Source organism: Rhamphochromis sp. 'chilingali', assembly GCF_963969265.1.
Source record: "Rhamphochromis sp. 'chilingali' genome assembly, chromosome: 11".
Lineage (NCBI taxonomy): Eukaryota > Metazoa > Chordata > Actinopteri > Cichliformes > Cichlidae > Rhamphochromis > Rhamphochromis sp. 'chilingali'.
The window spans coordinates 22,774,900-22,843,810 of record NC_137938.1 but is presented as its reverse complement, the minus strand read 5'-3'; the positions used below and the strand labels follow the sequence as shown (position 1 = coordinate 22,843,810).

At 40.3% G+C, this 68,911-nt stretch overlaps 8 protein-coding genes across 13 annotated transcripts in view; 2 read left to right on the top strand and 6 right to left on the bottom strand.

Annotated features, from left to right (window-relative positions):
* adar (adenosine deaminase RNA specific) overlaps positions 1–2,576 on the bottom strand; it is a 15,543-nt gene extending 12,967 nt beyond the window's left edge. For 3 of the 4 annotated variants that reach the window (XM_080895337.1, XM_080895339.1, XM_080895340.1), the window contains exon 1: positions 2,462–2,576. The gene's annotated coding sequence lies outside the window, so the exon portion shown is untranslated. Of the gene's footprint in view, positions 1–1,081; positions 1,523–2,461 lie in introns of those variants that run through there. The other variant, XM_080895338.1, reaches the window with a different exon arrangement.
* An 8,086-nt stretch (positions 2,577–10,662) lies between these two features.
* On the top strand, positions 10,663–18,472 carry LOC308405466 (neuronal acetylcholine receptor subunit alpha-7-like). Its single transcript, XM_080896139.1, has 10 exons — positions 10,663–10,746; positions 11,825–11,964; positions 12,503–12,547; positions 13,546–13,655; positions 13,736–13,815; positions 14,017–14,184; positions 16,119–16,313; positions 16,804–16,890; positions 17,007–17,116; positions 17,237–18,472. The coding sequence occupies exons 1-10, from the start codon at positions 10,695–10,697 to the stop codon at positions 18,101–18,103; spliced, it is 1,854 nt and encodes a 617-aa protein (XP_080752265.1). The 5' UTR covers positions 10,663–10,694; the 3' UTR covers positions 18,104–18,472.
* A 4,437-nt stretch (positions 18,473–22,909) lies between these two features.
* snx27b (sorting nexin 27b) lies at positions 22,910–35,019 on the bottom strand. 2 transcript variants are annotated; one of them, XM_080895503.1, is made up of 13 exons: positions 34,474–35,019; positions 30,624–30,855; positions 30,221–30,413; positions 29,766–29,830; positions 29,565–29,669; positions 29,394–29,472; positions 27,803–27,966; positions 27,624–27,713; positions 26,997–27,146; positions 26,723–26,851; positions 25,460–25,519; positions 25,301–25,363; positions 22,910–25,162 (listed from the first exon to the last, which is right to left on the bottom strand). In XM_080895503.1, exons 1-13 carry the CDS (start codon positions 34,803–34,805, stop codon positions 25,118–25,120), a joined length of 1,707 nt encoding a protein of 568 aa, XP_080751629.1. In that variant the 5' UTR covers positions 34,806–35,019; the 3' UTR covers positions 22,910–25,117. The 2 variants fall into 2 exon arrangements, with proteins under 2 accessions (XP_080751629.1, XP_080751628.1); XM_080895502.1 differs by having other exon boundaries at positions 25,315–25,363; positions 34,474–35,012.
* Positions 35,020–41,843: 6,824 nt separating this feature from the next.
* s100w (S100 calcium binding protein W) lies at positions 41,844–42,976 on the bottom strand. The gene is made up of 3 exons (XM_080896770.1): positions 42,819–42,976; positions 42,372–42,523; positions 41,844–42,266 (listed from the first exon to the last, which is right to left on the bottom strand). The coding sequence occupies exons 2-3, from the start codon at positions 42,513–42,515 to the stop codon at positions 42,072–42,074; spliced, it is 339 nt and encodes a 112-aa protein (XP_080752896.1). The 5' UTR covers positions 42,516–42,523; positions 42,819–42,976; the 3' UTR covers positions 41,844–42,071.
* Positions 42,977–50,082: 7,106 nt separating this feature from the next.
* s100a10b (S100 calcium binding protein A10b) lies at positions 50,083–51,277 on the bottom strand. Its single transcript, XM_080896750.1, has 3 exons — positions 51,137–51,277; positions 50,495–50,649; positions 50,083–50,365 (listed from the first exon to the last, which is right to left on the bottom strand). Exons 2-3 carry the CDS (start codon positions 50,630–50,632, stop codon positions 50,213–50,215), a joined length of 291 nt encoding a protein of 96 aa, XP_080752876.1. The 5' UTR covers positions 50,633–50,649; positions 51,137–51,277; the 3' UTR covers positions 50,083–50,212.
* A 1,151-nt stretch (positions 51,278–52,428) lies between these two features.
* krtcap2 (keratinocyte associated protein 2) lies at positions 52,429–55,462 on the bottom strand. The gene is made up of 5 exons (XM_080896749.1): positions 55,304–55,462; positions 54,684–54,838; positions 54,444–54,507; positions 53,081–53,147; positions 52,429–52,978 (listed from the first exon to the last, which is right to left on the bottom strand). The coding sequence occupies exons 1-5, from the start codon at positions 55,305–55,307 to the stop codon at positions 52,858–52,860; spliced, it is 411 nt and encodes a 136-aa protein (XP_080752875.1). The 5' UTR covers positions 55,308–55,462; the 3' UTR covers positions 52,429–52,857.
* A 366-nt stretch (positions 55,463–55,828) lies between these two features.
* On the bottom strand, positions 55,829–58,673 carry tmem107l (transmembrane protein 107 like). Of its 2 annotated transcripts, none has more exons than XM_080896574.1 (5): positions 58,299–58,673; positions 57,119–57,186; positions 56,941–57,041; positions 56,521–56,617; positions 55,829–56,224 (listed from the first exon to the last, which is right to left on the bottom strand). In XM_080896574.1, exons 1-5 carry the CDS (start codon positions 58,383–58,385, stop codon positions 56,155–56,157), a joined length of 423 nt encoding a protein of 140 aa, XP_080752700.1. In that variant the 5' UTR covers positions 58,386–58,673; the 3' UTR covers positions 55,829–56,154. The 2 variants fall into 2 exon arrangements, with proteins under 2 accessions (XP_080752700.1, XP_080752701.1); XM_080896575.1 differs by lacking the exon at positions 56,521–56,617 and adding an exon at positions 56,352–56,448.
* Positions 58,674–59,181: 508 nt separating this feature from the next.
* Positions 59,182–67,976, top strand: trim46a (tripartite motif containing 46a). The gene is made up of 12 exons (XM_080895528.1): positions 59,182–59,412; positions 60,416–60,674; positions 61,149–61,296; positions 62,079–62,277; positions 62,356–62,502; positions 62,595–62,690; positions 63,086–63,339; positions 63,427–63,548; positions 63,646–63,975; positions 64,622–64,851; positions 64,968–65,035; positions 66,286–67,976. The coding sequence occupies exons 1-12, from the start codon at positions 59,353–59,355 to the stop codon at positions 66,731–66,733; spliced, it is 2,361 nt and encodes a 786-aa protein (XP_080751654.1). The 5' UTR covers positions 59,182–59,352; the 3' UTR covers positions 66,734–67,976.
* The last annotated feature ends 935 nt before the right edge of the window (positions 67,977–68,911 follow it).

The following is a 68,911-nucleotide window of genomic DNA, read 5'->3' as shown; positions in this document are numbered from 1 at the left end:
AGCTGATAAATAATGCAGACCTTGTTGCAACTATTCTGTATTATTTCTGGCCTTAGAAATTATCGCTGGATCTGAAGCCGAAGCAGAGAGGGAAAGTGAGACTGATGCAAACAAGGAGAACAGACAAGGGCACAGAGGGACATGGGCTAAAAAGTCATCAGTAACAAACTGCAGACAGGGAAAAAAACCTGCAGCAGTTAGCTAGCAATTCTGGTTTTAATGTTATTTTTCACAGAGCTAGCTAGAGTAATTCTTCTAGCATGCATGAAAATAAAACATTAAAAAAAAAATTGCAATCTGAAACAGAAATTTTGACCTACACTGTCCCAGAACTTTAAAATCCTTCTATGGGAGAAACAAACATTGATTCCTCCTCAAGTGTCATATCTGACAACACTCAATAATGTCTATATCAGGCAGAATGACAACAAGGAGACACCCAATACTGAGTCAGGTTTCATCCCCTCTGGCACAGTCAGCATCAACGGCATGTCGCTGAGAGCTGAGCGGACCGAACATAGCGCATTAACAGAGAACACCATAGTGTTGGTTCATCGCTGTAATAAGGGCCGACAGGGCCGGCAGCAGAGGGGCCAAACAGTACTGAAGCTGACTCATCTTGACCCTGATGCAAGGCAACATTTGACAACCAAAATAACAACTGTGTTTTTCAGAATCTGCGTTCACTACACTCTCCTTTGTTGTTAGCCTAGACAGAGATGTAGACAAGACTGTGCATCTGACAACTGATTGAGAACACTATTTAATACAAAAAACAAACCAAAAAACCCATTAAAGACAAAACACCTCCTGACATTGAGAGTCACCCTCTTCTATCATCACTAAGCTTTGTGCCCTCTGTTTCCTGATTATGTCAGAAATGAAGTCTCTAGATTTAGCGCACACACCTCCACATGTGCACGCAATATGCTATATTTACAAGCAGGAAAGGGCCCGTGGAGTCTTACAGCATCATCAGAGGCATTATAACACACTGACTTTAACAGTTCTCACCTACAGTAGTTCAAATGAAAGTGGCAGCGCTGAAAAAGTAAATAGAAGTAGTAAAAAGCGCCCTTACTTTTGCAGATTCCTAAAGGCGACTAATCCAAGACTCGATCCCATGTAAATAAGGTAATAATAATAATTATAACAATAAAATAAACGTTACAGATTAATGTAAGAATAAAGACGGAACCCGTGGTAGAATGGGTGAAAAAAAATAATCACAAATCTATGTAGTGCTGAAGGTGTTGTCCAAAATGCAGGGTCTTCCGGTTTTGGGTGATCAGGTCCTAATCGCAGCACAAAGATGAACACCGGAGAGGTTTGCGCGCTTATAAGGCCTGCTGCAAGATGCGTTAGTACACTGTTACACGGCGATGATGAAGGGAAAATCCGCGGGGTTGTTACTGTAATAAAAAGGAAACTGTCCTCCACTAAAAGGGTTAAGTTTCGATTTCATTTCTGAAGAAAACTTAGGTTTCTGTCGCCAGTCACGTGACCACGAGGCACACCGGAACTGTTTAAAGGTTAAGCTTCCTCATCTCTGTTCGAAGAGGTCAGATTTAAAAAAAAAAAAAAAAAAAAAATTTAAAAAAGCTATAGCGACGTCCTTGCTGCTCCACAACAAACCAGGGCATAGTCTCCTCGGTGCTTGCTGTAGGAGACAACACTCGCTCGGATCAATTTCTCGCTTTAAAAATAAAACAAGGAAAACGAAAGAAGCGGGTGAAAGGAATGTAATACATTTTGGGAGACTCAAATATTGTCCCAAAGCGTCAAAATTTTGCTATGAATTTAGATGGCATACTAAATCAAGACTCCGGGCTCCACCTGATTTCAAATTGCCTGAAATATTTTTTAAATAATAAATCATATTGCCAATGTGCTGTTGTAGCTTTATCTACAAAAGAAAATGCTTGAATCCAAACAGTTAATGTGGAAAACAGCTGCACAGCGTAAAAGGGGGGTTTATAAAAATAAAACGGAAACTTACAAACTTTTTTGTTAATCAAAGCAAACGAATATTATCTGTCTCTCTTATCACTTTCATGAAGGTTAGCATTAAATTCAGTTACTTTAAAACTGGAGGTCTGACAAACAAGACAAGGTTAATAATTAGAGAAACACGAGGCTTAAACGTTAGGAGCTACAGGTTAGACCAACTTGATATTCATATTTTTGTTCCAGACACAACAGCTCTCACTATTATTAATTAATAAATCGGTGAAAAGACAGTATCAGGGGATGAAATGACCAGTTGATAGAAGCTAACTGAGCATCGTTCCTCCTCCGGCTAACTGAGGTTAGCCTGCTAGCTCCGCACTGGCACTGCACCATTTCTAACTGTCGCCTGCATCGCAGCAGGCTCGTTATCTGCTACAGTCAAACAGCGATAAACGCCTCACACAAAGTCTACAAAATGACTTCAGGACAAGCCATAGCCTTTAGCAGTTACCTCACTTCGCCGTGTTTCCTGGTAGTGCGTGGTTGCTGGTGTGTGATGTTTTAATGCGGTGAAAGAAACAATCAAAGAACTGATGCGGGGAATAGTGACGCAAAGGCTGCGACTGACGATTATACGTCGCAAGCAAATGACGTAGAACCTTGCTAAAGTTTCAATCCGGTTGTTCAGTGATGACGCGACGAATCCTACTTCCGGGTCTAAAGTAGTCTGCGTTTAATATAGCTTTTGTGTTGTTAACATGTTTAATGTTATGTATTTTCTTCTATTTGATCTCAAAAAGCTCCTAAAACAGTCAGTGATCACTGTTGACCTCCCTCGGCTTTTATTACCGCTAATCATTTATTTAAGCTCAGTTTTTAAAACCTTAGGATGTAACTACAGCCCAGCCCATGCAGCAGTATATGAATGACTAACCTCGTATTGTGGATGGATTATCTCAGTTGTTCTCCTGGCTGAAGTTTGGTCCTTTTACAGCATCCTGCCATGCGATTACATTTGTTCCTGACCACCGAGAACACTCACGGTAACTTTTATCGAGTGGAAAAAAAAGTTAGCTTGTTTATATTATGCTAACGTAGCTGTGTCGCTAGCGGTCACGCAGCACATCATTATATACCAGCTAGCCCAACTTCAGTAACCCTACAAACGTTACTGCTGTTTAGTTTTCTGTCTTCATTTATGCTGGAAGTAATAACAGAGCTGTACGTTTTAATTTGTTTCCAAAACCCCGCAGTCAGGACATGCTATATTGTATTTAGATAGAAGCTAGCGAGCTAACTCCCTGCTAACTTCTAACTCCGTTAAATGTCATAAATTCCGTTTTCATGGATGCCTGGATGTTAAACTCAATTGTTACACCTGGGAGAGCAGAACGCTGATCATTTTATTAAAGATGAAAGACTTTAGACAGTTTTTCAACTCTCAGTAATGCCACAGTGATCGTTTGATATATGGACCTGCAGCGGAGTTTAGACCCAGACACGGCTAGTGACGTCAGACTGAACAACCGGATATTGTTCAAACCATTGACTAACCAATGACTGTAGAAAACAGTCAAAACGTACCAAAAACAATATAACTGAAAACTGAAAGTAGGTATAACCTAGAACTTAGTTGTACTTTTAATTCATCATTCTATAAAAGCTGTATGTGAACATAGGTCTTCATCACAAAAACGTATCACAGACATTAGAATAAGCATTGTAGGCCTACAATACACTGGAAAGGCATTTCATTCTTTCTGTGATGACAACACATAATATTCATAATAGATTATCTCAAAGCTGAGTCTACGAGTGTGAGTCGTGTGTGAGCATTGTTAAACATATGTTAGAATACAATAATAGTACATAAAACCTAGGTGCAACATAATTCAATTTGTGAGGAAGACACTACATTTGCTTATAGAGAGTATAGAGAAGGTGAGACAGCGCTTAACTGTGTCTTTGTGGATTTAAACAAAGAATATGATAGGGGGACAAGAGGAACTGTAGCACTGTAAAGAAGTGAGGAGTGGCAGAAAAGTATGTGACAGTGGTGAAGGGCATGTATGAGGACATGGGACAGTGGTGAGGTGTGTGGCCAGATGGGGGTGGGATTACATCAGGTATCTGCTCCAAGCCCATTTTTGTTTGCAGTGGTGATGGACAGACTGGCAGATGAGGTCATGCAGGAGTCTCTGTGGACTGTGATGTTTGCAGATGACATTGTGATCCATGATGAGATTAGGGAGTGGCTGTAAGAGAACCTGCAGAGCTGATGGTATGCTCTGAGGAGTAGAAGAATGAAAATCTGAGGAACTAAGAAAGAATACATACATGTGAATGAGAGGGAGGTGCAAGGAGGTGGATGAGTTAAATATGTAGCACTGCCAAAGCTATAGGCTGTGCACAAAAGAAGCGAAGGAGAGGCAGGAGTGGATGGAGACAACTGTGTGGGATAATTTGTGAATGAAGGATAGCAGCATGACTGAAAGGGAAGGTTTACAAGATAGTAGTGAGACCTGCTATGATGTATGGTTTGGACACAGTAGTACTAACAAAAAGACAGGAGGAAGACTTGAAGATGCTCAGTTTTCAGTGGGAGTGACCAGGATTGTATAGGCCTGTCCTACGAAGCAGGTTTTCATCTTATCCAGGTAACTGTAGGGTTAAGCCTGTTTTTTCTTTATTAGAAAGGATTGATATATCACCATGGTAACTTACTGCAAAATTCCAGACTACAGATCAGCAAGTATGAAATCACCATCTACTGACCAATCAATTTTCTGGAAAACATTGTCAGCACTCCTGGAAGATCCAGACAGAAAGAAGATCTAAAGTTTTTAATAGCATCTCATACTTTGTGTTTCCCTGTTGATGATATATTTGTAGACACAACTTTCCTTTTTTTTAATGTCTGCAGTTTTTTAATTTTATTGCTTTGTAAGTTTGAGTATGTGATTTGAAAACAGAGCAACTACGTGCTATATCGAATTTGCATGTAGACAACGCTGATGCTCTGGAATAACCTTCCCCTCCAAATTAGACAAGCGTCATCAGTGCAGGTCTTTAAGTCCAGATTGAAAACCTATTTTTATTCCCTGGCTTTTAACTCTGTAGGAAACTGACACCTTCTTATTTATTTTATTGTATGTAATGATTTTATGGTATTTTTAATTTGGTTGTTGTTTTGATCTGTGTTGTTCAGCACTTTGGTCTGCCTGGTGTGTTCGTAAAGTGCTATACAAATAAACGATGATGATGATGATGTTTGGATTCTGTTTTTACATTTATCCTTTACTTTCAAAGCATTATTTAACTGAGGCTGCAGCTGAAAGAATAAAAACGAAGACTGTATTTTATATATTAATGAATCAAAAATGTGGCTGTAACCCATGAGATTCTCCCTTCTTTTAATAACAGAGATGTGATATTGATAAATCTGTTCTTTCCTGGCTTGAAATAGGCTCAATATTTTAATTTATTTGCTCATTTCCAGTCTTACTTTTTCTGCAGCAGCTGCTTACAGTTTTTCTCAGTCGCTTTGGTGCATTTCTCACAACAGAATTGAACTCTCCACCACTACTAAGGCACTTCTCAAAACAATTAGTGCAAACTGCAAAACATGGTGGATAACTTGCAAAAGTGAGTCACTCCATCAAAAAGAAAAGTCAGGTGTCCAAAATAAGTTGTCAATGCATCAACAACAAATCCCTTGAGCAAAACAGACAATACATTCATCAAAAGCAAGTACTGATACCAAACAAAGTGTCAGGGCTGTCACAATTACAAGTCATTAGACCAGCACCTTTGGTCACAAAATCACATGGTCTGAACATGTTCCCATTGTGACGGATGTCTTTGTAGGTGCTTCCCAATGACATGTCAAGTCCGGACCGCATGCATGGCATGTTGAAAACCATAAATTGTAAAGGACAATCAAGACACTCCATATGCACTCTTGATAATATTTAATTGAAACTGTTCACAGCATTGTGCAAACTGGGGAAATACAGTAAATCAAACATTTTACAGCAAACAAACTCACCTAGACAGTAAACCTCACTGCAGTAGTTACGACTCAAAAAAAACAAACTGAAAAACAGACACTGCTGCATATCAATCATTGATATCTAGACGCTCCCGTCTGTCTGCCCACATATTTGCATCAACATCACAGCGTATGTCAGCTCTATCGATGCATCGGGGAAAGTATCTTCTGGAGTGTCGAATCCACCCTCTGCAGGACTCTGCTGTGATGTCATCACAAGCTGCATCCATAGCTGCTAGCAGGGTCATTTGGGTATGTGGATGCCTGTCATATACCTTCCACCTCCAGGAAGAGAAAAACTCCTCAATTGGATTCAGGAATGGACTGTAAGGAGGAAGAAACTCCATAAGCATCCTGTCGTGTGCTGCAAACCACTGCCTGACTACAGCAGAGTGATGGAAGCTTACATTATCCCAAACCACTACATACATTGTCCGATTGTCACCAGGATCATCCCTTCCATTTTGTGGGATCAGGTCCCTATGAAGAGCATCCAGAAAAGCCAACAGGTGTTGTGAATTGTATGCACCAATACGAGGAATATGGGTGTGAACACCATTCTCTGAGATTGCGGCACACATTGTAATATTCCCTCCTCGTTGGCCTGGGACATCAATGGTGGCTCTTTCACCAATGTGATTCCGTCCACGCCGTCTGCCTTTTGCGAGATTGAATCCCGCTTCGTCAAGATATACAAACATGTGCAGGGGTTCCCTGGCCTCCAACTCCAGGATATGCTTTACAAAGGATGAGAATCAGACAGGTCTGTAATGGTGCATTTGGCAGAACAGATTGTACAGTTGGAATTGTACATAGGATTACAGTAACATGCATAAATGTAGGTTGAGTACATGGCCTAAACTGTTACAGTGAACAGAGGTACATATGCGAACATGTGTTACCTGTACATACTGGTGACGGAGCTCCTTCACTCGATCACTGTTCCGTTCAAATGGCACTCTGTACAATTGCTTCATGGACATTTCATTCCGTCTGAGGACTCTGTCTATGGTGGAAATTGATATTGACTGAATATTTCCGAAGATGGTGTCATCGTTTACGACAGTTCTTTGTATTTCTCTCAGTCTCAAAGCGTTGTTTGCAGCCACCATTGCACAAATTCTTTCCTCTTGCTGCGGAGTCATAAGTCGACCTCTTCCACCTCCTCTAGGTTGTCTGGCAGTCCTTTTTGAGATGCAGATGGGAAAACACACACATGTAAGCGCAAACATGCTTACAGTGATTGTCACAGGACTATCATTCAAAACTCCTTTCTTTACAGCATTACTGTATTGTACCACAGCACACTATGCCACACCTGGGCCAAGTCTGCGCTTCAGTTACAGTACGTCTATGTGTAAGGATCTGTAAGGTCATGTCCTAATGCAAGTCTCCTGTATGACTATGAAAGTGCAGAGCAAATTAGTTTGTGCTGCATACTGTAACTAGATTACGGTGTGCTCACCTGTTTTCCCGACGAAATGTCTGGATGATAGAACTTACAGTAGTTCTCCCAACATTTGGCTGCACCCTTCGACCAGCCTCGGCCATTGTGAGGCCATGGTTTATCACATGATCCACAAGTGTTGCCCTGATTTCGTCAGGAACGTGTCTATGTGGTTGGCCTCTTCTCACCCGGTTTTGTCCTCGTCCTCCACCGATCCTCACTCCTCTTCCACGAGGCTGACGTTCCATGTTCTGCTGTTTTGTAGATTCAGTATGCACCTCATGCCAATCCTGTCTGTTGGTTTACATTGCAGTATATATGTACTTGTGGAGTGGGGGATGCTGTGCCGCGGTTCACCTGTGACTGGGTAGGAGAGGCTTTTCATTGGTTGCAAGTAGGAGTGACACACACCAATTTTCATTAGTGTGAGATAAGGTTCACCTGAGACATGTAGTTTATGGAGATTTTCATGGGAACTCCTCCAAAATAGGGTTTTCAAAATGGGTGTATGAATCGTTTGACAAGCTGTTCAGCAATTTTGAGTGCACTGACACAAGCAATGCAATGAAGACTATTAGTTGTAAGGACAATGACTATTCAGCCGGTACAAGTATGAATAATTGTGACATTCATGATGAAAGAAAGGAGATAGTGATGAATAGGAAGTCAAACGTGACCATTCTTTAGATATTTGTACTCACTCAACTGCTTCATGTCCAAAGGCATTTGCCTTTGGACGCAGTGAACGTGAAACCGCCACAGGGTTGTGCCAAAACGACTACATGTTGTGGTGGTTGAACTAACTGTTGTGCAATGTTTAATTCTGTTGTGAGAAATGCACCAAAGCGACTGAGAAAAACTGTAATCTCACCATATTTTTCCCATAGCATAGTTTCAGTTTCCTTTTCAAAATCAGCCACCCTGCTGCCACTGGATGTATATATAATCGGTCAGATGGTGCCAACACCATTCCTTTCCTGAGAACTTAAAAAAGGAAAACCTGGGTTAATTCAACAACTTGATAGCCAGCTTTGTGTTAAACCAGCGGTCCCCAACCCCCGGGCCTCGGACCGGTACCGGACCGTGAGTCGTTTGGTACCGGGCCGCGAGAGTTGAGGTTCAGGTGTGAAATATATAGTTTTCAGGGTTTTTATCGGTTTTCAGGGTTATTTTGTTATCGTTTTTATCGTTTACTAGGTTTTCCTTGGTCTTTTCACGCGTTTTCTTTTTTTCGGTACCGGTACTAGTTTTATTTTGTTGTATTTATCCGCGACAACTTAAAGGCCGGTCCATGAAAATATTGTCGGGCATAAACCGGTCCGTGGCGCAAAACAAAAAAGGTTGGGGACCGCTGTGTTAGACTAAGTGAATCCAGAAAACAGAAAGATATTTGGGGTATTTATTTTAGTTGGCTCTTTGGACAGGGCTCAGATCTCTTCAGGCAGGCTATTACAAAGCTGAGGGCCCCTGATGGAAAAGCTGTGAACAGACATAGAGCTACAGTCAGGACCCAGACTCAGACAAGTTTTAACAAGGGATGAGTAAAATCTTAAAATCTATTGTAAAATGTTCAGAAAGCCAGTGGAGGCAAGCCAAGAGAGGGGTGATGTGATTCTGTCTGCTAAAACCAGTAAGAAGCTGAGCTGCTGAATTCACAACCAGTTGGAAGTGAGACAGTAGTTTTCCATTAGCGAGCAGACAGAGAGGATGGAGTTACAATAGTCCAGTCATTTTAATGTGAGGGGTAAAGCTAAGGGCTGGATAGAAAATAATACCTGAATACCAGTGGGGTTTTTGGAAACAGGCTCAGTGATGTTTAGTGAATAATAGGAATTCTGATTTTGTGGTATTGAGTCACCGAACATTTTTCAATGTTTAACATTACTGAGACTATCCCGAGGTAGTTATCATGAGGCATATATCTGTGTGCCACAGGTATCTTGGTGAGTTTTCAAAATATTATCAGGTAGAAGCAAAATCAGACTGAATTTCAAACCTTGCCAAACACCACAGATAATGCGATCTGTAAATAAAGAGAAATCACCTGGTGATAGGTGACGGTTCTCCACCTGTCACACTGCAAAACACTTTTGGAAGAAGATGATGATGAACGCACGTCTGAAGTCCACTGCTGTTCTGACAAAGCAACAAAATGTTTTGACCACCTTTGTTTAACAAGGTGGATTTTTTTTTTTCCCATTTTGGTGGAAGTGATTTATTAATTGACACACAAGGTTTAGACTTTTTTGCAGGCTAACAACAGTACGTGGCTGCATTTATAAACAGTATTTCTATGTATTTCCCCCTTTGTTCTCACTGTTACTGTAGCAGTGTCTTTTACAGCTAATATTGATCTCTGCCTTATAATTGTTTATTTGCTTTCAAAAATGATTTTAAATTGTTTACAATGTCCTTAACAAGCCGTAAAGAAATCTGGGAGATGCTTTTTAACAGCATTTGAACTTGATAAGAATAAACAATCTATCGAAATTTGCTCAGTGTGTTAATGTGCATATTGCATTTTACTGACATAGCCATTGGGTGTCACCACTACTCTGTGAATACGCTAGTGTCAGATCAGACTAGCTCAAAAGCAAGACAGATTTTAAATATTGCTTCCTGGTATAAATTAGAAAGTGAAAAAACCCTAAAACACATACACACATATATATATAATATTTCCTGTGATTTTAACTGATTTAATAACTGTTAAAGACAGCTGGACAATAGCTACTAAAAATACCATCACCCAGACAGCTCTGCGTATTATATCTCCTCCAAAAATAAAGCTGCTCTTTATGTCCACCAATCCAGAAAAACTGAATGAATCCATCATAAAATGATGGAGGATGACTGACATGTAGTCACAGATAACCGCATATCATAAAGTCTGCAGGGTATATTGAGAAGGGATGCATGGATGATGAGTTTTAGCACAGGTCAGGGCATCCCCATGTCTCTAAACCTGACCGACTCCAACAAACAGCTTCTCCGTCTTTAGAGGAGCAGTCATTTCGCTGCATTTCTCACCCACTCTCTCAGTCTCTCTCTTCCTCACCCTTTCTCCTCCTTTCCCTGCTCTGCTGCTGCTGGTGTTGAGCTCTCTCCACTTGTTTTCTACAGCCTCTCTTTCTCTTCACATCCCCATTTTTCCTCACTTTACATGTTTAATCTTCCTTCATCTTCACCTTCTCCCTCTATTTCTCCTTTTACCACTCTTTCTCTGCCGATACAGAGGAATGCAGAATGAAGCAAACTGTGGCTCTGTGGCTGTTGATACTTGCGACTCTGCTCCGGGGTGAGTGACTTTCACTGCGCTTTGAGCGAGACTGTGCTCGAACAAGTGTGTGTTTCCTGTTCTGCATGTGCTGTTGCATGTAAAGGTAGCGGATCATAGTAACTGGGGACAAAGCAGCTGATTTAGACAAAGAGAGTGGCCACTTGTGCACAGCCGTACAGAAAAATGGATTTATTTTTATGATGAGCCTGCAACACCACGATGTAATCATCTCCACTGCAGATCCCATAGGTTTGGCTGAGGCTTAGATTTTTTAGATGCTGAGATAGATAGATAGATAGATAGATAGATAGATAGATAGATAGATAGATAGATAGATAGATAGATAGATAGATAGATAGATAGATAGATAGATAGATAGATAGATAGATAGATAGATAGATAGATAGATCGTATGTTTTAGTTAGTGTAAATTTGAGTGCATTAATCTCACACCAATTACTATAGCACTTTTCATGTGCTTTTCCATTTTAAGCATATAGTAACTGTTTATAAGTTACTCAGTGTGCCTCCTGTATCCACCAGTGATCCAAATCAGGAGTGATTTGAAGCCCTCTCGGAGTTATAGGGTGAACAGACAAAGTTGCTGTGTGTGTCTGTCCAGGGTGTCTCAGTGTTTAATGGCCTCAGTATTTTCCGCATGGAATAAAGCTGACATTTTTACAGCAGTAGAAAACTCTGACAGTATGCTGGCGATCAATCAGCGATGTAAGTGATTAGAAAGAGTAGGCTTCTTTCTCTGTGCTCTCAAACCCGTTTCTCTTTGTTGCCTATGTTATCGTCTCTCGTATAGCTTTGCGCTCCATTTCACCTCAATTTGAGCTTGTCATCTGCTCCTCTGTTAGTGTGCCTCTTCTTCGCTTCTAGCCACCTATATAATTTCTACAGCACTCTACTCTAAACTCTATCATTGTAATCGCACCGTTTTTCTAAAATGTTTGCTCCCTGCCTTCTTTGACACAGCTTTCTTTTTGTGTCTGACTTTTACCTTGTGCTCTTATGTCTTTATTTATCTCTCTTTAAATTTTCTCTCCGTCCTTCTCCCCTCCCTTACACTCCCTTCCCCTCCCATGTTCAGTATCAATGCAGGGTCCTTACCAACGCTTTCTGCTCAAAGAGCTGCTGCGGGACTACAACCCCATGGAGAGACCGGTGGCCAACGACTCCCACAGTCTCACTGTTCAGTTCTCTTTTACACTAATGCAGGTCATGGATGTGGTACGTTTGGCATGAAACATGCATGCATTACAATCAGACAAGAAATAAAGTCACATTTTCCTCATTTTCCATAATGCATTTTTTTCCCTTTTATAATCAAAAGCTTCATTGCTTTTGAGATCGGGGCACGAATCCTCAGTCTTTCATTTATGTAAATTTAATTTCAGACACTTATTCTGTTTCCCCTGACAGCATGTTCTTGATTAACTTCAGTGCAGGGACAGTCACAAAAAGAGGAAAGTTATTAATGACTTGCATAATATAAAAATCTCTACTTTGGTAGATATCCACATGATTTTCTATCCCGTATGAAAGATTTTAAAAGGACATTTTTACCCATAAAGAGGATTGTGGACATTTTACATCACATACATTAGAAAAGCATAAGAAAGCACGGACGTGGGACACAATTACAAAAGCCAGAAATCATTTAAATATAAAGTCAGTGTACATTGTTTTAAGACCATTGTGCAACATGTGAGCTCATTCTTTCAAACACGAAATCATTTATTCTCTCATTTTCTTTCTGCCATGTAAGGATGAAAAGAACCAGCTGCTCACCACAAACGCCTGGCTGCAGATGGTGAGTATAATGGATAACATTAATGTAATATTGATCTGTGTCTACCCAAAGCCATTGCAGATGCACAGTATCAACCTAGATGCAAGTTGGGTTTTAGTTTATATGCTGCTCAGCAGGGAACAGCTTCTTCCTTCAACCCCAAACATGACCTTATTATGAGTATCTTGAGAATTGGCTGAATCTGGGCCAAACGACTAAGCTGTTTGTCTCATGTCAGCGTTATTTTTTATAACCCATATCAAAGTTTTGCCTCAGACAACTTTACCATCTTCTGCTGAGATAAGGAATTCCCTCTTCACCAGGGAGAAACTTGTCAGAACTGTAACTGTAAAAGAGGAGAGACATACCGTAAAGTAGGGGTGCTAAACATAAGGCCAGTGGGCCAGAATTGGCCCGGCATGATTCCAGTCCGACCCACAGGGTGGATTTAGAAAATGTTAAAGAAGGTGTGAGTTCAGGATTTTTAAGAAAGGCAATTTATACTACACCAAAATAATAAAGTACCGCATAAAGTTCCTCTTCTTTTTAAAATATCTACTATAAAACAAAATTTCATTTTTTAAACTGGGGCCACTGTGAAATAAATAAATAAATGAGCTATAGGAACATTTTCATTACACATTTTCTCACAAGCCCCCAAAATCTTGTTGGCAGCTTCCTTTCATTTACTACAGCAGCATTTTTATCATGCAGAAAAACTGAGATGTACTGTGGAAATCACACTTCTTTTTCCTATATCAAGATATCTCATGGACTCGTTGCACTGACAAAAAAGGGAGTTTCACTCACCCAGCCCACTTAAGATCAATTTGGGCTGTATGTGGCCTATGACCTAAAACGAGTTTGACATTACTGCTGTGAAGGATAAGCTGCTTGTATATCTACTACGATATAGAAATCATAATGGGTGTGTCTTCCTTCAGTTTTTTTTATGTATTTGTGGAGAGTATTTTTTAAATATCATTTTCCATTCATGGAGTTATAATTGTGTCTCCCAGCAGTGGTACGACCACTACCTGCAGTGGAACCAGTCAGAATATCCTGGAGTAAAGAACCTTCGTTTTACCCCCGACCAGGTCTGGACGCCTGACATATTGCTGTATAACAGGTATGTGACGTACAAATACGGGTGTGTGCAACCAGTGCTGCTGGTAATTGCTGACTGGTCACTGTGCTATTGTCCTTCAGCGCTCATGATAAGTTTGATGCGACTTTTAAGACCTATGTGCTGGTCAACTCCAGTGGTTTCTGTGAGTATTTGCCTCCAGGTACGTTTTAGCAGAGGTTTATATTTTCCTTCAAACCATTTAGACCTTTAATCATTCTGCATAATTGCACTATTATTAATGCTGCAGCGTTTCATTAAATAACTTCGTCTTCCTTTAATTCCACATGGCTGCACCACTGAGCAACATTCATTTTATTATCCAGTATTTACTTGCTTTTTCTTGTTATTTATGCATTTCAAGGAATTTTTATCAGCACATGTAATGTCGATGTGAGATGGTTTCCATTTGACATCCAGCGCTGTGAGCTGAAGTTTGGCTCATGGACATTTGATGGTTGGCTGCTGGACATCCAGATGAAGGAGGCAGATGTATCAGGATACATGGCCAATGGCGAGTGGGACCTACTGGGTAGGATCCGCTGTCAAAAGCATGGATGACAGACTGTGTTGCTTACTAACTGTGCTTACATTAACACCATACAGTATTGCAATTGTAAAGACTCACTTAATGAATACATATTATATATGAGTGCATGTCTGATTTGTTGCCATAGAACCTGAAGAACATGAATGCTTTTTGCTATGATGTTTTATATTTCCATACACGTTTACATCCTTATAAAATATCCCATGCAACACGGAATCATAATTTTTATAGCATCAGTCCTTGGTTTCTACAGTCTCTTAAGGGCTCTGTTTTTATAATGCTGGTCCTGTGCCAGATTCTTCTTATAGTTCTGATTTACAGTATTGTGCAAAAGTCTTGTACTCATTATTTTTTAATACTTTGATAGGATAATATTAATTATATGTGCAGTAATTTACTAAACCTGTGTAAAAAACCCACCCAGAATATAGTATGTATGGCAAAAACCACAGCTTGTGCAATTCTAATGAGCTTCAAAGTCAACCCTTATTCATCAGCATGGCCTGAACTCTTTCTTTAAGCGTCTCCAGGAGTAATTCTCAAAGCTTCTTGAAGGAGATTCAAAGCTCTTCTTTGGATGATTACTGCCTTTTATGATCACACGCTGCTTCAATAATGTTGAGGTCCAATCTCTGGGGAGGTCAATCCATGACTGATAGTGTTCCTATGTGTGTTTTTCTATCCAGGTATCCTTTTACTGTATTGACAGTGTGTTTTGGATCATTTTGATGCTGAAAACTGCGGTTGCTGCCTATCAGATGCTTTCTAGATGAGTTGCATTATGGATCAAATTCTGATAGTACTTTTCTGCATTCATATTTCCATCAGTTTTAACACCACCACTAGCTGAAATGCAGCCACAAACCATGACAGAGCCTCGGCTGTGTTTAAAGGATGGCTGTCGAAACTTACTGTTGTACCTCTCTCCTGACCTTGACAATGATTTGAACTTCAAATTTGAAGTCATCCTTCCATCCTGTTGAACTGATTTTCAGTCCAGTTCTTGAGTAGTTTGGCATACCTCGGCCTTTTTCTCCTTGTCTCCCTTCCTTAAGAATGGATTCTTGACAGCCTCGCTTCCACTGAGGCTTTCTGATGACAGTAGATGCATCAATGGAATGGCCAGATACATCTCAGGCACTGTGTCAGGTGGTCTTTGCTGCATTTTTTTTTTTTTTTACTGTTTTTTAAGGACATGACTTTCAGATACCGTTCATCTCTGGTGGATTGTTTTTTAGACCTCCCACTTCTTTTTTTGTCCTCCACTTGTCCAGTTTCCTCAAATTTATTAAGGACACATTGCCCACCTTGCCCAGATATGCCAAGTTTTCAGCTAATAGTACTTTGGGAATCACCTTGTGGGTGTAAAAACACTATTTTATGCCTGTCAAACTGTGTTATCTTTGGCATGTTTCCTAGATTGAAATAAAGAAATTTGAACAAATTCAATGTTTTTTGCAATAGGCCGCTAGTGTCTAATAAAGTAATACAATTTAAAATAGTTCTTAGCTAACTTGTCTGCTGTTAAGTGTACACACAACACTGGTTCATCCCTTGAGATAGGCACATTTTTTACACTTGAATGATTCCCAGGTCTGTGTTAAGTGGCTTAACAAACAAAAAAATGTGAAAGACCTTCAGAGAGAGGAGAGAACTATTGCTCATGTCGATTTTTAAAAAAGAATTCAAGCAAGTCTGTCTTCTCGGAAGCAAAATATAAAGAAATGACTCGAGACTGTTGCACAGTATTGGATATACATGCAGCTTTCCCCACATACAATCACAAATATTCAGTGGATGCACCAAAATACATTTCATTAGTTATATTGATTTTCTGATATTCTTTATTTTTTGCTTCCCTGCTTTCTCATCGCTTACGCAGTTCCTATATCTCTATGCTTCCTAATTTTTCTCAGAGGTCCCAGGAGGTCGTAATGAGGTTTTCTATGAATGCTGTGTAGAGCCTTACCCCGACGTTACTTTTGTGGTGACGTTACGCAGAAGGACCCTGTTCTACGCTCTCAACCTCCTCATCCCCTGTGTGCTCCTCTCCTCCATGACCCTGCTGGTCTTCCTGCTGCCTGCCAACTCTGGGGAGAAAATCAGTCTGGGTGAGGAATAATAAGTGACCAGGGGAGCAGGGACAAGGCACAGTCTGACAATAAGCAAGGGAGATAATGAAAAACAAGAGGTGAATCTGCTTCTAAGATAAAATATGTTCTCTAGCTGCATATTATTCCTCACTCCTCTTGAGAAGGCAATGGCTTATTTCACTCCAGTGTTTTTCCAGCAGTCTTTCTCTGTTAACAATATTGGAAAACCTTCAGTCAGAGCCTTTGTACAGTGTCAGGAGGGATGTCGTGGTAGGGAGGAAAGACAAAGGCAGAAAAGATGAGAGGGAAGATGAAAAACAGTAAAATCGAATAAGTTTTCCTGGGAGTGTCAGTAATCCAGATGATTATGGCGAGAAGTCAAGTACAGCATACCAAATATACAGTTCTACTAAGTTTACTCATGTATTTTCTTCTCTTAAGGGCTTTTTCTTTTTTCTTTTCTTTTTTTGCAACCCACGACTCCCCGGTGTCTTGTGTTGGCCTCCAGGCATCACAGTTCTGCTTTCTCTGACTGTCTTCATGCTGATGGTTGCAGAGATTATGCCCGCCACTTCAGATTCTGTACCACTGATAGGTCAGGGGTTTTTTTTCGACTGCATGTGAATTTGCATGTCAGTGTTGGAGATTTTGCAGGATGATAATCCCGTTTATAGCCAACAGATTAGTAGCAAAGTCTCACATGTGTTTCAGGTCAGTATTTCGCCAGCACCATGGTGATAGTTGGGATGTCAGTGGTAGCCACAGTCATCGTCCTCCAGTTCCATCACCATAACCCCGACAGTGGACACATGCCACGCTGGGTAAGTTGTGACAGTGAGTGAGATATTATACACAATGCAATACATATTTATCTGAAGTGTGTTTATGTGTGTGACTCCCTGTTCTTTCATTCGATTTGTATCTGTGTCCGTATCTTTCAGGTGAATTTAGTTCTGCTGCAGTGGGTTCCTTGGTTTCTGCGAATGAAGCGTCCAGGTGAGGGAGTGGTGCCTACTCTTTCCAACAGTCAGGCAGACTCCCAAAGCAAGACCCTGTCCTCTCCAACCACCACCACCACCACCATCCCCACACCAGCGCCCTCCGTCCTCCCACAGGGCCTGAACTCCTTGCAGGCCAGCCTGGCACAGCTCAACCTCCCTTTGCCACACTCACTGCCTCACCGTCCAAACTCTCAGGCTATCATCCTCCCTAATCCCATTCACAGAGATCCCAGTCCCAACCCACAACCCCAGCCTAATGGGCATCTGCCTTACATGGGATTCCAGACCTTCCACACCACAGCAGAGCTGGAACCGATCCAGAGAAACAGAACCACCAGTCATGGTAGGGGTAACAGTGAACTAGGAGAAGGAGAGGGAGCAGGAGCACGAGGGGGACCAGTCCGCGATATACCACTTCATCACCAACACCAATCTTCTAAGTTTGTGAGCCCCACACAGGAACTTCCAGTGTGCCTGGACCCTGACCAATTAACCACAGCTTCTGGAGTCTGCGGCTTAGAGGCTGGGACTGGGAGATCAGCTGTGTTGCATGCCCACAGTGGGATGATTCGATCTGTGGCAGTGGACAACCAGCTGCAGGCTCTTCTGGCAGAGGTGCAGTTCTTAGTTGAACGTGTTCGTGAGCAGGACCGTCAGTTGAGCTTGGCAGAGCAGTGGCAGTTTGCCGCGGCGGTCATCGACCGGTTGTGCCTGGTTGGATTCAGTGTTTTCAACATTATCTGTACCATCGCTATCCTTATGGCTGCACCCAACTTTGGAATAGCACTCTCGAAAGACTTCCTCTAAGAGGCAAAAAAAGACATTTGATAGACCAAGGAGGTGTTAAGAGATGACACAGATAAGGACGTGCTGGAAGCACAATTGCTCTCTAAGGCAGTCGGAAGTAAACAGCGAGTATTTCATGGACCGTGACACGTCAGTTTCGTCCTTTATCCTGTATACTGTAGACCTCATCATGCCTCCAACACTGTTACAGTGCTTTGTTTCATTATTTAATGATGGTTTGTGGACTAACTAACATATATTTAGTCTAGAAATAAATGCTTTTTGTGAAATAGACACCTTAAAGATAGTTATCCCACAGCCTGACTTTATTAAATTTGTAAAATAGGATTACAGCTGCCCAGTCAAGAGAAACTAGACATAGAGGTTTTAAAGCAGAACTTATGTAAGAGTTTAAAAGTTCAGGGTTACATCAAGCCTAGCTTTGTGTACTGAGTATTAGTGAAAACTGTTATTTCTTAAATCTGCAGTGCCCATATTTTGTTAACAGTATCAAGGTGGTGTATGGGTTTCAATTGAATTCATTTTCTTTCAAGGTTTTCTTTTAGAAGGATGTCTATGCCTGCAAAAAATGTGATGAATCAGAGGCACTACGGATGAACTTCTGCATCTTCTTTAGCAACTGTGTTTGCTTGAGTTGGTAGTGAAGTGCTAAAAAACACCTCTCGCATACCGTCAAGGGAATATTTTCTGTCTATTGCATTTTAGTTTCTGTAAACTTACACACTGCATCGACGTGATGTTTCAAACATGCCCTCTGTTTATCGTTAAGGAGGATGCTTTTTGATTATCTATGAGAGCTTACTGCACTGAAAAGAAATGTTTCAAAACTCCTTATTTTGTTCATGATTTGTAATATTATAGTTTATCTGCTCTGGTGTCAGTAAAATTCAGACTGCAAAGGAAGAATCGATGATTAGTCATGTAAATTTCCCAAGGCTTTTATTTAATTACATGCATTACTCTCGCTCATCTATTGCCACGCTCGCGCTGTTGTGTATGCAGAAAAATGCAGTCCCTGTGATTGTGATTTTTAATGTAATGTATGATGTTGGACACTTTATTACCAGGGCTGTGACAGACTGAGCTGTAAGTAATGGCAGTAGAAATAAACAATCTTGTCTTTTGTATTCTCTACACATGCATCAAATTTTCAGTCTTTTCCCTCGTTCGCCTCCTCCCAGTCCAAGTTTTCAAAGCGACGTAGGAACAGAGGACAGGGGGAGTGAAGGAGAAGGGGAACAGCCAAAGAGGAAAAGGGAAGATAGAGGTAATGAAGCACAGCAATAGAGAGGGCAAAAGGAAAAAAGAGAGAGCGTCGCAGGAAGGGATGGCTTTGCAGAGAGACACCGACAGAAAGGATGCAGAATGAAAGAGACGACGAATAGAACAAGGTGGTCTCATGACTTGGTTGAGAGAAACAGAGGAGGGAGCAAAAAAATGTGCTGAGAAAGCGGCAAGAGACCAATAAAGTTTTTTAACTGATTGCTCGTTAATGAGACAGGGGAAGGAAGAACGTGAAGAACAAACGTTCCCTCCTCCTCCTCCCTCTCCTCTATACTGCTGCTGAACTGTACTGTGTCTAGCATTTATGGGTGACTTGATGTTTATTCAGAACTGGAAGAGGATGTCCTCACTGGGATTTATGTGATGATCTTGGCAAAAATTCTCGTTTAAAATGATTGACTGGGAAATAATGCGGGCACATTATGAGGATTGAATTTGGCAAATTGGTGTCTTGGCACAGCCGGACTCGCACCTTTACCCCGAGGCTATTAATTTGACTTGTCCTCTATGTGCTGTAGGCTAGTTCACTATTGGAGAAATCTCTGTGTATTTCAACGGCCTACTGAACTCCTTTTGTCTGTAAAACTGGGCTGCTGAGAGATGCACTACAGCGCAGGTAATAAATCTGAGATACTCTCCTCCTTCACTGGCTCTTTCCTCCACCTGCTTTGTGTCGACAGCTCATGCAGATCTGTTTATTGGGAGGAGATGCACACTGAGTCATCCAAACAGACGAGCACAATGCAGCGGGATGCAGAAGACGCGTCGTGTCTATCAAGGGGCCACTGCAATCTGTGGCTGCAGCTGTCGCACGTACCTGCGCGCACACACACACACACACACACACACATCCACGGATACCAAGAGCAGCGCAAACACAAACCCACGCACACATCGAGTGGTAAAGTAAGGGCTCTGCTGCAGACCTAATGCAGTAACCACTCATGGTCCTGAAGCTGTCTCTTTCTGTTGCTTCAGATCGCTTCCACACAAACTGTTCACTTACGGCTGCTTGTGCAGTGCTCTTGCTTTGCAATTTTTTTGCTTATGTGGGAAAAATAAGGCAGGGAGACAATCTAAAAGGATGGCGTAATCGCTGAAATACCATTTTGTCTTGTATTTTAATAAAGTTTAATTGATCAAAATGTGAAAAAGCTGCTGAACTCAAATAAGCTGAAACTTGTTTTTATAGTTCACTCACTTGCCAATCAGCTTTTGCCACAGTCAGCATGACAAGCAGGAGCTGTCAGGTTGCCAGCCCATAATAGGTTTTCCACAGAAGCTCACTCCTTACTTAGATGTAAACTGAAGAAACCCACCAGTGCAGCGAGAATATGCAATATGCACACACACACACAGACTTAGACAACCGAGACAGTAAGGGTGATCACTTAGCCACTGTAACAACACTTATCTATTAATATTTTAACTCTAAAGTGTTGAATTTTATATATCAAAATTTATCTATAATTCAGAATGTACATTTAGTGGCCACTTCATTACGTACAGCTTGCCTTTACTGGGTTGGACCTCTTTTACCTTCAGAGCTGCATTAATTCTTAGCGGCATAGAATTAACAAGGTGCTGGAAACACTCCTCAGAGACTTTGGTCCATATCGATGTGACAGCATCACACAGTTGCTGCAGATTTGTCAGCTGCACATGCATGATGTGAATCAACACATCAGAAGGTGCTCTATTAGATGGTGTTGGTAACTGTGGAGACAGTGAACTCAATGTCATGTTCAACAAACACGAGATGATCTGAGCTTTGTGACATTGTGTGTGAACCGGCTGGAAGCTGCCATAAGAAGATGGTCATAAAATATCATTACACATCATTACACCACAGGCAGCACCCAGAACTGTGGATACAAAGTAGGATGGATTCACGATTTCATGGTATTTACACCAACTTCTGACCGTAAAATCCAAATGAGTGCTGCTGTAGCTCATCTACTTCATGTGCTGCCCTCAGAGGTGCTCTTCTGAACACCTTGGTTGCAGCAAGACGTTATTTTAGTTACTGTTGCCTTCCTATCAGCTCAAAGCAGTCTGGCTCTTTTCCTCTGACCTCTGGTATCAACGAGGCATTTTCACTGGATATTTTCTTTTTTTCAGACCATTCCCTGTAAACCCTAGAGTTGGTTGTGTGTGAAAATTTCACTAGATCTGCAGATTCTGAAATACTACCAGCCGTATCATCCTCCAATTTTAAGACTTCATTTAGTTCACTGAAATTTGGACTTAAAAAACTGAACTTAAATTATCACTGAAACTAAGCAATTTAGCTAAATACCTAAGTGACTCTTTCCATTATATGTCACCAGTCATCAGAGCCATCATATTATGTGGGTGGGATGTATCAGGGTTGTGAGATACAAATGCTTACCCATTAAAAGTAAGTTTTTCAGGCCTGCTGGTGAATATTTTACAAAAGGTGATCAAACCTTCAGAAACAGCTCACCTTTTTATTTTAGGCCAGCCTGTAATCTTTCATGCTGGAGGCCGTTAAAAAGCTCTCTATAACAGAGAACAACACTTGGCACTGCTCCAGCTGTGCAAAAAGCATTTTCAAGCAATCAAAAGAAGCTTCACAACACGGTTGTGGTGTGTTGCAAGCAGGGAGACGCAATTCCTTGGAGGGAAGATGAAGAGAGAAGCGCTTGGGTCTTTTTATGTTTTTATATCAAAATGACAACTAATTTCACATGCAATAAATGCACAGAAGCTGAAAATGAGTGTACACTCCCATCAGCAGTGGATCTACTATTAGAATAGAGCTTAATTCTTTTGTGAAGTGTCTTCCTCAGAAACTAATCAGCACTCAGGTCTGAATACTTCCACGAGGTCTCTCAGGACAGATTTTCAGACCAAAGATTTTTAGCTTTTCAAAATTCACCCATTCCAAGATAATTTTCAGTCACCACCTCACCAGCAGCAATCAATACCTATTAATTACTGGGTGCAGACACTTGATGCAGGTCGATATGTAATGGCTATCTCGCTGCCTGTTGGGTAATTGTCTCCCAGATCTCATTATAAGATGCTGGAGTTGGGGAAAGAAGAGGAAGCCGGTGAGGAGAGAAGAGGAAAAGAGGAAGAGTGGAATAAAGACACGGGTACAGGTGTAAAATCAACTTTATAGGATAAATCTGGCTCTGCCCACTGTGGGGACTGTCTGTTACTTTGTGATTTCCGCACTCCTTGACTCAGCTCCAAACACACAACGTTAGTTGCAAATAAACAACAACCAACTTTGCATCAATAAATCGGTTTATTTAAAAGAATATGTTACAATTTATTACAGTAAGCGATGTAACCAAACACTTGCTTAAATTTTACATTTCGACATGTCAAAGGCTCTGTAGGTTGTCATTCTCCATCCCCTTCTTAGTGTGACGCTCATCAGCTGAATTTAAAATCGAATCTAACTGTACGTGACATCTAACTTCAGTCAGCATGAGAAAGTGTGTGCACGTGTGTGTAGGGGGTGGATGGGTGAGCCCATGGGCTTGAAGGTGGGGTGATCAGGCGATGCCAGACAATCGACTGTGTCAGACATGGTTCAGTAAGCAGACACGAATCCTGGGGAAATGTGTTCAGCCTTTAAGACTGCACATTCAATCTCTCAATTCAAGGCTCAACACATTCAATTAAACCTCCTTTCTACCCTCACAAAGGTGTGCTGAAGCTCATTAATCACCCCAAAATGCTTCCGTGAACAGCGCTATCACGATAACGAGGACTCTTAGGTAGACTCACTGATGTAAATTTAAAGCTCCCTACTGTCTTGTAGATATCTTTAATATTAATGCTATTAAGCCAGTGGCATCATATTCTGTTTCTACAACCTATAATGTGATTGTTTTATAAAATTGCTGTTGACTCAGAAGAAGCTTTAATTTAAACCTAAGAACAAATCTCAGCTTTCAATATATTGATTTTTAAAAATACCTCTATTAAGATAATAATAACTGAACATGCCACTCTTCTCTCACCTTGTAAAAGCAACTGGTGTAGAAACAACCATGTAATATTTGTCCGACTCACTGGTAACTTTCAAAATGAAAAAAGTGCAACACATTACGATTTCATTAATAAGGATGCGAGATCACAAAATTGCACTAAGCAATAATAAATGTTTAATTTCAGCCATCGCAGCGCCAGGTTTTAATGACGCAATGAATTGTAATTTTTGTTTATTTGTCAGGCTCTGTATTGCACCATCAAATAATTAGGTTCTAGCTCAATGCATAATTGTTTTGATTACATTGGAACTTGAACTGGGCTCATTTAGAGATGGCATTACAGTGTTGAGCTTTACCTTTTTGAATCATCGGCTGGTAGGATGTCTTTACGGGCTGCGCACTGTAATCCTTATTTTGTCAAATGGTCGAAGGATAAAGCCATCGCTTTTTTGTTCGGAGACTGTCATCCTGTTTAACCCGAATCTGCAGAGAATAAGTGATTCAACAGCAAAGCACCAGCTACACAGATAAATAGTGCTGCATAGAAAGGCCATTTGAATTACGGGCCCATTATAAATCCGGTGGGAGCTCTCAGAAAAAAAAAGTAATAACTGCATGCTCAAGAGCCGGCAGGAGGACAAGGACCCCTGCTGCCTCTTCTGGGTAAAGCACGATGTTACGTGTCTGAGCGGAGCTCCGCATCACCGCTGCTCCACGATGGCCGTAAACATTTTGCATGGTGTGTTCATTAAAAAGATTACCTAAGAGTTGAATGCACAATTCTGCACACTCACACAGTATATAACTGCACCGTAGTCAGTGATAAACGTAGACCTGTACTTATTCCATTATAATTCCATCTATTGCCCTTTTACATTATACTATGCACATTTGGAGGTCAATAATACTGCTGGATAAAGTGCAACATATGTCTAAGCATTGATATGCACCCAAATATGAAAAAAACAAACAAACAGCCTATAAAGAAAATCTGCGTTCTTCATCCCTTCTCTCATTTGTCACATTATTAATGCAAATGCAGTTCGCAACACATGGAAATTAATGTATGTGACGTGGTTCAGCTGTAACTTACTTTATCAGGGCTCGACTCTGGTTTGCCCCTTCTCTCTTAGCTGATGGGGTTTTCTGCATATATTAATAACACGCATGGAGACGCAGGACACTGAGGCTCTAATCCATAAACTGAGAAGCTAAATGTCTTCCTGTGGTCACCCCTCCGAATCAGTGATTAATGTGATCTTGTGGTCCCCTTTCTGAGGGCAGCTAACAACTTTTACTTTCCTTTCTTTGTCCACCAATCTTTTCAGCTCTCTTTTTCAAGTAGGACTTCTTAAAAGAAGGTTCAAAACCCCGATCGTTTGCACGTCACATTCCACTTCAAGTCCCTGCCAATAAGAGGAAGGCTCGCATGAATCCGTCACTTTGATTCTGTAGGCAGCTCGTTTCTTTTCAACGGAGCTCTGCTTAATGCATGGTCGCGATGTGCTGGATTCGAGAGTTCTGGTACACAAGTCTGTAGTTTTTTTTTTTTTTATGCGTCTGTTCATTCAACGTGTTCATCAGCAGATGCTTGTTGGTTTGCATGTAAGGAGGAGCTTCTCATGTTGAAGTTGATGGAGTTTAAATGACGTCCGAGTAGTTAACAGCTGATTTCTGGTGGGTATGGGGGGGGAGGTCGGGGCCAAAACTGAGCTGAGGTGGTGATGGCGATGTAGTTACGAGGTAACGATCTCCCTTCCTAGGTGCCCCCATCCCTTCTGTGCCTCAGCAGCTGGAAAATATTCTGTTACAGAAACAGAAACCAGGGGTAAAAACCACAAGCTTAGACACAGAAGGAAAAGAAACTGTATAAAACACCAAAACAAGAAAGTAAAAGGATTATCACTGGTATCAAACTGGACAGAGGCAGGCAAAGCCTTACCTTGCCACACATACCATCTTTACTGCAGTTCTTATTGTCCTTGTCTGTAGCCTCCTCTTCCACCTGAAGGCACAGATGCATTATTTCCGTAAGTACAGGACAGAAGTAAATGGCTTGTATTAGAGCAGATTATTCTGTAAAGAAGCAGAAGGGCATTACCTCCTTCCTCCATTTCAGCTCACAGAAGACTCTCTCAAAGCACTCATGCATGTAGTTAAACTAAACAATGACAAAGAGAAGCACAGATTTAGACTGGCGTTTATACGGTTCTCTCTAAAACAGTGGTGTCAAACATAAGGCCCAAGGGTCAGAATGAGCCCAGCGAAGACTAGAATCTGACTCACTGAACAGCTTTAGAAAATTTGACGGAGTGCATAGATTTGAAGTTTTTAACTGTATTTAATACGTTTTACAGCTTTTCCTATTGATACAAACTGCCCAACCCCCATTAGCTTTCATGTTGAATTAAAGTAATTAACAGATAAATAATTAAATGACATAAATGGTCCTGTTTTTCAAATATTAATTAGTCAGCAGTAAACTAACAAAACCATTATATTTTATAATTACAGGACAGTCTGTGCAGTGAGCCATTATACCCTTTTCTCTAATTTTACACATCTATCCTGTATTTTTACTGGCTCGGCCCACTTGAGATCAAAGTGATTGCATGTCACCCACCATATAAAATGAGCCTAACATCGCTGCTCTAAAAGAGTAGTAGAAATGAGAGTCTCTTTCTTTTCTTTACAAGGAGTTTGATAAGAACTTTGATACCACCTTCTTGTACTTGCCTGTAAATATAGTTTAACTTACATCCACCAACTGGTTAACTTATCTCAGCATAAGCACACTTTATAAAGCAACAGTAACTGGTTCCCAAAGGCTTTAAGAGCTGGTGAAAGAAGATGTGTTGTAACACAGTAGTAAACAAGCACCTGTACTAACTTTTTTTTAAAGGAATTCAATTTAAAATGATGATTTTTCAAGATTCGGTACAACTTCTCGGGTATGTTTTTGTACTATTTCCAATTAAATATGGGCTTCTTCTTTTCAAACATTTTTTTTGGTTAATTAGCAGGTGTATCTGGCTGATTTTATCCATACAAACAGGGAAGTTTGCTATGATGTAATGTGTAAGTGAACTAGGCTCACTACTGCCACTACTTTTAAAACAAATAAAAATTACTGGCTGCTTGTGTCATCCTCTTATTTACTGTAAAGGCATACAAGTGGTGTCTACTCAATAAAATATCTGCAGAGACCATACTTACCATTTACCATGATCTGTTCCTTCTAAATATAGCAGTAACTCTCCTCATCCTGAACTTTTTCTTTTAGAGTTCTTTACAATTATTTCATTTGTAGCAGTATTAACAAATAAACATAATATGTATGCAGTGATCTGTGTGTGATCCATACATTAGGAGTAAATATCTTGACCCAGCGTGGCTTCTTCTCTCCTCGTGCATATTCAAAGCAGAAGGCCATGCCCTCTTCATCCGTGTCCCACCTCTGCATCTCCCCCCAGTCAAATGCAATCACCTGATTCTGGAACAACACGAAGGCTTCAGTACACTCACCCTGTTACACAAGAGGTATAGAAAAGGCAGACACACACACACGCACACACACACACACACGCACACACACACGCACACACACACACACACACACAGCAAAGAGTAGGCCTTGCCTCAAGCGTCCCCTCCTCTGTGCAGGCGTGCAGCTTGAAGTGGTGAATACTGATGGCCGTGATCACGTGGCCTTTACGTCGAGAGTCGCAGGAACAGTGGGGGAATATGATCTCGTTGTAGCCTTCGCAAGTTCGCAATAAACTCAGGTACTGTGAAAAAAAAGAGGGAGAAGAGGCAATGTGAGCTAAATATTTTTCACAAACTGAAAAACAAGAGGATGCTCTGCAGCTGAATGAAGTTTAGATGCAGGGTGCATTTTTTAACTGTGAAAAAACACTTAAGGCTATAAAGCAGAGTGCAGTTATTCTCTGTAGCCTGACTGATTTAGAAACGGGATGTGATTATTTACCTGCTGGAGCAGCTTTAATCTCTTCAAATTGGCGGTAATTTACTGATGCTCACTCACTTATTCACTTTCAGCGAGCACATTTTGCTGGCAAGAATGTGTGTCTGTGACACACTCGCTCTTAGACTACTTCCTTTTTACACTGTGGTATATCACTCAGTGAAATAAGAATGAAGCAGTGTGACAAAGTGGACGACACACTCAGATATAGTGAGAATACAGTGTCTCTGTATGTGCATGTTACTCTCAAACAGTAGCGTGCTGTATATAAAAGGCTCACCATGGACATCTTCTTCTGCTCGGCCAGCTTTTGGAGCTGATAAGACTTCTGCTCAACTTTAATGAAGCCTTTCTTCACATCATCCACAGCCTGCAAAGAGGTCAGACAGGAGACACAATTAAATACAAAATCCACTAAGCATACCAAACAGAGCAGACAAATACACAGTGTGTACGCACCTGGTGAAAGAAATAGTTGACAGCGAGCTGGTTGTCATTAAGCAAAATCTCCTCTTCTGTGGTGAAGAGCCACTTGCGTAGGGTGAGACAGGTTCCTGGGATCGCTGAGGTATAGTTCTGTACATACAGTTTGTGGGGGAACTCATTGGGGGCAAGCTTACGTACTAAAGAAGAAAGAAGACATGAAAGAAATTTGTAGAACATTTAACAGCACAAATCCTACCTCCTAAGACTTAACTGTACTTCTTCCACAAAGATGGATACCATCTATGAACCAAAAATCAATAGGGTTTCATTTAAGTTTATATAATTTCATTTTATTGGATATGTCAATAAAGTCACATAACCTGTGCTGTATTTTTTGTGAGGCTAGCTGCACAGGAAGGTCAGTTTCTTTGTCAGTGTGTCAGTCAGTTCGACAGACATTTGAACAGCAGTAAATCAAGTGTCTTTTGTTCAGCAACTGCCAGAATGATGGCCATGAAATTTAATACAAGCACTACGGGGGGAAAAAAGACTGGCGATCCATTAGAAATGTTCTTAATAAAATAACGATAATTTGCATGAAAAACAAACAAACACAATTCTTCATAATAGGTTTTATTAATAAAGTTTCACGAGCTGCTAATGTGGTTGTAGGCTTGTTACTTTCTGCTTTGTGATACAATGTTGTGACAGTAACCAAGCCATACAAAACAATGCAACACGAATAAGGAAAAAAGAAAGGCAAAGCAAGGTCAAAAACCAAAGACAGCGATGTTACTGTGAAACCAAAGCTAAGGATCGTTTCAAGAAACAGATGACGCTTCTGAGCCTTCTGAGACAGAATAAATCAGGCCACAGTTATCTACACCTACAGCATAAGGAGTGTAACTTTACATTACACTACAACATTCTAAAGTAAACACTGAAGTAAATGTAACTGATGTTAGAACTGCAAGACAAATGCTTCTTTTTACTTGTGAAAGATTCCTTCGTGCTGCTAAACAATTTCCTTCCTAGAGTTTGGAAAAAAAAGTGTTGTGTGGGTGTGGAAGGGGTGTGGAAGAACAGCACAAGTGCATACACTTGTAATTATCAGTTCTTCAGCTGATTAAAAATAAAACGGGGATGGCTTTCTTCACATCACTGGGGATAGAATTTGCTGATTTATTCCTTGCAAGAAAGAAACAAATTGAAACTTTAGTGGATACACACAAAACTTTCATTCTCATCAAATATAACTGGTTATTGCTAATGTTGTGGTGCATTTGTCCTTGCTGTAATAGACACAGGTCATAGAGAACTTTGTGCATTAAACAGAAATGCTACTACTGTAGTTTTATTTCATTTTTTAAATTAGGCACAAACAACACACTAACCTTTGTCAAACGAATGTGACATCATTATAAATGCCCTTACAAACCATATTATGAGCATGATTATTCATGTATAAGGTATTTGCTTCTAGATGATTATAAAAAAAGGTGGCTGCATACAGATATTTTCTTTTCTGTCACTTGTTAGTGATCACAGATAGCAACTACAGCAACATTTGTGCTATGCTTTAGCAAAAATGCAACCTGTGCTTGAGTTACCTGCCCTTACTCACCAAAGGTGTGGTTGATGACCTCAAACAGAGCAAAGTAGCTGGCTGTTACACTGTCCATCTCTAGCTTCATAACAACAGCCTGAACGCGAGAGATTGCCACAGAATGAGAGTGAGAGACTGAAATAATGTTGTGGCTATAGTGGGGACAGGACTGTGTTTGTGTGGGTTTACCTGATAGACCTGGTCTGTAGTTGAATTTTTGCGAACTCTGACAGTGAGTGTGGTTTTATCTGGCATCGCTATTCTCAACTCCACATCCGACACACCGTTATAATTCTAGGTCACAGCAAAGACAGCCAGAAAGACAGACACAGCGTAGTGAGTCACAGGCGGGGAACGGGCAAAAAGACACGTTTATTTTTATTTTTTTACCTCATCTGATTCAGACAGGAACTCTTGCATGATGTCACTTTCTCCAATGACTCGGACAGAGCACACTGCAGATGAAACACACATTATATTAGATACAGTTTTTTTTGTGTGTGTGTGTAAGTGAAATAAAAGTCATTATACAATGACATCTGCGACTTCACCACCTGGCCATAAAACTGCTTAGCAGTCAATTGTCACATTAACTCTGAGCCTCTGAAAATGGTGTCCTGTTTATAAAAATGTGTGTAATCCTTAAAGAGGTCATGCAAATGTTTTGGAAAACTGAATAATCACGTGTTGTTTGTTTGATTTACAATCAACCGTGGTGGCGTTCAGAAGCAAAACTACAAAGCTGTATCTTTGTTCCAAACAATATGGAAGGCAACTGTAAGTGGGCGAACTGTTTGTGTGCTAGCCCTATGAAGAAAGCCTGATTCTCCTCCTCTCTTCCTCACCTTTCTCTAGATATTCCTCCAGGCCTCTGCGTCGTGCGTCCAGCTGTTGCTCTGAAAGGGAAAAAGGCCATTTTCCAGGCAGCTTGGGGAAAGTAAAGTTAGCAAACTCCCTCTTCAGGTTTTGGTGTAGAATCACAAACTCCCGGTAACGCTTGGAGCACAGCTGTCTGCCTGCCATGTACACATTATACACCTGGAAGAGTTAAAGTGGAAAAATGAAAATGAAAAGGCGGTGATCTTTAGTCAACAGTATTTATAATATCCAGAACATTAGGTTGCTCATAGACCTGAATATAAACATCTCATGAATGTAACAATCGCATAAGCCTTGAGTTGTGACTGGCTGCGTCCAACTACAAAAACATTTTTATCCATCCGAGTGTTTTTGCACGAGTGTACCCACCACAAACTTTTCATGGTTGAGTTCAATGTGTTTGTAGCTGGGAACAGAGATGGGCACTGCCTGCTTGTCGGAGTAGTCGTAACAGGACTGGGCCGACCCGTCGTCTCCGGGATCCAGGCAGTCGGCCTCCTGGGGAGGAACGGACAGCACGGCCAGCACCAGCTCTCGCTCACCGGCCCGGATCAGATCAACCACCTGCTTGTGTGTTGCTCCTTCTACGTTCACCCCATTGCTGTTGAATAAAGAGATTTATATACTAGAGTGGCAAGCATTTTCTTTTTTAATATTCTTAAGGTTAACTTTCTATTTTTCATAAGCATAAAAGAGTACAGAGTTTTTTTTCACTGAATTAGGAAATACAATAGTGAAAATGCAATTATAAATTAATGCAATCAAATAATCTAAACAGCAGCCTTTAATTACCAGAGACTTGAATCAACACACAGACGGCATGCTGTTAACACCAATGAGAAATGACTAAGTGCTTCATGACTGCAGGGCTGTTATATTCAGACAATTTATCAGTGCCTTGTACTTTGCTTCTTCTCTCTCAGGGTAGAAGTTTAACACATGAAATTATAAGATTCACAAATAACAAGAATTATTTGAACTGCTAAACAATATAAAAATATTGAATGAAATGGGAAACAGCAAAAAAAAAAAAAGGGTTTCAAATAAGAGTTACTGGTGCGCACATTGTAGAACTTTTGCATCATCTCTTTCAGAATTGAGACCTTTGGTTATGTCATGAGCACAGCTGAAAGTGAGCGACACTGGGTGTGTGCACTTTGGCAGTTGTGTCAAACGGAGTGAATGACAGAGCTGTAGCAGCCTAACCCGTAGTTAACTTTGCTCCAAAACCATGTCGCCTCATCTAAAAGCTCTCAGCGACACCACTGGATATTTCTCACACTTTTAAAACAAGCTCCAGCGTAGGCTGGCAGATAAAGGCGGTATTTGAACGAGGCCTGAATGAGATTCAATAAATTATTCTGTGTTTTACATTCCAGGACTTAAACAACAGCTTGGAAATATTACAGTGAATGAGGAATCAGGCCAAACTTCATTTGAACATTTTCCAAAGACTACAGAAGCCAGCAGTGCTGTAAATGATATTTGCATAACCTAAATGTAACACAGTCAGTGGTTTGGGGGCAAATTCTCACATTAAGTAGACATAGATGAGCTCTGATCATCTAATGTGAAAACACATGTTGTGATAAATACAGGATAAAGTGTGTTAATATGCTGTTAAGATACACTTCGAGCTTTGAGCAGAAAATAAAACCCAATTCTAGGGTTTAGTTGACTTAAAAAACACATCACCACAGGGTGACATCTTTTAGGCAGCGTGATAGTATGCAAAAGGTTTGAGTGTCCTAATTCACATTTTATAAACAAGCACGTTGTGAGAAGCCCACAAATGTTTCACTAACTTATATTAAAGACAACCACTGAGATGGTAACAAGCCAGGACAGGAAATGCAGGAAATGCTTCAACTGAATGAATACATATCTGTTATGTTTGCCATGCTGGCATTTAGATGGAGGGTTGAAGCCCGATGAACATAAGCTCTATTTTACCTACAGTGGAACAAAATAGCTACACACATGTACTCAACATAAAGAAGGCATTCTGAGCCAGTGCACACATAGCAAAGCTGGGAATGATGATTATGTAGGTAAAAGTAAGAAAAGACTAATATGGAGGACACAAATATAACAATCTTGCAGGTGGAGTGGGAGAAAGCGCAAACGTGTCCTACAAGAAAAAATGCAGACCAAGCATTTTGGCAGCTCTTTCCTTCCTGCAGCTTTATGATGATATAATAAGGACCTGACACAGAGGCCTTTGCACCGCCACTATCAGCACTTTTGACTATGATAAACACTTTACAGTAGACACCCTTCCCATGTGACAGATTTCTAGTTCTGCTTTTATAATTGAAATTACTAGTATGTGTTCATTTTGTTTTTGCTGCAGCTTAAGGATTTATTAGGTGACTTTATGCACTATGCAGTGTTCTGTACTTCATGTATAAATGTTCAACCCCTCACACATAGTTTAAAGGCCAAATTAAAATGCATTTGACACCTTGAAAAGTGTTTAGACAATATATATGACCTTTATAATAAAACAGAATGCTGAAATAATTATGCTAAATAACACAAACTGAATTTAAGTCTGAGAGGAGGAGCTGTTTATAAAAGTGCAAATAAATAAAAATACTCGACATGCTGCAGCTAGTATGCAGCCACTCCAGTGTGAATGTGAGTGCTTAGACTCACTTTACTACTTACTTGTATTAAACTAGCAAATGTTTAACCAGCCAATCACATGTTAATTAAGCACGATGAAGAGGACCTGGTTAAAATCAAGTCACTAATGTTGCATGGCTGCTAGCGCCAGACTGGCTGTTTTGAGTTACTCAGAAACTGTAGCTCTTTCAGGATTTCAGGCAGAAGCATCTCAAAACAGACATCCAGTAACTGAAATGCTTTGTTGACAGCAGAGGTCAGAGAAAAAAGAAAGTCAACAGTAACTCTAATATTTAAGTCACCAACCGAGGATTTTCGATGACCACGTGGTTTTACCGTTTTTTCTAATGGTTAATTTCAGCATCATTATGTGCCACCTTACAACCTTCATATAACCTCAGGCTGCCATGGTCCCAGTTTTCTTTTTTTTGTGTGGTTTTTCAAGGTTAGGATTCGTAGTGCATATATTTGTGTTTGGGTTGCTGTTTGGCTTTTATTATTCTAGTCTTCTTGACTCCTGTTTTGTTTTCTTTGTTATTCTAAACCTGAGTCTGACTTATTCTGTTCCTGTTAAATCTTTGATTTCTGAGCTCACTTCATGTTTTTCTAAGTAGTAGTTTTACATTGTCTGATCCTGCATTTTGAGTCATGTTTTCATTATTGTCCCACACTGTTAAAGTTTAGTTTTTTTTTAATGTATTATGTACACTCTGGTCTTGAAGGATACTATGTGGCTAGTAAATTTAATAAGTGTACTGTAGCTTTACATGACCACTATATACCATGCTAATAATACTAGCAGAGGGGTATCTTGTATATGATAACAAAATGATCAGGCACACATCCACATGCTGGCACACAGAAATAATGGGGTCAACAAACTGCCAGGTTACTGCAGGCCATCCATTGACACAGCAGTGTGCAAAAGCCAGCCAATCAGAAAGTGACTTTGAGAGGACAAAGCCAATCAGAACTGAACTCAAGGCATCCCTCCCTCTCTGCATCATGGTATTCCATGCACACAGACACACTGAAGCATGAGTACTGATGCTGATGCTGTGTGTTACTCCACACAACAACAGTTCAACACACACTTGAACACTTCAATGCCAAATCAACCAGGTGCAATAATCCTCAGTGCTAAGTAACATCTAATTCAGTGATGCTGATGTTAAAGATGTGAGCTGGTTTACCATTCATGATTTGTGTAAACAAAGTGTTTCATTGATAAATGACCCACACTGCATCTGCTTAGGATGATGTGAATGTGCACAGGAGTGAGTTGGAAATATCTGGCATGCAGTGGATGAGAGGAATAGATTTCAGTGTGACGTGAATTTCTAATGATCCCCGGATCGTTTCTCTCTGACACACACAGACACTCCTTTCATTGGGATGAACGGCTCTTCTGCAGGACCGGTGTCACAGTGCATGCACACACTGGCACCTTAGTGTTCCCAGTTTGACTGAATGATGCTATAAAGTCACGTTTGCCTTGAGCTCACTGCGTGATCGTCCGGAAAGTGAAACAGGTCATTTTCATCACTTACGTTATAAGCAGCTTGGAGAGAAGCTAAAAAACAGTACTTACACCTCAAGAATCCGGTCCCCTTTCGAAATGCCGGCTCTGTCGGCGGCACCCCCCGGAAGGACCGCACTAACATGCTGCAGTGGGGCGTACAGTTCTCCGTTGATGCTCCGTAATTGCCCTCCTTCACTTACTTGCCCCCGAACGTTGAACCCATAGCCGGAGTCAGACTTCACTATCCGAACCAGCCGCGGGCCTGAAGTAACGGTGGTTGCGGTCTGGCAGCTGCCGCCGGTGCCCGGTGTAACGTTACCGCTGCCGGAGCCGTTACGAGAAGAAGGGTGAGGTGACGGAGGGACCGGGGAACAAATTTCTTGCCCCGCTACGTCCGCCATTTTTCTGCACTCACTGTATCATCCAATCAGATTCGGCTACAACATTAAATATCATACAAACATTAGCTTGTAGTAGCAGGCTAATCAGCTTGGCTAGCTAACTGAATGAGGTAAGCCGGAAAAAGCCGAAATCTTACGATGATTCGCGAGACCGTAGCAGGATGCGCGGGAGGCGTTCCATGTCGACCATCAGAGACGGTTTTTTTTAGACTGACCGTTAAGTTACTTGAGTAGTGCACATAATTGTGTCGAGAGCAAACAGAAGTCTGCAATTTCTAAACTAAATCAGTGAAGAAAGAGATCAGACCGTAACTTTGAGTCTCCTAAAATGTGATTCCCAGACTTAACACGGACCCCACAAGAAAACTCATCACTCCTAAGTTCGCTTTTGTTTAATATTTCACTGATAAATCCCTGATTGAGATGTTGAGAACACATGTCACTGCTTAAATCATGGTCTAAACTATCAATCCTTGTAGTTACAGTGTTTTTTTTTTTCCTTTTTGTAGAACAAAAAGAGCCCTTTTTGTAAACGTCTACATTTTTTTGGCATATTTACAAAAGGCAAGTCTATTTATATAGCACCTTTCAAACACTACACAGGGACGGATCTAAAGAAATTTATTTAGGTTTCATGAGATTAGGATGGAAAAAAGGGGTGGAAAAATCAACAACAATCAATTACACGTGATGCATTCTGTAACGTATTACATATGGTTAAAATACATCAAATGCAGTAAGTATACACACGTTTCATATAAACATAGTCTGCAACTTTTTCAGATCTGTGGCAAGATCTGAAAACTGCTGCCCATCTAATCTGACTGAGCTGGAGCTGTTTTGCAAAGAAGAATGAGCAAGGATTTCAGTCTTTATGTGCAAAGCTGGTAGAGACATACCCCAAAAGACTGGCAGCTGTAATTGCAGCAAAAGGTGGTTCTACAAAGTATTGACTGAGGGGGCTGAATAATTACGCACACCCCACTTTTCAGTTATTTATTTGTAAAAAATGTTTGGAATCATGTATGATTTTCGTTCCACTTCTCACATGTACACCACTTTGTATTGGTCTTTCACATGGAATTCCAATAAAATTGATTCATGTTTGAGGCTGTAATGTGACAAAATGTGTAAAAGTTCAAGGGGCCGAATACTTTTGCAAGCCACTGTATGCAATAGTATATTACTTACACCTTATATTATCTAGAAAAGTTTGGGATCTTACTACATTCATTCACAAAATCTGTTCTTAGTGACGATGCCAAGGATTCACGCTGAGTTGGGGAAAAAAGGCTTCAAGTACTTCTCCCCTTATGTATGAAATCAGCACCAGAATGAGCTCCATTTGAAGGAATTGTTTCTCTGAGTGAGTTTAAACAAATACTTCACATTTTACATATCCAAAGATTTGCATGTAAATGTTTTGATGGACTTTTTGACTACACTGCTGAACTTGTTGTTGGACTTTTCTTTTGTTTATATATGTTTGAGATCACTGATGTTTTATAATTCATAACATTTTACGAGTGGTGTATTTTAGTGCTGTTTTTATCCAGGTTACCCTTGTAAATACGTTTAAAAAAAATCTCATTAGATCTTTCCTGGTTAAATACAGTAATAATAAACTAATAATAATAAATTAATAAAAAAAGTCATCTTGGGGAATCACTGCTTCTGTCCTGTCGCTCTTGTTTCTTTGACCTTCCTTTGAACCAGTTTATATGCTGCATCATCCATCACCTGCACCCTTTTGCATCCTCTATTCTCCTTTCTCCTCCTTACTCCACAGCACATCCTCCTCTATCATAGCCAGGCCACTACTCGCTAAGATGTTTATTTATTCACAATTTGTTGTAATTCTGTCAACCTCCAACTGTTTAAACAGGTCTTACGATATATTAGTGTATTTCACCTGTAAAAAACTGAATGTGCTGCAATGAAGAGCTCACTAACTAGATACTACAATAAAAGTGAAAATAAATGAATAAAATAAATGAATAGTACATAAAGTGAAACAGCTGAATACAATAAGTGGCTTCATGTATTAAAATAGCTCTATAAAGCAAACTGTACCAGAATAGAAATAGCTGACTAAATTTAGTAAAACGACAAGCACAGTACATGTCAGAAGACATTAAAGGGACTCAGTATGACAGCGTGTAAAGTGTAGTGACAGAACAGATCATCCTCTGCTAGACAGATGTGTTTCTTTTTTAAAGAGGTATCACACAAGGTATCAAAGATTTCCAGTGTGTGTCCTGAAGGAAGCAGAGCTGAATCAGACTGTTAGAGAAATGTTTAAATGCAGCTTCACAGAAGAATGTGTCCATCACACCAATCTAACATTTTGAACAAATCATCCAAGTGTAGCTGAGGCAGGTCGATTCAGTGCATATACTCCAGGCTGCTGAAGACAAAAACACTTTAACCAATCTAGAAATGACTGAAATGCTCTACAGTGAGTCTCAAGTAGACAAAATGCAGTGCCATCACAAAAAGCTGTGAATGGCACAAAAAAAATATAAATCTGATGTCTAACAATATAACCTTTTCTTTCTTTAATTGGGACACGATAGTGAAAGGCAGATTTTAACACGCTGGATCAATATTCTGATATCGTGTTTGAATTCACAAAGTTTATGATTTATGGTTCTGTGAGATAAACACTTCAGCTGTACATATGCAATCTGTACAATGAGAAAGTGAGAGTGCTTCACAACAGCTAAGCCAGGTCTGTCAAATATTTTATGCTTTTAACTGGAACATTTGGGTCTAATGCACAATGATTAATCACACGTTTATTCAACATTTTACTTTTTTATTTATTTCTCCTTCATTTAACAAGGAATGTACGACTCTTGAGATTAAACATAACATTATGTATACGCCGTGTTTGAGTATAACTGATGTTCGTTGTCTGAAGTGACAATTAACAAATCAAAATAAATGCTGTGACATTTACTCTCTTGTTTTATCTCTACACAAAGAACAAATCATGAAAGAACCTGATTTGTACAACAGCTTATGTAATGCATAAAATCGCTTTTGGAAACATGGTCTGGCTTTTCAACACGTGCAACGCAGGGGGTCATTTCTTAGCTCATTAATCAGGGAGGCATCCAGTGGTTATATTTTAAATATTATGTTAGTGTTTGGATGCCTTTACATAGAACAGCAAATAACAGTGAGATATATGTAAGCTTATAACTGGATCCTTAACCTCTTAACTTCCACAAAGGTTGCCTCCACAGTGATGTAAAAGACACAAATTCAATATAAATTGGCAGCAGATGAAGTGTAAGGCCAGAATGCATGTGAGCGAGTTCATAGTTTAGTTATTTTACAGTGAACCGTGGCAGTGTGAATGGACTCAAACAGAGAGGAGTGACATACTGTAGAAGGCATTCCTGCCGATATGATAATTTGACTGCATTCTCCTTACTCTCTTCCAGGTGGAGCAAGTGTGCTGTGTATATCTGATTGATTTAAAAATCTGCCAGCAGCCAGCTGTATTGACTGCCTGCAGATATTACTCTTTACTTCTTCCAGGTGGAACAAGTGCACCTTATATCTTGGATGGATATGACCTTCTACCAGCACTTTGGATGATATTAGCGGCAGTACTTTATGCATGCATGCATAACCTATTGTCAAAAACATTTTCCTTTGTTTCCTGTATTACCGATATCAGAATCGAGGGGGAATCTAATGTACATATTGCTGTGATTGCATATAATCAAAAAATTATAGTAATATTAGGCAAAGATGTCCTGAGAAAATACAAAACGCAATTTTTAAATGATGATTTAATTTATTATGGGAAAAAGCCAACCCACCCTACCAGGCTCTTTGTGAAACCTGATGATGACTGCAATTAAGGATTTGTGATAACTGACAATGTTTACGTCACTGTGGAGGCATTTTGGCCCACTTTACTTTGGGGAAATGTTCATTTCAGGCGCATTTGAAGGTTTTTAAGCGTGAGTGGCCAGTTTAAGGTCATACCAACGCTTTTCATTCAGATTTAATTTTGGTCTTGGACTAATTAGGTAGCTTCAAAACCTTCCTTTTATCTTTTTCAGCGATTCAGAGGTGGACCTCCTAGTGGTTTTCAGATCATTTCCCTGCTGTATGATGCAAGTGAGCTTGCGTTTCAGGGCATTGAATTGATGGCTGGACATTCACCTTCAGGAGTTTTTGGTAGAGAGCAGTTGCCCCTCCAACGGTCCTCCTTGAGCTCTCACACTCTGGCCTCTGGATGTCTGGGGCCTGGATCTCCTCTATGCCTGCTTCATGCCCTGGGGGATGGGGCTATGGCTCCCCACACCCTCAAGCAGATCGTTACATGGAGAAACCTTTTGAATACAAGCGTGCTCATCCACACACGTGTGCACACGGGTGTTCTCAGACACAAACTACACTTTTCTTGGCTGCTACCTCAAAGCACATTGTGTGCTGTCGGTCTTGTGTGCTGCACAATAGCATTCAATATTTAGTATTTACTGTTATTTACACTTAACTAGATTATTGCAGTGGTGTTGTGTTTATTATGTTGCTCTCTTTTTTACTTGTTTTCTCTTTTTTTCTTTTTTCTTCTCTCAACAGGTGATCCAGGTGAATTTTTTAAGTGCCCTTTCTCACTGTCCCTCTTCCCCTCTGTCTTTCTTTCTTTCTTTCTTTCTTTCTTTCTTTCTTTCTTTCTTTCTTTCTTTCTTTCTTTCTTTCTTTCTTTCTTTCTTTCCTATCCCCCAGTCAAGTCTGTCCTGTCTGTAACAACTGAAATACATAAAAAAAAAAAAAGAATCATAAACTTTGATCTTAAATGAGGTGAGTGAAGGCTACAGTTCTTCGGTTCTTTTGTGACCTTCTGGATAAGTCGCTCATCTGCTCTTGGAGTTATTTCATGAGATGGGCTGATCCTGCGAAGGGTCTGCTACTGTTCCGAGTTTTCTCAAGGAGATAATGGATCTCACCATCATTCACTGGAGTCCCAGAGCCTCAGAAATGGCTTCATAACCCTTTCCTGACTGATCAATGTCAGTGTTTGTTTCCCATCTGTGCTTTAGTTTCTTTAGATTATGGTATGTTTTGTTGCTTTTTGAGATCTTTTAGCCTACTTCGCTTCATCAAGCAGATTATGTTTAAGTGATTTCTTAACAGGTCTGGCAGTAAACGGGCCTGGGTGTTGCAAGTGAAATTGAGCTCATCTTTCCAAAAAAAAAAAAAAAAAATGTGGTTAATAACAGTTAAGTCATTATTTTACCAGGGGTTTAGGGGAGGTAATTAATTTTATAAATGAACTCTTCACTTAAAAACTACTTGGGTTGTCTTTAGATAGATAGATAGCAGGATGTTAAGGTTTGCTCTAGACAAGTTTTGTGCCAATTAATTACATTCACACACGAAATCAGCATGACATTTATATTCTCTGGCTTGCCTCTTTCATTTTAATGCCTTTGGACCAAAAGTATGATATCCATGCTTTAATGTGTAAGACCGCATGCGGGCAATTATAATTTGAGGCAAAGTTTATATTTCAAACAAGTATATGCAAATAGAGTACTTATTGATTATCTGAGCCAACATCTCAAAGTCCACATAAACACTAAGGACGCAACTTTCCCTGCTCAGAAACCTGTGTTTAGTTTTATTCAACCTCGTAGCAAATAGTTTATAAAAAACAACCCCACTGCTCTGAAACATAAATTCAACAAATTATTGCAGACTCTCAGAGCTTATGTCTTTGTAGGGGTGGCTGTAGGGGTGGCTGTAGCTCAGGTGGCAGAGCAGGTCAGCCACTAATCAGAAAGTCGGTGGTTCGATCCCAGGCTGCCTCCTGGCTGCATGCCAAATATCCTTGGGCAAGATACTAACCCCATGTTTGCCTACTGGTGGTGGTCAGAGGGCCCGGTGGCGCCAGTGTCTGGCAGCCTCGCCTCTGTCAGTGCGCCCCAGGGCAGCTGTGGCTACAATGTAGCTTGCCATCGCCGGTGTGTGAATGACTGAATGTAGTGTGAAGCGCTTTGGGGTCCTTAGGGACTAGAAAAGCGCTATACAAATGCAGGCCATTTACCATTTGTATCTCACCCTGATTTTATTTCAGAAATGTTTTGAATTAGGGATGTTTTTCCTTACACAACTTATAGTTATGCAGCAGTTACAGTCAGGTGTCTGGGATCACTTATACAGTAAACTGGATAATCCATGGGTATGTTAAGTATTCGATATCTGGAGGCTTAAATTGATCCAGAAATTAATGCATGTTTTAACTTTGATGTTGCTTGCATGACTAAAAGTGGTGGTGGATGCTTGTATCTATCAAACATATGCAGTACACTTGCTCCACCTGGCAGCAAACAGGGGGAATGGATAGATTAAATAAACTTTATTTCAGTGACTAAAATATTTCTGCTTACCGTGGACGTTTGATATCCCACTCCTGTTGTCAGTTATATTGGGTGAGGCTTTTGAACACAGGAGTCCTGCTTAACCTGTTTTCACTGTGCAGCTTTCTCACGAGAGCTTTTCAGACTTGTAACTTAACTTAATGTATGACAGGGTAAAAGAGATGCAGCTCTGTCAAATACTTTACGGATTAATCTATTGAGAAATAGCATAAAAATAGCCCCCCCAATTTCACTTTCTCTGTTTATAGTAAATACTAGTACTAAGAAATTTTGTTCATCAAGATGAAGGTAAAAATTTGGGATTTAAATTCTGATCATTCTTCGCGATGTCTGATGTCATGACACATTCATGGTTTAATACAGCTGTTTTGAAACAAATACATAAAAAAAGAAGAATACAGACAAACATTTTCATTTCCCTCATTTATAGCATAGAAATTATATATTAGATGAAGCTTTAACTCTGAATTAATAAGACATCCTCTGTAGGAGGACTGACAGTGACATGTGACTGAAGAACAAAGTGAGGGATATCTGTGTAAAGTGTGATGAGCCAATGCTTTCCTGCAATGACACTGAACACCCAGACACAACACATGAGGTAATTGCATGCATAGATGAATAAGGCCAGTTTAGACTTAATAGGTTTTATTTATTTTCAGTATGCGATGGAATGTTTTTGAAATCAAGTTTATACAGATGATGATGACAAATCTGGAAATTATGCACACTTAAACACAGAGAAAGCTCAATGGTCAAAACCCAGTAGCCTGCAGATATACATGTACTGTATCCATCACATGCACCAGACGTTTTTAAACATAACGCTACAAAATGAACATTAATATTTGTAGCTGCCTCAGTCTTCTTGATCGCACTCGTCTTTGTCATCTTTCCCCTTGCCTCTCTTCCCACCCCTGCCTCTCTTTTTCTGGTAGTAGCATTTGGCAAGGACACAAATACACCGGCAAAATTCACGGAAGTTGACCTCGCCATCATGGTTTTTGTCCAGCAACTGCATGGCTTCCTCAATATCACCTGCATTAATTTGATCCTGTAGAATACATTCATACAGTTAACACAATGAAGCTCATGAACAGAAAAGCTTTGTATTCCTCTATTAATAGATGTCTCATACAAATGAAGTTCAGTTGTTTACCTTCAGATCGGGGCTTTGAATTTGTTCCTCCAACATTTTCTGGAGCTCTTCTTTGTTTAGCTGGCATTTTTTGCCTTCACCATCATCAGCATACTGCATAAATATATCCACAATGTTTGGAATGACCTGGTCGAGCCGTGCCATGGTTGAACCTACACGTAAAAACAGAATGGCATTAAAAACTGCATATAAGTTTAATGTTTGCACACACAAATGGAAGAAACGTCAACTGTGTCACCGTTAAAAAAAATCCTCAGAGCTACTTATTAAAGTTGTAGCGAATACTTTTCCCATATTAGATCAACCTTAACGGTGCTTCTTCAATCTGTCTTTTTCGTTGTATCATTCAAGAATAACGCTCTGTATCTAGACCGAATGCAACCATTTCCTTTTATTTCCTTCCTCAAAACTCGCTCCCCTCACACCCCGCTTCCCATCACTACTCACCTTAGAGCCCTAGGTGAAGAGAGATCGCGTCTGTGTCACCAGCTTGGTCCTAGGAGAGACTGTTGTCAAACTGAGAGGGAAAGCCTCCTCTTAAAGGGTACACCCACACACTGTATGACTCACACATGCACACAAACATACACGATGGCATGTAGGCAACCACACAAACACAAACCAGCAGTGATTCATGCTCCTGACATGTGCCTGACTCCACCCATTAGAGCTGTACCGGATCTGTCTCTGCTACACAGTGCTGTAAAATAAGGAGGACATTAATGTTTATGTGCAGAAAAAGTAGCTGGACTCGTTGTCCTTACATTAGTGTTATGTGCAGATCTGGTACACAAATTAAAACGAGTAAAGCAGGAATATTTTCACCAAAAAGCAGCTCGGCTGGAGCTGACCCTCTGGAAAAAAAATAGAAAGCCAGACTAAATGGAAAGTTACAGTCAGTTGGTGCAATCTCCACACTGCATGTGTGTGTGTGTGGTTGCTAATGGCCTACGCTCAAAGGCATGTATTTAGTTTTTTTCTTTTTCTTTTTTTACCACGTTCAGGAAGCTTTGCAAATAAGTGCAGTGACGTGACCATAAAACCAATGCTTCACACTGCTCAGTCTCACTAAAGGTGTCTGTGATCGTCCTACTTTAATACTCTCACTACTTATTCAGACTAAATAAAAGCAGCTGCAGTTAAAACTCAGATTTATGTCAGAGTGTGCTTGAACATGTTTGTTCCTCATGAAAGTCACCTCAGTCCATGCGTTATGTAACTCACTCTTCATTTTCCACTCCTCTGTTCCAAGGCATCAGAAAGGCAGCATTTTCTTCTTCTCTCTTGCCCCCCTGCCAAGTCGCCTTTATAGGTCAGTTCACTCTCTTCACTTAGGTCATATTACTTTCACTTATTGAATACTATCAGTTTCCCGTCGCAGGGGAGGAAAAGAGAATGGAGATGAAGTATCATGTGGTGTTAATTACAAAAAAAACTTTATCTTTCCACACTCTGCTGGCAGGCATATGCATTACGGTTTCACTGCTACAGAGGCCGTGAACCTTTTCGGTGGTGAATTCGTACCATGAGCATGAAGACTGTTTCTTTTGAAAGTTTCTTATTAAATATACATAACTTTAAATTCTTTTTTTCATGTTTGTTTAACCATACTGTGATGGGAGTTACTGTTTTAATGGTGGCTGTATAAAATACCCTTTGTGTAACATTCAGACTGCTTCGTTTTGGTTTTTTTGTGATTTTTTTTTTATAGATTTAATATAAAAAAATCTGCATTTTCACATCAGTCCACATTTAATGACCCAAAATGATAAAGTGAAACTATGTCAGCGAGTAAAAGAGAAATAGGATGCAGACCTTTTTTCAATAACCAAGCCAGAAGGTGCAGATACTCTTTATAGACCCCTGCAGTTAAAATGATTACAGCAAAGGCATTAAATAATTTCTAATGCTTTTTTCAGAAAACACACTGGCCTCAGTGATTCTGACCTGCAGAACTCTTAAAGTATTGTGCAAAGGTTTGAGCTATTAGATTATTCTGTTATTATATGTTACCTTATATATGTAATCAAAGTAGTTGAATTAGAATACTGCTGTAGATCACATTATACCCTTTAATATAGAGTGTGTGAGCTGTATGTAGTTTAGTTCTCATTATACTTTTGAGTTAACAGAACATATTCACATATTAGTTCATTAGATAAATGTGCATCACTCGGTATCCTTGATCTGCTGGGAATGTGTTACACTGTTTTCTTGACATGCTTAATTGTTGAATCATGAAGAGAAGGTTGTAAGCAGGAGACTCTGTGTCTAAAGACAGGGGAGATAGATAGACCACATTCCACACCCCCACCTTACAGAAAGCAGAGAAACAACTGCCGAGGTCATAACTTAGGTGCTGTAACAGAGAAAAAATGTGATGTTTTGGCTTTTACGACTAGCTGGGGGCCACTCGAGACTATAAAAAGCTGAGCAACCCGTCACCATTTTGAGACATGTGCCTGACCCTCTGGTAGCATCTCTCCCGTCCGGACGTTGTAATGCTCTGACTGTTGAATTGTATGGAAATAAATGATTGTTGATTGAGCATTGATACACCGAGTATTGTCCCTCCTTCAGCCCAAAGATTCAAAGAATTGGGAGAATTCAACAGAGCCACCCCTCATTTTAAAAAATACTTTGCTAGGAAAATGTAAACTAGGTGCAGCAATTTATTGAAACTTGCAAACATACATGGGATTATAGTGTACAAAGCAAAAAGGGAGAAATTTTATTGAGCTTCAGAGCTTGTAATGTCTGTAAGTAGTCTTCAGGAATATTTCTCCAGGCTTCTTAAAGGACATTCAAAGCTCTTCTTTGGATCTTGGCTGCCTTTTGTTGTGTTCTCTGTCAGGAGGATCCCACACTGCTTCAACAATGGTGATGTTGGCACTTTGAGTGTTCCATAGCCTCTACCGTGTTTTGTATATGGCTGTAAACACTCACTGTTGCACCTCTCTCCTGACCTCCTCCATACATATGTGACGGCAATTTGAACCAAAAACTTCAATTTCAATTAACCACTCTATAAGACTTGTTGCTGCTGATTTTCAGTCCAGTGCCTGTGTAATTTGGCACACCTCGGTCTTTTTTTCCCGTTTCCCTTTTTTAATAAAGGCTCCTTGACACCTGCCCCTCTACTTAGACCATTTCTGATGAGGCTTCAGTGAACAATAGATGTCTCAACTCATGGTCCAGGTGTATTTTTCTTGGCTCCTGTGTCAGTTCTTTGCAAGATTTTTTTCCCGTTTCTTAAGAACATGACCTTCTCATACATTCATGAACTCTTTTTTTAGGCCTGTCATGTCTTCTTTTGTCCTTGATTCCAATAATTTAGATTTTGTTCTTGTGTTCTGTTATGTGTAGACACAACACTGGTTAGTTTTTTTTATGCTTGAATGATTCAACGGTCAATGTTAAGGGACTTAACAAACATACAAACAGGAAACAATGGTGTGAAAATGCTCAGGTACAAGTATTGGACTGAAAATGATTGAAAAATCAAGAGTTTTGCACAGCACTGTAGTTTGCTGTTCAAAAGGAATTAGTGATTGAGAGAAGCCTTTGCCACTGGGGTGACCAGGAACACAAAGCTCTCTCTAGCAGAGCTCCAGAAGTCCTCTACAAAGACGAGATGCATGGCCATCTCATCAGCACTCCATCAATTAATCATCTGTAAGAGCAACACCAGTCTTGAATAAAAGGCATCTGACAGCCAGTAAGAAATATTTTAAGGATCGTTAACCAAACAGGATCCGTATGACCACTTTTTTAATGGCCACAGCGAACAGTCTATATAGTTATGTAAATAACTTATTTAAGTTAGTGAGTAACATTACGAGCTGATGGTTGGAGTGAAAATGCTTTCTGTTAGTAGAGTGTGTACTGTCCAGAAAAGCAACAAGCCACGTTTGCTAGAACTTGCAACAACATTGGAATTAATTGGAGCTTGAAACAAAAAAAAAGTGTGTTAGAGTTTTCCTCAAAATAATTGGTGTGAGGGACAGGTTCCTCTGCATTCTGGTTTGCACAAACGCCCCTGAGTGAATCCAGTAATGGTGTTATGTGTCAACACTAGCAAATAATGTACATGCACATCAAAGTGTCACAGCTCATCACTCAACCTTCTAATCATCACATTTTTTTCTGCAATAGATAGTTTAAACCTTAAGCAGCTGCATTATGTGAATCATGTTTATTTCTTTTTCAACACTAGTTCTTATATAACTGTTACAGGTCTTTCGCTTTACCTCAATACACAATAGCAAGAGGAGCAATTGTGTATTATTGCCTTATGTCATTTTTTTCTACTTCAAGTTTATATTTTACTTTTAGATTACCGTAAAGGTAAAACACAAGAAAACACTTCATTTAGTTTACATGTGAAAAAAAATCATTCTTAATGATGTATGCTGTACATCCCCCACTGTAACTGATCATAGTCATCTTTCTTCTCAGATATTTTTTTCATCTTTTATGTAGCTCAAGTAGAGGTAGAGCAGGTGATCACTGCTCACACCAAATTGAAGGTTGGTGGTTCAATTCCTGGCTGCTCCAGACTGCATGCCAAATACCCTTGGGCAAGATATTAACTCCAGGTTGCTCTCATGAGGCATGTTGCATAAAGTGCTAAATAAGAAAGAGTCTATTTTCCATTAATGAAAAAACATGGACAGAGACCTGATAAAGCGTGTGCATAGCTATCAGTTCAAAGCAATTTTTTTCAGTCATCAGTTTAATCTAGTCAGTTAAATCCAGTTGTATTGACAAAGAGCAGCAGTACCAGACCTCCTTGGGTCAATCCAGGTATAACTCTGATCCATCTTTGCTTCTAGTAACTTCCTGAGTTTTAAAGGTTAGACTTTTTTTCATATAGTCATTCTTCCCACTTACAGCATCTACAGCCAAAGGTAAAGAGGTTATTAAGGGTTCAATGGGGCAAAGTGATCAGATCTGAGCAAAAGAATAGTTTTATCTCATCTTTTTCATGCCTTTTCTGTTCTCGTGTGTGCTCCTTTTCAACTCCATGTACTTCCAAACATCCACTATCCTCCGAATGCAACTACATCTGCCCTAATACATCAACTCAGAGCTGAAAACAGGGCTTCTTCTTAATTGAGGATGGAAAGAGGGATAGAAAAACCAAGAGAAGAATCACTGAGTGAACCAGCTCTCTCTAATTGGCTTTCAGGAATGTTTCGGCAGGTAGGGATAGAACTGAATTTGAAATTGTTCCAATTTTGTTTTACCAACATGATGAGCAAGCAATAGCAAAACACTGACGCAGCAGTGCTGTGACTGTATTTATTATTTAGTGCATGCATCAATGAAATGCATGAAACACTGTTATTAACCTTTTTTATATATCGGCCAAGCACACTTATTAAATCAAATATAAAATCCAAAATTTGTATATTAAATTGATGTCGCTTAACACTGTTTTCCTCGAGGCTTGCTTCTTTTTTCATTGTCTGGCAGTCCTGAAGTTTAGACTACACAGTGTTTCAGGACTTCTTAAATGTAAATGTATTTATTCATTATGGTTGGTTTAAACATTGCTGTTTAAATGGAGCCATGCACGGCCTAAAAGTTACACGCACATCCTCTGTCGCCTGCATCGCTGCCTGTCTTCATTCCAAACACTGTAGCACCATCTTCTGGTCAAATCAAAATATGTCAAATCAAAACTTTCCACCAGTCAATTCCAGTGCGTTTCATTTTTTATTTATCCCAAAATGTGTCAGATTTCAAAAGCAATAAATCAAACAGGATGCAGCAGTCACCTGACTCATTTCAGTTCAGTAAAGCATGGACTCGACACTGTGTGGCTACAAAAAATGTCTTGATATAGAAAGAGTTACATCTTGTATCATAGCATTACAACAAATCACATGACCATTTTAGTGTGTGTGTTTTTTTAAAATTCACTTTTACTCACAGATTTCCAAACTTTTCACCCATCCATCCTCTTCTTGATGCATGAAGAATCCAGGTAAGTAAATCCCCAAAGTTTGATTCTGTTCATATGGACGCAGCGTTTTCAGAGGGAGAAACATTTCGTCAATCATCCAAGTGACTTCTTCAGTCGAAGGCTGACTGTTGTTTATAAGAGTGGCGAAACTTGACTGCAGGTTTCCCCAATCTTATAAACAGTACGTTTGCATAATGATATGTGAAAAGGGAAAGACCATCTATGAATCGAGGGGGGGCCTGAGGGTAAATCTTTCGCCACCTTACAATCCAGAGTTGGACTTCTTTTTATATTCCTTGGTGGCTTCATTTAATATAAAATCATGATCTGTCTTTTTTTTTAAGTTCAAGAATAGAAGAAGAACCCCTTGCAAAAAACAAACAAACAAACAAACAAAAAAGAAGATGTGCAAATGATTTCTGAAAAAAAGAACGAGCATAAATCTGAGTTATACACTGGAGTTAACATTTCTCAGTTAACTTTATTTACCTCAATCTCCTCAAGATTATTTAAAGTTCACTTATGCTACATTGACCTGTGTGGGGAAAAACAACTGTTGTGCACCTTAACTCTGTAACCCTGTGCCTTAAAAATTGAACTCTGTGTGTCCTTGGGGAATCTGCACCTCTGTGCTGCATGCACTACATGCTGGCTTCAGCAAAGTTGGCTGGCCATGTCATACAGTCAGTATCAAGTCAACTTGAGTATTAAATATATATTAAATAAAATACAAGCAAATTAAAAGCATGAATAAATATGCATAACAGAAAGGCAAATCTGAGTAAAAACAATAAGATAAGAATAAGATTAGAATAATAAAGTCAACCTGGGTCACAAGCTGAGCAGAAAAGGTGGATCTTAAGAGTTGATTTAGTGATGTACAGCCTTTTCTGTGTCCTCGGCACATCCAGGAGCAGCTGGTAAGCTCAAGTGAACAAGCGGGAAGGGGAGTCCGAGTGCAGCAGCCCAGAGAGATAGGGCAGGGCGAGACTGTTTAAGGACTTCAAAACAAATAAAATAATTTTAAAATGAACTCTCAAAAGGGCATTACTGTATTACACTGTGAAGCACACAGAACATATTGATGAGTTGGCAGACTGAAAACACTGCAAAGGCCAAGGGTGGTCTGATATGTTTGCAGTAAGAGAGATCCTTCACAGTGTAATGAGCATGTTAACGTTCACTTAGTGTGTATGCCTGTGTGCACAATATATTTGTATTTTTACTGAACTGGAGTTCAGTCAGTTTAAAGGTGGAATTCCAAACTTGTAATGAGCCAAGTAGTTAATGTTTACCAGATGGATCTGCACCAAGTTCAAAAAGTGCAGTTTGTATCTCATCTGGAGGAGTTCTGTGAGCGAAACTCCACCATCTCCAAAAATGTTACTTATTTGACCCACCCTAAATAAATCATGAGCTCACGCCTCACAGGCATGTGTGCTGCACCACACTTCAGGCTTTTTAGCACAAACATCTGATCCTGACACGTTCCCGTATCGAAGCAGTTACCCCCTCACGCTGTGTAGAAACTGCTGCCTCAGTTGAACTTTCGATGAGAAGTGAAATGATGCACATTAGATATTAATTCATGAATACTCTCACTACTTTCAAATCCAGCTTCTAGTTTTAAATGTGTTGCAGAAGTCAGCTATCAGATAGTAACTAAAACTCTAGCATACCCAATGTTTTTGAATAAAATTTACAACAAAGTAGCCAGACACACAGTCGGGGAAATTTTGTCAAAAGCAGTTTTTACTTGTAAATCCGGCACACAGTTGTGCAACACAATCAACTTTATCTGTTACAAAAAAAGAAAGAAAAAAAAGACAAGCATTATTTTCTCTTACAGTGTATTTGCACATCAGTTCTTTCACTTCTTTTTAGCAGACATGGAGCAATATTTTTCACAGGCCATTGTGAGGCCGGCGATGAATGGCATAAATTCTTCAAAGTCCAAGACATCATCTTTGTTCTGGTCCAGATCCTTCATGATATGGTCCACGGAGTTGGCATTCTTCTGGGTCTGAAACAGATGTAACAAGAGACAAGTTCAGGGTGCAAAGCGCATGAGCAATAACATTTTTAACTTAAATATGGACAATGATTCACACTGAGGATAGAGATCAGGTATGATAGCAAGAAAGATCCTTACTTTCAGAAAGTTGGGAAGCTCAGCCTCAATTAGTTTTCTTAGTTCTTTCTTGGTTAAGGCCTTTCCGTGTTTGCCATCATGGGCATACTTGTTGAACACGGTTATCATGGAATCCATGGATTTCTCCAAGTCAGTCATGGTTGCAGAAATGAGTGCTGAAAGGACAAAAGGCAGGAATGGACATAAATATAACAGGGTTTTTTTTTAACTTTTACTGTTGGCTTGTTACATTCACACTGGAGAAAAATGAGTGAAAAATGCAGCCAAGCATTAGGTTACAGCACATTGTTTGAAGAGGATGTGGGTGTTGGTTTTTACTGGCACTCAAAGCAAATTCTTCTGGCACAAATCACCTTCTGGCCCCAAACCCAAAATCCGTATATGGGTTCTACCTCCCCTCTCTTTATAAACTTTTCAGTTTCAGAAAAAGAAAAAACTAGGCCCGCAGACACACAGTAAAGATAGACTAGAGAGAAATAGGCCTAACGTTTTTGGAGACACCCATTCCTGGCATAGCAAAGGAGGAAAACCCTACGTAATGCACCAACAGCACCTCAGCCCACCCAACGTAACATTCAATGGAAAAAGGAAAAAACAAACAAACAACTTTCTAACTTTTTAAATAAGTTTTAATAGCCTTACCGGATCACGAGGATGCAGAAACTGTGGCAGAGCTTAAGTGGAGTTAGACGTGGGCTGACTGAAAGTTTATTCAACACTTTATAGTCATCTAGGCAACGCCCAAGTGATGGGAGGGAGGAGGGATACAGAGGGGCAGGGAGAGCAAATAAAGGAACACTGTCCCTTTTTCCCACAGTTACTGCAAGACGTAGAAGGCATTGACATGACGATGCTACCTCACAAAAATCTACACTGTGTTTCATCATGCAAGTAAAACAAAAGATGGCACAAAGCAGAATAACGCATGCATGATGGGACCTGCTAAGACTGAGCAAGTCTGCACTGGGCCGTCTTCTTTACCTGTAACAGTCGGCACACCTGGATACATGACAGCAGCAGGATGCTCTCCCGAAACAAGGCGAGCCGGGGGAAGGGAGTGTGAGGCTGTGGACAATGGACAATCTCCACTGCGAGTTTATTCCCAGATACCGCTTTCAGCAGCACTGCAGGAGCAGCCTGTTCAAACTGACCCTTCACTGTCACTTGGCAGTTCCTTTAAAACTTGCTCAACAGCTCCTTTGTGATTTCACTCTCTCCTGTTCTCCAAGGAGATGAGGAGTGAACGGCCTGAAGACTGTTATGGTTAACTGAAAACTGAAGTAAAACTTAAAACTGAATGAAAAATTTTAAATGATCAACAGAAAAATGAAATCTTAAACAATATTGTTTACTTGCAAAGCTGAAAGAAAACTGTTACTACATTGGTCGAAGAAGCATGAAGACAAACTGATGCATGATTTATTCAGTCAAGGCTCTCTCCGTGTCCGCATCAAATACCTTGAAGAAGTGTTGTCCTTAAATTCTCTGTGCTGAACTTGTAAAATTACTCTCTTAGCATATATCTCATCGATATAAACATAAAAAAAACCCATTAACTTTCCTACTGATGCTAATAAAAACGAAATGTTTCCTAAAAGTGGAAAACTCAAACAAAATCATCAAACCCAATCTGGCAACTAATTGAAACACAGACACAAATTTAGCTGAGAGAAAAGTGAAAACTAATAAAACTTTAAACTCTTGTGTTACCACTAGAGCCACCAGTACTTTTGCTAACCTTTACACCACTGCTGTCCTCTTTAAATGCATATTTCAGTATATAACAGAAAAATAAGTGGGCTGCAGCACTCTTGACTATGGGAATGGCTGCACAAGGAATATTTACACATATGCCACTGCATGATTTTATTACATCCCCACACAGCTAGACTGCAGATTACAAACTGAGCAAAGGTAGAAGGAAGCACAACACATTGAAAGTCTTTCAGAAAGTTTAATTACAAAAATGGATTTGAAAAAACAAAACAGAAGAAAACTGAATACACAGGAGGAAAGAATCTCTTTGCAACCTTTTTAAAAAGAGCACTGATTAGAAAGGGATGGAACGTAAAACACGTTTGGCCTTATATCTACCATTTCTTTGTGATTCAAATTTAAGAGAACTGTAAAATAAAATAAAAAAATACACAAACAAAGGACCAGATTAACTACTACAGGCTTGTACTCAATGAAATGATGACTTAAAATAATAACCCCAAACCAAATTTTATATACCTAAAAAAAGCCTAATAACAAAGGATCATTGTGACAAAACTGTGCATTCAGCTGTGTAGCAATGACCACCAGCACCTGGGGAATAATGACTGGTCGAAGTGTGATACAACTGTGATCCAGTGGGCTCTTTAGTTCTTCCTTTTGCTCTTGCTGCCAGCTTTGGCTGGTGTTACTACAGGAACAGCTGCTTGGTAGAGGGCAGCAGACACTTTGTTGATGTAGTACAGGGCAAAGAGGGAAAAGATGAGGCTGAACAGGAAAAAAGAAAGAGAAGTATTTTAATAATCAAATACATTTAGAAGTGCTTTCTAGATGCTTTGGGTAAACGTGTTCTGCAGAGGAGTCACTTACCAAGTAGTGACACAGACACGGTGTACCAGGCCAGAGGCAAACAGTGAAAGGCACAGACACAACAGAACTGCAAGATGACACAGTAAATCATATAAGTGATGAGCATTAATATGAGCCTACAGATGTGCATCGAGGTAATAATGTTAGAATGTTATTTTAAATTTGCATTGGCTGTCATGATGATACGCAAATCTGGACCAGAGGGTAGACTCAGCTCATTGAAACTAGCATCTTGCCTAACCAGTCAAAAGATTTGTTTGTGTGTGTGTGTGTGTGTGTGTGTGTGTGTGTGTGTGTGTGTGTGTGTGTGTGTGTGTGTGTGTGTGTGTGTGTGTGTGTGTGGGAAGCCTAGAGCCCTCCTGCACAGAGGTAGTGCAGGAGCTTACCTCAAGTCTAGTAGCAGTGCTGTGTTTTATTTACCTTGGCTAACTAAAGCACACACAGAAACCAGCTGCCGCTTATAAATGCTACTACTACTAATCATCATCATCATCATCATCATCATCAGCAGCAGCACCCTAAATTCGTTGTCTGAGTCAACATTTATCTAACTTTTATTCTCTCCATTAGCTCAAATGTTTTGTTGTTCTGGTTTACCTGACGTGGTAGATTTAACATCAGCAAGATGTTTAATATAATTAAAATGATTTTTTTAATGTTTAATTTATTTTAGGACTACCTAACAACATTAAAAAAATGCTCCTTATCAAATAAGCACTTTACATTTTCTTCTGAGGAGATTCTTATATTTGCACATGAACTCGACAGTGAGACATTTAGTGAAGACGTTGCATTTTCGGTGAATGTTTCAGCTTATTTTTACTGTAATAACTGTGTTACTGACATTGATTGGAACAGTATTTATAATTAGCATTTTAACAGGCACAAAAACCCTGAACAGGTTTTGCTGTGGCAATCAGAAGCAAACCACTGTAACTGCATGTAAACTGTGTTACACTAAATTACTTTGCAGATGTTGATTCCTGTAGTGACCGCTGGTCTTCAGCCTGCAGAAACCAGCATACAGCGGCTATATATTGAGAGGAACAATTTAGCTTTATTATTGTTAATTTAGTCAGGCTTTTGCTTCTTGATTATTTTTTGCAAGGTTTGTGTACAAAATCAAACATCTTAGAGAAGATCACTTCACCTGAACAGGGACTTAAACCAGCGATCTGGGTTACCTGGCTTCTCTAACCTCTGACCTTTACCTCAACCAAGATTTCCACCTATTATTTAGGCTAGAGTTTGGTATAAACAATTCTGATGTTTCAGGTAAAGCTGAGCTAACAGTTAACTCAGCAGAAATATTAAACACCATGTGAACAAGAAAAAGGCCACTGCATGGGCCATCATCACTTACTCTCAGGGAATATCTTGGCCTGGAATCCCTTTCCGAAAACCAAATTTTCCAGATTATTAAATGCCTGAAGCCAAAGTTAAGGTGCGACTCTCCTCAGTGACATCTATACATTTTTATGGAGAATATATAATAAAAGTCTGAAAGTTGTTCAATAAATACCGATTTCCAAAAGAACTGTGCAGTTTACTGATTAACAACATTGGCAAAGCAATTCAACTCTACATGTCACTTAAAGGATACAGTCAGGGAGCAGATGAAGAGGACTGAGCCCAGAAAACCTCCCAGGATGGTGAGCCACTCGGTGGATGCCAGCTGCTTACTGAACATCTGCATCCCCGCGAATACCAGCACAGAGAGCAGACTGGATAGCACCAGGGAGGTTCCGGTGTTCACCGCTACAAACAACAGAGATAAACTGTCATCTGGACAAAACCTGAGGCTATCTGAGGCTAAAGAGTTATCTAGTATAGAACTGTAATGCAACCGAAAGTAAACGATGGTTTTAAATGTCATATCTCGTTTGAATTGGGCAGTCATACGCCTTGGAACTTAACGCCACGTCAGTGTTCACGCATAACGTTTCCCACGTATAGCTGTTAGCTCTGTGCTAATCAACTCACATCTGCACCAAAACACCCCTCTAATATAATTTCCTAAATGCTCAGCACATAAAAACTTTTCTGGTACTTTACAGTAATGCTGGCATTGCTAGACTGTAAGAAAGAAATCTGTGTTAGCGTGGTTTACATTTAACATTAGCTACACAGGACTATAAGACATACTGCACACTGAGACTGAGGATATCTGCACATCTATGTCTGTGCTGACGATGTGTCTATTGATAATTATGCAATACATACCCATACTGTAATACTTAATTATAGTCTCCGTGACGAAGCACCAGTAAATTAAATTTAACTTCGACGAGCCAGCTAGCTGCCCCGGCTCTAAGAACTAAAAAACAGATTACCCGGCTCTAAAGTCAGGTGGGACCGGTGGGAGGAGCCACATGAGCTCTCCGGGTGAAAAAAAAAAGCAATAAAAGAATAAAAATCCAAATAATGGTTGTTTGATTCCACTAAAGTTCAAATCGAAACATTTATAAAACACAATTATGTGTTTGCATTACAATTACATTTCTATCGTCTAAATACACACAAACACACACACGTACGTTATATACATTATGTTTATATGTTTTGTGGACTTCTAAAAGTAGAACTTCATGGTACAGTTCAGAACAAGTGTGTAATTATGCTAGCATTAAATAATTTAACTCAATTTCAATTTATTTCAACAGAAATTACAATTTAAATGTATTTACCAAGAAACACTTTGCAGTAGATGCACTAGAACAAGAAATAATTTGAACACACACACAACCAAAGCAACAAAATAATTACAAGCTTTATTTACTTTTACAGAGTAACTGACACTACAAACACACTATATAAACAAAACACTCCAGTTCCAACATACAAAAAATAGACATAAGGTAAAAACGTATGCTGCATCAACTTTATTCAAATGATATAAAAATAGATTAAAAAACATTTTAAAAGTGTGTTTTATGCATTCCTTACTGTTGGTGTTTTGTACTGATATATGTCTGGTATCCACTCTTTTTCTGTAGCTACAGTATATCTGCTAACAAACTGACAGATGTCTACATCCAATCTCGGTTTGTACCATCGTACATCCGGACTTTCCTTCATAAAGGCTTCTTCTTCAGTCCAAAAACGGCTATGAACAGAAGAATCTCCACTAAAGCCGGTAGAACACTAAAGGAAGAGCCAGAGAGACACCAATGTAGGTTATACTTCTGCTTCTAATGCTTAAAAGAGGCTATGTCACTTTGAACTAGAGACATAAATACTAATATTCACATCAACATGCATACAAACCAACCTGCAGGTGGCAAAAATAACCCAGTAAGTCCAGCATTCCCACTTTTCAAACACAAAAAAAGACAAAGACACTGATCCGCTGCAGTGGGCAGCCAGTGCTGGTTGAAACGTGAGTCAGGGAAAAGAACTTTGGAAAAATACAACAACATTGAGCAAGCTTATACACCAACCTGCAGATGGCGAGGATCCACCAGTAGATGTGACACTCCCACTGCTCAAATAGAAAGAAAAGCAGAGCCACTGAGGCACTGGCATGGACTCCTGTTGCTATACCAGGTAAAAGATAGTCATGGAAGTGTAACTGATCACAAGCACTTTTGAAATTATTGCTTTTCTTACACTAACATCATTGCAGTTGTTACTCAGTTACTACCATACATCTATCTGTTTGCCTTGGCGTTACATATCATCTCAGTTACAACTGCAAGCTTTATATTTATTTGGTGTATTTGCATGTTTTTGGACAGCCAGTCACAAATAGTCCTAACAGAGGATGTGGAATATATATGCATAATAAGTAATAAATGTAACCATTTGGAATCAAAACACAAACGATAAATAAGAGTGTAAAATGTGAGTGAAAAGGATACAAAGGAGGCTTTGGCTACAGTTGAACATGGACACTCCTGAAAAGAAACCAGCCAGCTCTATAGCAAACAGACCGAGAGTCACTGATAATGCCACCACCAACCTGAAAAAGAGAATACATATAATAGATTGGAAGATGTGTACACAAATGTGTCAAATGTGTTTAAAATATTTACTTACTGTCTGTCCTCAGTGTCATACTGCTCCTGTGTGAAATCCAAAGGCAAACAAGCTTTCACATTATTTTCCTGTAAAGTAAAAGTTACAAATTGGTGTAATTACTTCTTAAGACATGAGGAAAAAGAAGCAGTGTCAACTCCAATGCTTCTGTTGTGATGGACAACTTCCTCCTGACTCGCTCCATTTTCAACATCCTTTGTCCAATTTATCCACTATTTCTTCTCTGCACATGTCCAAACCCTGTCAGCCTCGCTTCTCTGACTTTATCTCCAAACCTCTAATCCTGAGTCGTCTCTCATCTACTCATTCCTAAACCCAGGTATTTAAATTTATCCACCTCGACTGCTACACCCTTGCAGCATCACTGTTACATCTGCCCACCTCTTATTCACACACGTGTGTTCCTCTTCTCCCTGGATCATAGCTCCACTTCTCCACCTGATCCTTACTCTAACTACATATCACAATGTTGTCTGCATACATCATAATCCACGAAGACTCATACCTGATCTCATCGGCCAGCCTGTTTATCACCACTGGATACAGGAAGGGGCTCAGAGCAGACCTCTAATGTAATCACACCCTCACCTTCAACCTGTCACACCTACCACACACACCTCATGTCTCACTGTCCTCATACATGTCCTACATCACCCTCATGCTAGTCCTTGAGTTATAAGTACCACAGTTTCTCTTTTGGACTCTATCATATTGTTTCTGGTGGACATCAAAATCTTTGGCTTCCTGATGCCATGCAGCTGCTCCAGTTCTTGTTTTTTATTTATTTATTTCTATTTTATTTATTTATTTTTCCTGACTTCATCACCTGACAAAGATTATTCATATTCATTTATTTTTCTTTTTGTTTCGTACATCTTGTAAGTCCAGATTTGAATCTGAATTTGAATTACTTTCTACCTTGGCAATTTCTTTCTTCTTTAGCGCATTGGGAGAAATGAATTATGTCTTCTTCTTTTTAAGTGGTAAACTCTGAGGTCTCTCACATGTTGACATTTTAAAATTTATTTTAGTTTTTGTTGTTGTTGTTTGTTTTTTAATTTTCCTGTCGAGCTTCAGTGCTAGTATCTGCAGATTATCGTCACCCTTTATTGTGTTCATGGATATTTACAACAAGTTATCACAGAATACAAAAAAATGTTTGCCATGCTTGCTTACTTACCCTCGACCAAAAGATTGTGATCACGATGACGAGGTGAGCTATGATGGTGAGAAATCGTGCGGGGACAAGGCTACTGACCGACGACATGCTTGAATAAAGTGTAGCTAGACAACAATTCAGAAAAACTACGGTATTAGTGCTGGACGGGAAATGCAGCTTTTCGGCAATTCAAATGCGCCTAGTAGCTACTATAAGATAGCAAAAAGTACAAATAAGATAACTGCAGCATAAACACATCCGCCCATGTCACTCATTTAACTCGTATTCCATATAAAATACGAACTAATTCATCCGATTTCCCCTTGCTGTGATTATTACACGAAAGGCGGATGCTCTGGTTGCTACAACAACCAGCGAACGGGTGCATCCAGTATTACTGACCCACCGCATGAAAAAGCAACATACAAAGGTTCCGGACATGGAACAACAATTTAAGAACTCGTGTATGTGTGTGTGTGCTTGAAAAAACAAAACATTGCCATCTAATGGCAAAACGAAAAACTGCCACCAGCATATGTATCAACATATAAATACTACGGAGGAGCTGCACGTTCAAGGAGCTGGAGGTTTATTTCGAAAAACTGAACTGCAAATTGTTTTAAGCTGTTTTAGACACACATCCAGAATGCCATGCGTGAAAAACCCTATAAAATGCTGTAATTGTATAAATGTTAATATGTAATCGGACATTTTTATTTGAAGGTTTGTCATACATTAAAATAAAATAAATCTAGCTCGAATATAATAGTGCCAAGTTCCATTCTAATTGTATTAATCGGTCTTTGAGCAATGCGACTGTGGCAGCTGTAGCCTAAACCAGTACAAATCCCCCCCCCCCCCTCCTCCCATCTGATTGCTACGTGGAGTGGACTCGTTGCTTTGAGACAGACGGCACTGAATCGGCGTGTGTGAAAAAACACACCTCTAGCACGGCTACATCAGGTCGAGGCCCGGGCTTGCCATACCTCGGTACGGTAACCCTGCTCAGCCTTTCTCCAGACGAAAAAAAAGGCGATCCGTTATTGTATCGCAGAGTCATTTGCATCGAAGGAGTATGGCAGAAGCGGACTTACAAACCTTTACATCTATCATGGACGCGCTGGTTCGCATCAGTGTAAGTGTGACGCTCATTTTATTAGCCATTTTTTAAACCATGTGTGCTCTTTTTAAAAGCGATCTGTTTACCACCTGTGCATTTACCTGTGGATCTTTTCCATATTGCACATATGTGCGCTGATGATGAAGGAATGTGTGGCATTTCTTCCTTTGGAAGGTATTTTTTTGCATCTTGAATCAACGAGAAATGGCAATGCTCTAGCACTGTGGCTGGAAACGTAAAACGGGGCCACTGTGACTACAAATGCATTAATTAAGTAAACAAAAAGTTCTAGTAGATCAAATAAGTGTTTGAGCATTAAAACCAATTAAATATGTTGGCGAGTAGTAGGTTAAAATACTCGTGATGCACATGATGGGAAGATGCACGTTGTCATAGAAACGGGATGCTGCGTTTAAGTAGCTGCAGCAATAAAAAGGGGCCTCCAGAACCAGTAAAACTGATGCTGGTGGACAGAATGAGCAGAAAAATGCATTTTCATTTTACAGATTTAAAAATCTCACTGCTTTGTACTTCTCTGAGTTGTGTAAAGTGCATCTAGGGGCAGGGATAGCTCAGTAGGTAAAGTGGTCGCCCCATGATCGGAAGGTCGGCGGTTCGAATCCACTTAACGGCTACCCTGAGGTACCCCTGAGCAAGGTACCGTCCCTACACACTGCTCCCTGGGCGCCTGCTTAGTGGGCTGCCCACTGCTTCACTGAGTGAATGGGTCAAATGCAGAGAAAAACAAGTAATTTCCCCATGGGGATCAATAAAGTATCCATTATTATTATCTAAGTTTTTTTACAGGGTACAGGTAAAGCTAGATGAGTATTCAGGGGAAAGCTATTTATTCATCCACGTTGGCCTTCTCTGCTCTCTGTATATTCAATGCCAGCCTCCTACACATTGACTATACATTATATCACAAGACACAGAATGTATAGAGCAGCCGATTCCTTATTTATTCTAGTGATTCAGCTGTTATTTAGTCTTCAGCCTCTTTCGTCCTCCTCTCCAGTCCAACATGAAGAGCATGGAACAGGAGCTGCTTTGCCCAGTGTGTGATGAGATGGTGAAGCAGCCCATCATCCTGCCCTGCCAGCACAGTGTGTGTCTGCTTTGTGCAGCTGAGGTGTTGGTACAAAGAGGCTATCCTCCTCCAGATCTCCCTCCAGAGCCTTACTCACCATCCTCCACACCCAACACCCGATCCCCACGACAGACACGCAGACCTGCTCCCAGGACGCCTGATCGCCTGGAGCGGGTCCTTAGAACAGGTAAAGGAAATGGTTTGTGTGTGTGTGTTTGGCATTCAAATGAACAAGGATGATGTTGACGTAGCATGATGTCACTGTCCTCTCAGACTGTCATAGATGATTTAACAGACACATCAGCATCCTGCCGCACATCCAGAGCTTTATGGATTCATCTAATGACTTATTTAAGTGTGTGTAGAGCAAGAAGATAGAGTCCGAGAGTCCTTACCTCAAGGAGACACGAAAGGCAGTAAGCATCTGCCGAGCAGGTGTGTCGCCAAGGTGTCTATGTAAGCAAATAGTTTTTCCCGAGAAGTTTATTTTTCATGATGATCTGCACAAATGTGGAGGCAAATTAGAGTTTTGCTTCCTTCCTTTTCTCACTAGTCCGCCTTTGTTAAATTCCTCATAAACTATCTCTAAAAACCTTGCTTTTTATTCTTCTGTGTCTGTGTTTCTTTCCTTTTTATCCCCACACCTGCATCACTCTCCCAGTGTGTGGGACATACCCAGGGCGACGGCGGAAGGAGACCCATCCCCCCATGCTGTTTCCCTGTCCTTCCTGTCAGCAGGATATAGAGCTCGGGGAGAAAGGCCTGACAGACTGCCTTCGCAACCTCACCCTGGAGCGCATTGTGGAGAGGTATGTATATGCACCAACCCCATGAATATCATATAAGTGCTGTAGCATCACAACCTCAGGTCAGGCAGAGAAAGAGCAGACACCTTTTAGCTCCCCCATGCATGTCACCTGGCTTTATTTTATCCAGTGGGAATGTCGCATTATAAGAGCTGTAATAGTTTTGGAAAAGCACTCTAACCAGTCATGCAGGCAATGTGTAAAGGCAGCGAATGAAGAGTGAGGCCAGTGCTGCTTTATAAATGAGACAGGAAATCATTTGCTGGAAGGAGTTGCAATAATGATCTTTTTCCTTTACTCTTGATCCAAGGCTGAGAGCAAAGTGCAGGGGCAGCTGTAAAAATGCAGTGCAGCATTGGTTAAACTGTTAATTTTTATTTGGACTGAAACACTCCTCTGGCTTTTTAATTCCCCCACCCCTTATCAGCTCAAACAAAGGAGATCAAAGTGAGAGGAGCTGCTTCTGAAGCAGTGAGACAGGGAGAGACACTTTCACACGCAGCAGTTTGTTGGGTGCCGCTGCTTCCTCCCCTAGAATCACTGCAATTGGTCGGGAAAGTGTGACGGTGCATGTTTTACTGTGCAGGATGCAATAACAAGGCAGCTGCTGGTGATGTATCCAGGTCAGGCAGTTGAAGAGTTGCCTTCTTAACTACTGAAAAAAGCAGGCCACAGTCAGATGAGCTCATTATTCCCATTTATTTTTTTTGTTGCTTTCTTTCTTTGCCGCTGCAGAATTATCACAGCCTTGCCCTTATCTCCATGTACACATGTCTGTCCTTTAGGTACAGGCACACAGTAAGTCTGGGCAGCGTAGCCATCACGTGCAGTTTCTGTAAGCCTCCCCAGTCTCTGGAGGCTACCAAGGGCTGCGCTGACTGCAAGTCCAACTTTTGCAACGAGTGTTTCAAGCTCTACCACCCGTGGGGAACGCCTCGAGCTCAGCATGAACACATTCTACCTACCAACAACTTTAGGCCAAAGGTTGGTCTCTGTTTTTATCTCCGCACATGATACAAAGTTGCATCTCTTCCAGTACATTAACCCACCTTTGTGTTATAGGTTTTAACATGCACAGAGCATGAGCAGGAGAGACTGCAGTGGTACTGCCGTACCTGCCAGAGGCTGCTGTGTCCACTTTGTAAGCTACGCCGTATCCATCATGGGCACAAGGTTTTGCCTATAGCACAAGCCTACCAGGCACTCAAGGTGATTTTGAGGGTGGTGGTAATATGTTTTTACTGTGCTACAGCCCTGGTGATTGCAGCATAGCAGTGTTAGCTTTCTATTTGGTTTTCCAGGACAAGATTACCAAGGAAGTCAACTTCATTTTGGCAAACCAGGAGACAATACAGAGTCAGATCACTCAACTGGAGGCTGCCATCAAACACATGGAGGTGTGCTTCTCCTCTGCTTTGTTAAAGTAGCTTTTGATCTTTGTACAGGTGCAACAGTATTTGCTAGGGCTTCAAATGCAGTATTTTGGGGGTTCATTTTACATTTTTAGCAGAAAATATGTCATTGGGATATCAATACTGTCCAGATCTTACCTGCAGCTTTCTCCTGAGTTTCTCAGCAAAAAAATGTAATTATTTCACCGAATTTAGAGGAACTGTGATGCTTCAGTAAAGTATGAATGGACTTCAGTTTAACTGACCACTTTCTTTTAACTACAATTGCAACACAATGTGTAAATGCCATTCTAAAAGCATCGTGATTTTTCCCTGAATAGCAACAGTATCTCCAATCTTCATTTTTTCCAGCTGTTTTTGCATCCTCTCTCTTTCTGCAGGCCAACAGTGCAGTGGCTCTACAGCACTTGACTCACTGTATCCATGAGCTGGGAGCGGCTGTAGCTGAGCGCCAGGGGTCTTTGACCTTGGCCTTGGAGGGATCCCGCAGCAGAAAGGAGGAGGCCCTGTCCTCTCAGGTCTTTGAGAAGCAAGGCCTGCTGGAGCAGGCCGGTCTAATGGCCTACACTCAAGAGCTGCTGAAAGAGACGGATGCACCCTGCTTTGTGCAGGCTGCGAGAATAACACACAACAGGTAAGAGATTCAGCCGTTTTCATTCAGTTCGATTTGTTACCTTTATTTGAATTTTCTTAAATTCCTTTTATTATCTTATTTCTCCAGGCTGGTGAAGGCTATAGAAAATCTCCAGTGTTTCTCTCTTGCTGCCGAGCCCTCCTTCAGACACTTTCACCTGGATGCATCCAAAGAGATTAAGATCATAAACAATTTGGACTTTATACAAGGTGGGTTGTCAGCTTCTTTGTTCCTGCAATACATGGTATGTTAAAGAGTTAAAAATGAATAGTTTAATCTCCGTATCGTTGCAATTTTTCTCCACAGCTCCACTGGCTCCAGTCATTGACACTCAGAAGACGTTAGCTTACGACCAGCTTTTTTTATGCTGGCGGCTCCCTCAGGACTCAGTTCCAGCATGGCACTTTTCTGTTGAATACCAGAGGCGAGCAGGAGGAGCTGCGGCCACGTGGGGTGGCATCAGATCCCCTAATTCGGCCACAGCTTGGCTGCGCATCGATGAAGTGAAGGGTACTAGTGCTGTGGTCGCTCGACTGCAGATGGACAGCGTGTATGTGCTGAGAGTGAGAGGGTGCAACAAGGCTGGCTTTGGAGAGTACAGCGAAGAGGTTTACCTCCACACTCCACCGGCACCTGGTAGGATGTGTACACACAGTTGTTTCAGTACAAAAAGTCTTCATCTCGCCACTCTTTTAATTAAATTCTAAGATTAACAAAAGCTGTTTTTTCCCCCCAGTATTCATATTGCCAGTACTCATTTTCAGCCAATTGACTAATCTTTGTTTCTTTTCTCTCCATCCCTTGATTTCCTCCATTCCCATTGTTTTAGTTTCTGCAAAAGCCTTCCTTTATTTGCTCTGCATTCCAGTGCCATCCCAGTCATACTAAATCTGCTTCTGTCTTATATGCCACAGGTCTGTTTTTCTGCACTTTCCAAAATCATTTGTGTTCGTACATTTTGTCCATTGTTCCTTTTTGGTATTATTCTAAATAATATTAAATTCAAAAGTATTTGTCATTATAAACATATTTGAAAAGGTATATGTACAAATCAAATTTTACTCTTTACCTTTATTGTTTTTCATGTTTTTGTTGTAAAGCCGTTTCTTACTATTCATCTTGAAAACAAAGTTTTCTTTTCATTTGTTCTTTATGTGTTTGTCTCATGCTCCTCTTAGCCCCTTTTTCATTTTCTATGCCTGAGCTGCAGGATCTAACCTTTCCTTCTTTCTGATTCCTTTCCTTTCTTGTCATCTCTCTCCTTCTTTATCCTTCCTACCAGTCTTGAGTTTTTCTCTAGACTCTCGCTGGGGCTTGCATGCAGACCGGTTGGCACTGGGTAAAGGCCAAACCTACGCCCGCAGTGTGCCAGGCCTCTCCCTTCTGCAGGCTGCCGATCGCACACTAACATCTTGCCACTTGACCTCTGACTTACTGGTGGCAGACTTGGCTGTCACTCAAGGCAAACACTACTGGGCATGCTCTGTAGAGCCTAGTTCCTACCTGGTAAAGGTAAGAGAAAGTGTTGTCGATCATGTTGTGAAGGAAGCTTTTTAAAAAATCTTTTACATGCAGACTCACAATGGATGTGACCAAAGCTTCTTTCTTTTTGCTCCTCTCATTTGCAGATAGGAGTTGGGCAGGAGGCTAAGCTACAAGAGTGGTTCCATCTCCCTCAGGACATGGCCAGCCCTCGGTAACTAAACCTTACCCTTTTCAACTATCCATACATACATCGTCTTCTGCTTGTCCTTGTCAGGGTTGTGTTTGAGTTTATTTAAACTGATTGGTTTCCTGGCATGTACCCAGCTTTTAAGCATAGTGTTGAGGTCAGGGCTTTGGGAAGGCCGTTCTAAAAGCTTAATATTAGCCTGCTTTTTGAATTCCACAACCAGTTTAGATGTATGTTTGGGATTACTTTGCTGTTGGAGCACAAAGCTGTGTCCAAATTTAAACCATAAAGCTGTTGATTTGAGGTGAAGTTGAAGAATTTGGAGGTAGTCCCTGTCCGTCATTATCTCATTAACTTTGTGTATTATTCCAGTACCACTGCTAGCAAAAAAGCCCCAGAGCATGATGCTGCCACCATGCTTGACAGTTTTCCTCAGGAGGCTTGTCAATGTGGCCAGCTGCAAATTTCTATTGAGTTTAAAGGTGTTGATTATGGAGCAGGGGTGTCTTTCTCAGTTGGCACCCTCCATGGTGATGTAAAACTATTTTTTTGCCGTGGACAGTGATGCTGCTGTTCCAGCAGTTTCCAGTTCATACCAGACTCGAGCCTCTGTGGTTCCTGAGTTGTTCCCAAACATGCTAACCAATATCCTCTCATCTGAGTTTGACAGTTTGGGTCTTCCCCATTCAAACTTATGCACACAACTCTTGTTATGTGAAGTCATTAAACATGTATGTACATGTATGTATAGTTATTCAATGCTGGAAAAATCATTAAAAGCCTCAAATTACCATGACATTAAGATCCATGATAGAAATAGGAGTGTCCTGTCACCTATATTTTGAGCTGCTTGCTGGTTGTGGCTGAGGTAGTAGAGCCGGCCATCTATTAGTTTCTATTATCAGAAACTTGTTGGTTCAGTCTCTGGCTGCTCAGTGTGCATGCTACAGTATCCTTGGGCAACATACTGAAATAACTTAGACATGGAAATGACTGTTTTTATGAAATGGTGAATGAGACATGTACTCAAGTAACTTTAAAAGCACTAAATAAGAGCCAGTTCATTTGCCATTCAGTAACATGCCTCTTATTCAGATGGATAGGAGCCATGCCAGTAAATTAAATATATTTCTAACCACTTGGGGGCAACATAATAGCTTGTAAACACATGAATAACATTACTACTGTTGGCCACTGCTGGAAACAGCATTTTAAGTAGAAGAAACTGAATCAGGTCTACTCTAAGTTTTGCTCTTACCTCCTCTTCCTCCCAGCTGCGACCCAGACAGCGGCCATGACAGTGGGGCTGAAGATGGCCAGGACTCCCCTCCATTCTGCTTCCTCACTATGGGCATGGGCAAAATCCTGCTTCCTCAAGGACACAGTCAAACTCAGAGCCAGGGTGACAGCCAGAGCCATGGAGCAATGCACTCCCACAGTAGCAGCCACAGTAGCATGTCTCACCCTCACACTGCTCCTTTGCCACCTCGGCTAGGAGTGTGTCTGGATTGCGACAAAGGACGAGTCACCTTCTACGATGCCCACTCTTTGCGTATCCTATGGGAGGGACACGTGGATTGCTCCGCTCCGGTGTGTCCGGCATTTTGCTTCATCGGCGGCGGAGCCCTGCAGCTGCAGGACCTCGTGGCCAACCGGAGCATTGAGGAGCCACCACCTCGGAGAGTAACCATCCAAACAAGAGCAACGAATCTAAGTAAATAAACAGCTTAGAGATGAGTCTGTGAAATGATCCCAGGCAGAAAATGCTCTCTGGCTGAACTGTGACTGCTAAATACAGTTCTAGTTTTCCCTTCAGTGTGATCAATATAAATATCTGATGTTCTTTTACAGTTGCACTTGGCCTGAATTGATCACATTTCTCTTTTGGCTCTTTTTTTTTCTTATTAAAAAATTACTTTGGAATGCTACAACTAAGGACACTGTAGCCAAAGTGGTTTTAGACTATGCAGAATTTTGTTCACAGGGTCTCCTCAATAATCTGTGTGCAACGCAAAAAAAAAAATCTGCTCTCCCTTTACTTTTGGCTAATTTTTTCCCAGAATAATTGGATAGCATAAGCTGCATGCAGGTGTAACTAAGATTCATAACTTGCGTATATGCAGATAACTGACTGTCACCTTGTGAAAATAACTCAGATGTACTGTATGCCTAATTTTTTTTATCTTAAATTTTTATGTAGCGCCAGCAATGTGAATATAAAACAAAATTAGAGAATGTGAATTTTCTTCCGTAGTTGAATAAAAAGCTTCAGTTTTGGTTTTAAATAGTCACTGTTTTGCATTTCAAAAGAATCGTGTGGCTTTTTGGCTGCGTAAACATGCTCACAGTTGCCTACATTTTTTTGTGTGTGTGATTATAACACAAATCAAAGAAACCTTCTGAAGGAATACTGTTCTCGTTATGCTGGTTGACATAACCATGTGAATACATTTCAATGTGTCACATTTTGAAAAGTTGGAAATGTTCATGGCTTGTTTGTGTCTTGTGTTTATGGTGTTTGAGTGATTTACACATAAGTGTTAATGATCAGGTAAATGAAGTGGATTACTGAGGAGACAAACTGAAGTACACTTTATAGTTCACTTTTCCTCCCTGTACCTTTTGAAACCTACAATATTAGCTAAGTTACTTATTTCCTGTTATGTATCATTTAAATGCAAAGAGTTTACACTGTAGTATTTTCAAAATGACAGGCTCTGACTGTATTTTGATATGATTTTTTTTGTGGGTATGTGTGGGTGTGGGAGCTCTGGCTGTAACTTTCACCCTTTCTGTGGTATGTATGTGTGTGTATCCTGTCCTGTCCTGTCTTGAATAACTCGTCTATACCCCGTACATATGTTCCAGCACAGCACTTGAATGACTCGAGACTGTAGCATCTCAGAAATCAGAGTCCTCCTGATTTAGACTTTGCCTTGCTGGCGGAATGTTTCTATCAAGTCAAGAGAAAACAATAAATATAGTACTGTGAAAAAGTCTTCAGGTATCCCTCGTTTATTTTTATTTTTCTTGGAAAATGGGAAATGGGTGCAACAGTCTATTGAAACATCTGCAAATGTACATGGAAAGAATACAGTAAAAACAGACGTTGTGTAATTCTAACAGCCACTGGCTGAAATGAAGCCAAAACCATGACACAGCCTCCACTTTGTTTTACCGAGTACCGTATACACCGCTCCCCTGACCTCATCCGTGCATACTGACATCAACTGGAACCAAAGATTTCATATTTGGATTCATGACTCCATCAGACCTGTTTCAGTTCTTGTGTAATACAGCACACCTCAGCCTTTCCTTCCCGTCCTTGTAAATTGCTTCTTAACAGCCACCCTTCCACTGAAACCATTTCTGATGAGACTTCAATAAATAGTAAAGGACCAGATACATCTCCCAGGACATGACTTTCAGATGCTTTTCATCTAACCTAGATGGTTTTTAGGCCTTCCACTTCTTACTTATACTTATCCAAATTGTCCAAAAAACACACTGCATACAAAATATTTACGGTTTTCAGCTAACATCTCTTCGCACTTAACCCTGTTGGTACAAAGATACTATTTTATGCCTGCCAAAACTGAGTCTTTGCCTTTTTCTTTTCTTAAAAGAAATTCAGCTAAAGAAATGGGAACAACTGAAGTGTTTTTGCAACTAGCTACGTAGCAAAGACTTAATTTAAAATCGGTACTTTCTATATTGTCTGCTGTGTGTAGACATAAGTTCTATAACTTATGATCAAACAAACAAACAGAATAAATCATCTGACATTGTTCAGGTACACAGGCTGGACTGCAAATAATTGGAAAAGCAGCCAATGTCCAAAGAAAATCTTTAAAAGACTTTTCTACAGCCTGAGGAGCTATTGCCCCAAACCACCCTTGA

Excerpts from the sequence above, each read along its gene's own strand:
- LOC308405466 (XM_080896139.1), top strand. The coding sequence starts at position 10,695 with ATGAAGCAAACTGTGGCTCTGTGGCTGTTGATACTTGCGACTCTGCTC. Across the intron at positions 13,656-13,735 it reads GACATATTGCTGTATAACAG|CGCTCATGATAAGTTTGATG; the intron begins GTATGTGACGTA and ends ATTGTCCTTCAG. Across the intron at positions 16,314-16,803 it reads TGGGGAGAAAATCAGTCTGG|GCATCACAGTTCTGCTTTCT; the intron begins GTGAGGAATAAT and ends GTTGGCCTCCAG.
- snx27b (XM_080895502.1), bottom strand. The coding sequence starts at position 34,805 with ATGGCGGACGTAGCGGGGCAAGAAATTTGTTCCCCGGTCCCTCCGTCA. Across the intron at positions 27,714-27,802 it reads TCAACTATTTCTTTCACCAG|GCTGTGGATGATGTGAAGAA; the intron begins GTGCGTACACAC and ends ACCTCTTTGCAG. Across the intron at positions 26,852-26,996 it reads CAGAGGAGGGGACGCTTGAG|AATCAGGTGATTGCATTTGA; the intron begins GCAAGGCCTACT and ends GTGTTGTTCCAG.
- s100w (XM_080896770.1), bottom strand. The coding sequence starts at position 42,515 with ATGGCACGGCTCGACCAGGTCATTCCAAACATTGTGGATATATTTATG. Across the intron at positions 42,267-42,371 it reads TTCAAAGCCCCGATCTGAAG|GATCAAATTAATGCAGGTGA; the intron begins GTAAACAACTGA and ends TGTATTCTACAG.
- s100a10b (XM_080896750.1), bottom strand. The coding sequence starts at position 50,632 with ATGACTGACTTGGAGAAATCCATGGATTCCATGATAACCGTGTTCAAC. Across the intron at positions 50,366-50,494 it reads AGCTTCCCAACTTTCTGAAA|ACCCAGAAGAATGCCAACTC; the intron begins GTAAGGATCTTT and ends CATCTGTTTCAG.
- krtcap2 (XM_080896749.1), bottom strand. Across the intron at positions 53,148-54,443 it reads GGCCAAGATATTCCCTGAGA|TTCTGTTGTGTCTGTGCCTT; the intron begins GTAAGTGATGAT and ends GTCATCTTGCAG. Across the intron at positions 52,979-53,080 it reads CGTGTCTGTGTCACTACTTG|CCTCATCTTTTCCCTCTTTG; the intron begins GTAAGTGACTCC and ends TTTCCTGTTCAG.
- tmem107l (XM_080896574.1), bottom strand. The coding sequence starts at position 58,385 with ATGTCGTCGGTCAGTAGCCTTGTCCCCGCACGATTTCTCACCATCATA. Across the intron at positions 57,187-58,298 it reads TCACAATCTTTTGGTCGAGG|GAAAATAATGTGAAAGCTTG; the intron begins GTAAGTAAGCAA and ends TTTACTTTACAG. Across the intron at positions 56,618-56,940 it reads CTGTAGCCAAAGCCTCCTTT|CAACAGGAGTCCATGCCAGT; the intron begins GTATCCTTTTCA and ends TACCTGGTATAG.
- trim46a (XM_080895528.1), top strand. The coding sequence starts at position 59,353 with ATGGCAGAAGCGGACTTACAAACCTTTACATCTATCATGGACGCGCTG. Across the intron at positions 61,297-62,078 it reads CTGGAGCGCATTGTGGAGAG|GTACAGGCACACAGTAAGTC; the intron begins GTATGTATATGC and ends TCTGTCCTTTAG. Across the intron at positions 63,976-64,621 it reads CCACACTCCACCGGCACCTG|TCTTGAGTTTTTCTCTAGAC; the intron begins GTAGGATGTGTA and ends CCTTCCTACCAG.